Below are 56471 nucleotides of genomic sequence, written 5' to 3'. Positions count from 1 at the left end.
GCAAAAATCTCACTAGAGATGGCAGACAACTCAAGAAAATAAGCTTATGGACTTGTAGAGAATGTTTTGGTTAAGATTGAGGACCATTACATCCCTACTGATTTCATAGTCCTAGAGACTGGGAAGTGCATGGATGAATCCATCATCCTTGGCAGACCCTTCCTAGCCACAGCAAAGGCTGTGATTGATGTTGATAGAGGTGAACTAATCATTCAAGTGAATAAAGAATCCTTTGTGTTTAAGGCTCAAGGATATCCCTCTGTCACCATGGAGAGGAAGCATGAAGAGCTTCTCTCAAATCAGAGACAAACAGAGCCCCCACGGTCAAACTTTAAGTTTGGTGTTGGGAGGCCACAACCAAACTCTAAGTTTGGTGTTGAACCCCCACATTCAAACTCTAAGTTTGGTGTTGGAAGGTTCCAACATTGCTCTGAGTATTTGTGAGGCTCCATGAGAGCCCTCTGTCAAGCTACTGACATTAAAGAAGCGCTTGTTGGGAGGCAACCCAATGATTATATTTTATATTTCTCTTTGTTATTTTATGTTTTTTGTAGGTTGATGATCATAAGAAGTCACAAAATCCATTGAAAAAGCAAAAACAAAATGAAAAACAGGAAGAAAAACAGCACACCCTGGAGGAAGAATTCACTGGCGTTTAAACGCCAGTGAAGCTAGCATTTGGGCGTTTAACGCACAGTCTGGCACCATTCTGGGCGTTTAACGCCAGAAAGGGGCACCAGACTGGTGTTAAACGCCAGAAAAGGGCTAGAACCTGGCGTTAAACGCCAGGAATGGGCACCAGCCCGGCGTTTAACGCCAGAAATAGCTCAAAACGTGATTTTGAGCAACATTTGGTGCAGGGATGACTTTTCCTTGACACCACAGGATCTGTGGACCCCACAGGACCCCACCACCACTCTCTCTCTTCTTCCCCCATTCACCAATCACCTCAACACCTCTTTCCCAAAAACCCCTCACCTATCAAATCCCATCTTTCTCTTCACCACTCACATCCATCCTTCATAAAACCCCACCAACCTCACCCTTCAAATTCAAACCACTTTCCCTCCCAAACCCACCCATAATGGCCGAACCTCATCTCCCCTCTCCTATATAAACCCTTCTTCACCCCTTCATTTTCACACAACCTAAACAACCCTTCTCCCCCTCTTTGGCCGAATACACCACCATCTCCCTCTTCCTCATTTCTTCTTCTTCTACTCTCTTCTTTCTTCTTTTGCTCGAGAACGAGCAACCATTTTAAGTTTGGTGTGGTAAAAGCGTTGCTTTTTCGTTTTCCATAACCATTATGGCATCCAAGGCCGGAGAAACCTCTAGAAAGAGGAAAGGGAAGGCAAAAGCTTCCACATCCGAGTCATGGGAGATGGATAGATTCATCTCAAGGGTGCATCAAGACCACTTCTATGAAGTTGTGGCCTTGAAGAAGGTGATCCCCGAGGTCCCCTTTTCACTCAAAAAGGGTGAATATCCGGAGATCCGCCATGAGATCCGAAGAAGAGGTTGGGAAGTACTTACCAACCCCATTCAACAAGTCGGAATCTTGATGGTTCAAGAGTTCTATGCCAATGCATGGATCACAAAGAACCATGATCAAAGTATGAACCCGGATCCAAAGAATTATCTTACTATGGTTCGGGGGAAATACTTGGATTTTAGTCCGGAAAGTGTAAGGTTGGCATTCATTTGCCTATGATGCAAGGAGATGAACATCCTTACACTAGAAGGGTCAACTTTGATCAAAGGTTGGACCAAGTCCTCACAGTCATATGTGAAGAGGGCGCACAATGGAAGAGAGATTCAAGAGGCAAGCCGGTTCAATTAAGAAGGCATGACCTCAAGCCCATGGCTAGAGGATGGTTGGAGTTCATTCAACGCTCAATCATTCCCACTAGCAACCGGTCCGAAGTTACTCTAGACCGGGCCATCATGATTCATAGCATCATGATTGGAGAAGAAGTGGAAGTTCATGAGGTTATAGCCCAAGAACTCTATAAAGTGGCGGACAAGTCTTCCACCTTGGCAAGGCTAGCCTTTCCTCATCTCATTGTCACCTCTGTTATTCAGTTGGAGTTGACATAGAAGGAGATACCCCCATTGATGAGGACAAGCCCATCACCAAGAAAAGGATGGAGCACACAAGAGACCCTTCTCATCAAGAGATCCCTGAGATGCCTCAAGGGATGCACTTCCCTCCACAAGACTATTGGGAGCAAGTAAACACCTCCCTAGGAGAATTGAGTTCCAACATGGGACAACTAAGGGTGGAGCATCAAGAACACTCCATTCTCCTCCATGAAATTAGAGAAGATCAAAGAATCATGAGAGAGGAGCAACAAAGGCAAGGAAGAGACATTGAGGAGCTCAAGCACTCCATAGGATCTTCAAGAGGAAGAAAGAGCCGCCATCACTAAGGTGGACCCGTTCTTTGATTTCCTTGCTCTTTATTCTTCTGTTTTTCGAATTTTATGCTTATGTTTATCCATGTTTGTGTCTTGTGATCATTAGTGTCTTAGTGTCTATGCCTTTAAGTTATGAATGTCCTATGAATCCATCACCCTTCTTGAATAAAAACGTGCTTAATTGAAAAGGAAAGAATTGCATGAATTCTGAATTTTATAGCAGTTTAATTATTTTGATGTGGTGGCAACACTTTTGTTCTCTGAATGTATGCTTGAACAGTGCATATGTCTTTTGAATTTGTGGTTCATGAATGTTGGCTCTTGAAAGAATGATGAAAAAGGAGACATGTTACTGAGGATCTGAAAAATCATAAAAATGATTCTTGAAGTAAGAAAAAGCAGTGAATACAAAAAAAAAAAGAGAAAAGAAAGAAAGAAATAAAGTTGTGATCCAAGGCAATAAGAGTGTGCTTAAGAACCCTGGACACCTCTAATTGGGGACTTTAGCAAAGCTGAGTCACAATCTGAAAAGGTTCACCCAATTATGTGTCTGTGGCATGTATGTATCCGGTGGTAATACTGGAAGACAGAGTGCTTTGGGCCACGGCCAAGACTCAATAAGTAGCTGTGTTCAAGAATCACCATACTTAACTAGGAGAATCAATAACACTATCTGGATTCTGAGTTCCTAAAGAAGCCAATCATTCTGAATTCCAAAGGATAGAGTGAGATGCCAAAACTATTCAGAGGCAAAAAGCTAAAAGCCCCGCTCATCTAATTAATACTGATCTTCATAGATATTTTTGGAGTTCATTGCATATTCTCTTCTTTTTATCTTATTTGATCTTCAGTTGCTTGGGGACAAGCAACAAATTAAGTTTGGTGTTGTGATGACGGATAATTTATACACTTTTTGGCATTGTTTTTAGTATGTTTTTAGTATGATCTAGTTAGTTTTTAGTATATTTTTATTAGTTTTTAGTTAAAATTCACTTTTCTGGACTTTACTATGAGTTTGTGTGTTTTTCTGTGATTTCAGGTATTTTCTGGCTGAAATTGAGGGATCTGAGCAAAAATCTGATTCAGAGACTGAAAAGGACTGCAGATGCTGTTGGATTCTGACCTCCCTGCACTCGAAGTGGATTTTCTAGAGCTACAGAAGCCCAATTGGCGCGCTCTCAACGGCGTTAGAAAGTAGACATTCTGGGCTTTCCAGCAATATATGATAGTCCATACTTTGCCCAAGATTTGATGGCCCAAACCGGCGTTCAAAGTCACCTCAAGAAATCCCAGCGTTAAACGCTGGAACTGGCACCCAAATGGGAGTTAAACGCCCAAACTGGCATAAAAGCTGGCGTTTAACTCCAAGAAGAGTCTCTACACGAAAATGCTTCATTTGCTTAGCCCAAGCACACACCAAGTGGGCCCGGAAGTGGATTTTTATGTCATTTACTCATCTCTGTACACCTTAGGCTACTAGTTTTCTATAAGTAGGACCTTTTACTATTGTATTGAGATATCTGGGTAGCTATCTTCATTTTTATGCTATCTTAGATCATTGGGAGGCTGGCCATTCGGCCATGCCTAGACCTTATGCTTATGTATTTTCAACGGTGGAGTTTCTACACACCATAGATTAAGGTGTGGAGCTCTGCTGTACCTCGAGTATTAATGCAATTACTATTGTTCTTCTATTCAATTCCACTTGTTCTTTGTCCAAGATATCACTTGTTCTTCAACTTAATGAAGGTGATGATCGTCACGGATCATCACCATTCTCACTCATGAACAAAGTGACTGACAACCACTCTTGTTCTACAAGCATCTGAGGCTTAGTGAATATCTCTTGGATTCCTGATAACACGATGCATGGTTGATCGCCTGACAACCGAGTGCTCGCCTGACAAACGAGCCAGCCATTCCGTGAGATCAGAGTCTTCGTGGTATAGGCAAGAACTGATGGCAGCATTCAAGAGAATCCGGAAGGTCTAACCTTGTCTGTGGTATTCTGAGTAGGATTCAATGATTGAATGACTGTGACGTGCTTCAAACTCCTAGCAGGCTAGGGCGTTAGTGACAGACGCAAAAGAATGAATGGATTCTATTCCGGCCTGAACAAGAACCGACAGATGATTAGCCTATGCTGTGACAGAGCATCAGGGACGTATTTTCACTGAGAGGATGGGAGGTAGCTGCTGACAACAATGAAACCCTACACGAGCTTGCCATGGAAAGGAGTAAGAAGGATTGGATGAAGGCAGTAGGAAAGCAGAGAGACGGAAGGGAAGGCATCTTCATACGCTTGTCTGAAGCTCTTACACCAATGATATACATAAGTATCTCTATCTTTATCTTTATGCTTATTTCGTTCATCACTATACCCATTTGAGTCTGCCTGACTGAGATCTACAAGATGACCATAGCTTGCTTCATACCACCAATCTCCGTGGGATCGACCCTTACTCGCGTAAGGTTTATTACTTGGACGACCCAGTGCACTTGCTGGTTAGTTGTGCGAAGTTGTGTTTATGCCATGGTATTGAGCACCAAGTCTTTGGAGCCATTACTAGGGATTGTTTATGTTTTGAAAAGTATTGATCACAATTTCGTGCACCAATGACGCTGAGGAGACATATGATTGAAACAACCAGAGTCAAAATACCATTTAGAATTACCTGGAGGGGTGGAAAGAGTAGCGGGGGTATTACCAGAAAAAGAGAGAAGTTGCTTAAGAAGGGTTTCAATATCTGATGGAGAAATAGAAGGTGTGTTGAGAGATGTGGAAGAGGTGGACTCAGTAGCAGCAGCAGCAGTAGAGGCAGGCACATGCGTAGAGTTGTTGGGACGAGGTTGATACTTGTTCTGATCTGAACGTGATGGTCGAGTAGGACAGGTAGCAATCAAGTGACCCGAGAGCTTACAATAATGGCAGAACAGTTTCGGGCAATTGGAGCCAATGTGGCCTTTTTGTTTGCACTTACGACATTCAATAGAAGGACAGTTAGAGAAGGAATGCCCAGACCGGTTACAGTTGCGACAAATTTTGCCCTTTCTATCGGTGGCAGCAAAGATAGTTTCACCTTTGGAACAAAGCAATCCCAAGCGCGTTTCTTCAGACTTGAGATGAGGAAGAGCATCTTCAAGACTAGGCAAGGAATTCTGATGAAGAAGAGAAGCCCTAACCGGCTCATAGTCATCAGTAAGTGCCATCAGAAATTGGATGAGACGTGTCCGGTTCCGATAATCCTTATATGCCTTAGCATCAGTGGGATCTTTAAGAACAGGCTCACAAGAGGTCAACTGATCCCAAATAATCTCCATCGAGCCGTGCGCGGGTCGGTGGATCCAAGGAGAGCTTCCTTGCGACACGTGGCAGAACGAGAAGCGTACAATTGGAACCAAGATCAATGGCTGCTGAAAACTGGAGGGCGAGAAAGGCTGGTGTCGCGACACGTGGTAGCGCCAGGAACGTCCAATTGGCGCTTAGATCTAACGGCTGCTGAAGCTTATGGAAGGAGAAACACTAATGACGGGCAGCAACTTTTCGGCGGCGCGTGAGGGAGCATCCGGTGGCTGATGGTGGCGATCTTGGCGGCGTTGGAAAGCTGACGACGAGAGGAACACGATGATGCCGGAGGTGACGAACCAAAGCGTCGAAAACAGATCAAAAAATGAGGGAAAAGAGGCACGGTCGGAGAAAAAAAAAAACAAGAAGGCTATGAACAAAAATTCATGGAAAAAAAAAACTTTAAACTCTTGATACCATGTTAGAACCAAGAGACTGAGAGAGTAATATGAAAAGTGTATTATTCAGTGTGATTAAAGGTACAATATACAGGGGGTATTTATAGGTGCTAAATGAATCAAAGTAATAAAGACAAAGAATCCTACAATTAATGTACAAATATACTATATAAATATAGATGATACTAATTGATCTAAATTGATTCTAATGATTCTCTAACAAAAGTATTCAACTATGTTAGATATAAAAATATACATTAAAATATAAAATATATATTAAAATAAATTAATATATATATATATTAATGTATATATTTATATATAAACATATAATAACTAATTTTAGTAGTTAATTTTAGTATATATTTAATATATTTAAAAAATATTAAACCATTTCAAAGATTTAGTTCGTGGCTAGAAAACATATATTTGACTCACGATACAGATACGACATGATACAGATATAGTAATACGATATTTTTATAAAAATATAAGATACGATACATTTAGAATACGCCATGTAATGTAATAGGGTATATAAATAATAATTAATATTAGTCAATTTACTCAATTTTTTTAAAATAACATGTAATTTATTTTCTATGATATGTCAATTTTTAATTAAATATTATTTTAATTTAATAACTAATTATATTTGTGAGTTACTTTAATTTAATTAGAGTTAATATCTTAACCATAGATTAATTGATAATTAATGTGCTTGAATAGCATGGGATCTTAGAAGTCTTTTTTTAAGAAAGAATGATTTAGAATAAATTTGATTATTAATATTTTAAAATATTATATAATCATACATTTTAAATAATAACTTAATCATAAAATGGCTCTATTATAATTAGAAAATTAACTCTAATTAAATTGAAATAACTCAAGTTATAAATATAGTTAATTATCAGATTGAGATAACATCTAATTAGAAGTTGATACATTATAAAAAATAAATTATATATCATTTTTTAAAAAAATTAAATAGAATTTTCTATTAATATTTTATTATTATAATAACAAATATTATTAAAAATGATTAAAAGTATTTGTTGCTAAAATTTGTGAATATACATATATTAAAAAATAAAAGAACAAATCGATATAAAAATAAACATTTTAGACTTATATTCAATCTATTGCAACAGTATACTGAATTGTGTTCACAAATATAGTTACGTCAATGTTTCAAAGGTCCTGTAAAAAAAAAAAAAATGTTTCAAAGGTATCCGTGCTTCCCAGGTTTGTGGACATGGTACAGTATTAGTTATTACCATGTGAATGCTGGATTTATTATCTATTATATATCCTAAAGGTATAGATTAAGATTATAAAATTAAAAAAAAATTATTAAAAATATAAAAATTTAAATTTTTAATATATTTATTTTATAATTTTAAATAAAATATTTAAAATTTGTTGTTATTGATAGTATTCTTAAAACACATATAAACTAAATTATTTTTTAATTAACTAATTATTAAATGGGAGCGTTGGGGTTAGTCCGAAATTAGAAGAGTGATGAATGGCATTTATGGCATTGAGGTTCAGAAGGTGGACGATGGTATGTTCCTTCCTCATAATCTTGGAATAATCAATAGATCAACGCCACCCTGTGCCGCTCTTTCCATCCAATGAGACTTTCGGATGCTTCACAGTTGTAATTTGCAAATAGTTGTTGTTTAAAAAGGAAATATTAAAATTCACTCTGACGAACTTGATCTAGGTTCTATATTTTCACATTTTTAAAATGTGCAATTTAATTTGTGCAGGATTAATTTTTAATTCAAATTGAATATATTCATTTAAACTAGGAAAGGTGATTTTCACACCATGTTATTACTTTTGAAGATTAAATTATGTATTTTGTGAATGTTAAAAGAACAAAATATTGTTTTAGTTTTAAATATGAGATAGATGTTATTTTTTCTTTTAACATTTTGTTCGTCTTATTTACATTCTTAATACTTTATTTAAATTATATTTTTATTTTTCGATTAAAATCCGATTTTTCTTTCAATTTTAACTTTCTGAGAATTTTTTATTTACATTCTTTATCATATTTTTATTTGTGAAAATTTAGAGGATGAAAATTGGATCTGACCAAAATAATGGAAATTAAATTAGTACGTACTTTAACCGTTAAGAAAAATCTATATATAAATCAAAATTTAAGAGAACATGCAATACTTTTATTATAAAAGTAGGAATTTAGTTTTGATATAATGTCAGTATAAAAGTAATTTTACACGTACATTTAATTATATAATGCTATTGTTATATCAAAAGTAATATTTTTAACAAAAATATTAGTGAATTTCTTGACTTTGATAAGTGAGTATTTGATAAGTTTAGACTTTAGTTATTGTCAAATGTCAAACGTATTGCATTATCTATCAATTTACGAGTTCAAGTTGAAACCTCTTTAAAAGTGGTTAAGTACTCAACTATATATTATTTGAAAATTGTTACTCAATAAAATTTGGTGTGTAAACATGAGGTGTGTCAATATCATTTGATGTCGACGTCGACGAGAAAAATTCAATCAAACGTATATATGAAGCGTCAAAGAGCTTGAAAATTTCGGTATCAAGCGTTAAATCAATAAGGAACTGTGGCATATTAAAAGGATATGGTCGAAGAGGAAGTTAATGTCGAAGAAAGTGAAGTGTCCTTCGTAGAACCGGTTATTGACGAGATAACTGTAACAACGCGTTAAGAAAAGATTGGTTGAAGGTGTCTATAAATAGAGAAGCAATCGAAGAATGAAGGGTTGAAATTCCATTCAAAAAATATTCTTACACACTCACATCCCCACGACTTTCTGAGTCCGTCATGAGTTCATTTTCTATTGGGTTCCTTCCATCATTTATTTCATTGTTCTTTTGAATTCTGTATTTTAAAATTCTACAATTTACTTTTATTGCAAATTTGAATTCGGCCATTTTACATTTTAAAATTTGTCATTATTTTTTTATTTACATTTATAGCAAATTTTATATTCAGTTATTTCAATTTGTAAGTTAATTTTATTTTGATTTCATTTAAAGAAAGATACAAAAAAGATCTTCTCCTTCATGACAAAAATAAAAGACTTTGATACATGATAAAATTGGTATTCGCAAAAGAGAAGTAGGTTTTGCCCCCAGATAATATATATCAAACCAACCTAAATTTATTAAAATCTGCATAACAAATTGGCGCACTCGATAGGACAGGTTTTATTAAGTTGTGTCAAAATTATTTGTCTTCATAGTGTCATGCATAAAATTTTTTATCATTAGTGCCTATTGTTATGCAATGGTAAAATTATTAATATGGCTGCAGAAGTTCCTAGTGGTAACATAGAGTCAAATTTGTCGGTGGTTGTTGCACAAACCTCTGTAAATCTAGTGTCAAAGGCAGAGAAAAATACTTGGAATAATTCTAGAAAATACTTGTAAATAACCAACCACCATTCTCATTTTCTGACATGAGTTGGGATTATCAAGGTGGTTCGACATCGAATAGTAAAGGATCAATCGATGCTTTTCAACAACGCATATATGAAAGTCATCATAATTTGATAAATTTGCTAACACAGCAAATAACTACTATCTAAAATCATGTTATGGCTTATAGTAATTTTAAATATGATCAACTGGCCAGACAAGTTGAAAGGATTGCTAAGATTGTCAAGTATGATGAGGGGCATAATTGAGAAATTAGGTTTTCTATTTTTATACAGAGTAGCAATCTTTGAACGGCAGTTTCTCATTCTTTCACGGTTGGATCGACATGAAATTTGGACTGTAGATTCTTCACATCTTGTTCTTCATTCTGAATGGTGGAGATTTGAATTTGAGGTCTACAGAGGGAGAAATTGACTTCGATAGTAGCTCTATTTTTTAGGTATATTTCATCTTCTTACTTCTCATTTATGAGTTTTGGTGCTTTGATGTTTTGGCTGGTTATATGCACGTTTTTGTACTTTGTTTGAGACTCTCTTGTACCTCATTTGATTATAGTGGAGCTATTTCATTGGTATGTACGACCCGTGGTTTTTACCTTTCACATTGAGGGGGTTTTCCACGTTAAAATCTTGGTGTGTTCTTGCTATTGCTTTACTTGCTATATTTGCTTGTTATAGTTGTTGCCATATTGTATTGTGAGTGCTTTCATATTGTTCTTGTTTTGGATATTTGTGTCGTTTCCGCTGCTAGGCTCTTTCATACTGGCATCAGAGCTTGTTGGTATTTTTCTGAGCTTGTGATTCTGTGAACAATGGAAGCTAATACTAATACTAGTAGGATGATCACTCTTAATGGTCCTAATTATGATTTGTGGAAGTCAAATATGGAAGATTTGCTTTATGTCAAAAATTTTCATCAACCAGTTTTTGGTACAGAGAAGCCTAATGATAAATCTGATGATGATTGGACTTTGTTACATAGACAAGTTTGTGGATATATTAGCCAATGGGTTGACGATAATGTGTTGAACCATATTATTGGAGAGACACATGCTCAGACCCTTTGGTTTAAGTTTGAACAGTTGTATGCTCAGAAAACTGGGAATAACAAGATGTTTTTGATCAAGTAGTTGTTAGCTTTGAAATATACAGATGGGACATCAATGACAGATCACTTGAATAATTTCCAAGGAATTATGAATTAGTTATCTTCCATGGGTATCAAGTTTGATGAAGAGGTTCAAGGATTGTTACTTCTTGGCTCCTTACCAGACTCGTGGGAAATTCTCAAAATGTCATTGTCTAATTCTGCTCCTGATGGTGTAATCTCTATGAATCCTGCCAAGAGCAGTATTTTGAATGAAGAGATGAGAAGAAAGTCACAAGGTACATCAACTACACATTCAAATATTCTTATTTCTGAGTCTAGGGGAGAAACAAAAGTCGAGGTCCTAAAGGTAGAGATCAACGCAGAAGCAAGTCTCGAGAAAAGTATAAGAATATTGAGTGTCATCATTGTGGTCAAAAGGGACATGTGAAGAAATTTTGTTGGCAGCTAAAGAAGGAGAAAGCAAAGGCAAGTAAAGACAAGAGCAAAAATAAAGATGATGGTAGCAACGAAGACAAGGTTAATGTTACTCATGATGATTTTCTTCTTGTTGAGGAGTTTGAATCTGTTAACCTTGTTAATAATAGCACTAGTTAGGTGATTGATAGTGGTGCTTCTATTCATGTTACATCTAGGAGGGATTTGTTTACCTCTTATACTCCTGGTGATTTTGGTGATGTGAAAATGGCTCATCAAGGTGTTGTAAAATGTGCTGGTGTTGGACGGGTTTGCTTAGAAACTTCCAACGGTACCAAGTTGACTTTGAAGCGTGTGAAGCATGTTCCAGATATTCAGTTGAACTTACTTTCTGTTGGTAAGTTGTGTGATGAAGACTTGGATAGATCATTCTCTCGTGATAGTTGGAAGCTCACCAAGGGTTCCATGGTTGTTGCTAGAGGTACACGACACTCTACTCTTTATTTAACTCAAGAAAAGATTGTGAAAGATGTTGTTAATGCTGTTGAGTTTGTTGATGAAACTGATTTATGGCATAAGAGATTATGTCATATGAGTAAGAAGGGCATGAATATGTTATCCAAGAGGAATCTTTTATCTGGTGGCAAGGTTGTTTTGCAAAAGTGCAACCATTGTTTTGCTGGAAAACAAAACAGGGTTTCTTTTAAGAGCCATCCATCTTCAAGGAAGCCAGAGATACTTGACTTGGTGCATTCTGATGTATGTGGGCCGATGAAGACAAGAACACTTGGATGGTCTATCTATTTTGTAACCATTATTGATGACCATTCTAGAAAATTATGGGTTTACACTTTGAAGACCAAAGATCAAGTTTTGAATGTGTTCAAGCAATTTCAAGCTCCTGTTGAAAGAGAAACTAGGAAGAAGTTGAAATGCATTCATACTGACAATGGTGGTGAGTACTCAGGTCCATTTGATACTTGTTGTAAAGAGCATAGTATAAGACATCAAAAGACTCCTCCAAAGACTCCTCAATTGAATGGTTTGGCTGAAAGGATGAACAGAACACTGGTTGAAAGAGTTAGGTGCTTATTGTCACAGTCTGGATTGGCAAAATCCTTTTGGGGTGAAGCGTTGAGCACTGTTGTTCATGTCTTGAACCAAACACCATGTGTTCCCTTGTAATTTGAAGTGCCAGAGAAGGTATGGTCAGGTAAAGATGTTTCTTATGATCCTTTAAGAATCTTTGGATGTAAAGCTTTTGTTCATATTCCCAAAGATGAGAGATCTAAGCTTGATATAAAGACTAGATAGTGTATTTTTATTGGCTATGGCATGGATGAGTTTGGTTATAGGTTTTATGATCCTGTTAGCAAGAAGGTGATTCGGAGTAGAGATGTTATCTTTGTTGAAGACCAAACATTGAAGGATGTTGATAATGCGGAGAAGCTAATGGTTCAGCCTAGTGATGATTTTTCTGACTTGGATATTACTCCCTCTATGCCTATGGTAGAAGATGGTAGAGTTGAAGCTCAAAATAATGAGCATGATACAAGTGCAGGTGAAGATGGAACAGTTGATCCGATACTTGATGAAGTTGGTGATGATGATCAAGATGAAGAACCAGCTTTAGAAATTCCAGCAAATGCACTTAGAAGGTCTACAAGAGAGAGAAAGCCTTCGTCAAGGTATTCTCTACATGAATTTGTTTTGTTGACTGATAGGGGAGAACATGAATGCTTTGGAGAGGCTGTTGAAGATGAAAGCAAAGCTCAATGGCTTGAAGCTATGCAAGAAGAAATGAAGTCCTTGCTTGAGAATGATACCTATGAGTTGGTGAAGCTACCGAAGGGTATGTGAGTTTTGAAGAACAAATGGGTATTCAGAATCAAGAATGAAGAACACAATTCTAAGCCTCCGTATAAGGCTAAATTGGTTGTTAGAGGTTTTAGTAAGAGAAAAGGTGTTGATTATGAGGAGATCTTTTCTCCTGTTGTGAGGATGTCATCCATTTGTGCTGTGCTTAGATTAGCAACGTCTCTTGATTTGGAGATTGAGCAAATGGATGTGAAGACAACTTTTCTTCATGGTGATTTAGATAAGGATATCTACATGGAACAACCGGAGGGCTTTGTTGTTAAAGGAAAGAAAGATTTTGTGTGCAAGTTTAAGAAGAGTCTTTATGGGTTGAAGCAAGCTCCAAGACAGTGGTACAAGAAATTTGAATCTGTTATGGAGAAGCATGGTTACCATAAGACAACTTCAGATCATTGTGTATTTGTGCAAAAATTTTCTAATGATGATTTTATCATTCTTTTGCTTTATGTGGATGATATTTTGATTGTGGGCAAGAATGCTTTGAGGATTAATGAGTTGAAGAAACAGTTGAGCAAGTTCTTTGCTATGAAGGACTTGGGTCCTGCCAAACAGATTTTGGGCATGACTATTACTCGTTATAGAGATTCCAAGAAGCTTTATTTGTCACAGGATAAGTACATAAAGAAGGTGCTTCAAAGGTTTGGCATGAATGATGCCAAATGTGTTGCTAGTTCTTTTGCTCCTCATTTTAAGTTGAGCACCAAGCAGTGTCCAACCATTGATGAGAAGAAACAACCAATGGATGAAATTCCTTATGCCTCAGCTGTTGGAAGCTTGATGTATGCTATGGTGTGTACTGGACCAGACATTGCTCATGCGGTTGGTACTTTGAGTCGTTTTCTCTCTAATCCTGGTAAAGAATATTGGAATGCTGTTAAATGGATTATGAGATATCTCAAAGGTACAACTAACTTGAGTTTGAGTTTTGGTGGTGAAAAACCTTTGCTAGTTGGCTTTACTGATACAGACATGGCAGGAAATATTAATTTTTGAAAGTCTACTTCAGGTTATTTGGTCAAGTTTGTAGGGGGAGCTATTTCATGGCAGTCAAGGCTACAGAAGTGTGTTGCACTTTCTACCACAGAGGCAGAGTTTATTGCAGCAACTGAAGCATGTAAAGAGTTGTTGTGGATGAAGAAGTTTCTTGCAGCACTTGGTTTCAAGCAAGACCATTATGTGTTATTGTGTGATAGCCAAAGTGTTATTCATCTTGCTAAGAATTCTACTTTTCATCCAAGATCTAAACATATTAATGTTAGGTATCACTGGATACGGGATGTGTTAGATTCCAAGTTGTTGGAACTTGAGAAAGTTCATACTGATGACAATGGTGCTGATATGATGACAAAAGCATTGTCAAGAGAAAAGTTTGAAACATGTTGTTTGATCGCCGGAATTTCGAGGGCCTCCACCTAGTCGAGAAGGGGGAGATTTGTTGAATTTTTTCTCTCCTTTGTGAGCCCTAAGCCCAACATTTTGAGGGTGTCTTTTGTACTCATTGTGCCACAATCCTAATAAGATTTTGGAGGTCTTTTGAGAGAGAGAGAGAGAGAGAGAGAGAGAGAGAGAGAGAGTAGCCACCAAAGAGAAAAAGAAGGTGGAAAACAGAATTTTCGTTTTTCTCCAAAGGAGTAAATTTCAAATGACAGTTTCTCAGCTGTTCACCGTTGGATCAGCTTGAAATTTAAACTGCATGTTCTTATCATTTTGTTCTTAATTCTGGTCAGTGGAGATGTTGATTGAAGATTTGCAGTGGGAGAAATTGGCTTCGCAAGAGAGAAATTAGATTTCCCATTTTTACATAGAGCAGCAATCTTTGAACAACAATTTCTCATTCTTTCACCGTTGGATCAACGTGAAATTTGGACTGTAGATTTTTCATATTTTATTCTTTATTCTGAACGGTGGAGACTTTAATTAGAGGTCTATAGTGGGTGAAATTGACTTCGACAGCAGCTCTATTTTTTTGGGTATATTTCATCTTCTTGCTTCTCATTTATGAGCTTTGGTGCTTTGTTGTTTTGGCTGGTTATATACACATTTTTGTGCTTTATTTGAGACTCTCTTGTACCTCATTTGATTATAGTGGAGCTATTTCATTGGTCTGGACGACCCATGGTTTTTACCTTTCACATTGAGGAGGTTTTCCACGTTAAAATCTTGGTGTGTTCTTGCTATTGCTTTACTTGCTATATTTGCTTGTTATAGTTGCTGCCATATTGTGTTGTGAGTGCTTCCATATTGTTCTTGTTTTGGATATTTGTGTCGTTTCTACTGCTAGGCTCTTTCATACATTGGTATATTGTTAATGTTGCAAGTGTGAGGAGTACATGAAATTAGTCCCATATCAAAGAAAGCAAGAAAGAGTGAGGAGTTTATAAGATGAGAGACCCATTAACTTGACACCTTAAGGTTTTGAGTTGGATGTGGTATCTTCTAATCTTATATTATCTCACTTGATTCCTTCCCGAAATCTCCCCGGTGGTCGAGAGCTCCCCACAGTTGGTCGAACAAGTGGTATCAGAGCCAATAGTTAATCGGTCTGGTGGTTTTAAGGGATATTCCAGGTGAAGCATCGAAAGTCTTCTCGACAAAGGTGGTCTGGCGGCGTGTCCCAAGGTGTTTTGTGGCAGTGTGATGGATGAATACTCGTGGTGGAGGAGCTAGAAAGAGGGAGAGTTGATGCTTGATGTGGAGGCTCACACTTGAGGGGGAGATTGTTAATGTTGCAAGCAAGGTTCTAAAAACCGAACCGATCATCGAACTGCTTTAACTACTGGTTCACTGGTTCATATGTTCAACCGGTTCGACCGTGGTGGAACCGAAAAAACCGTTTTATAATAAAATAATAAACAAAATATAAATAAACACATTAAAACATAATTATATTCTAATATAAACTTAAAAATATCATCCAACATTCAACTGATCAAGTTTGTCATTTAATCTTATTAGTCATTTGGGATTTTCATGAGATCAGCTTGACTTATTCTGTTGAATAACTTTTAGTAAGGTATAAATCCAAGTCAATATATGGAAATGCAAACCAAAAACTGAATGTTTGGAAAACATTTTATTGATCAAATCTAAAATGCGGTGAGATCAAATAACAACCAGCAAGCATCACAAAGCAAAACAATCGTATTCATCTTGGAATGACACAACACAACCCTATCCTAATCAATTAATCAATCAATGCTTCAAAAATTAATCATGCTTCAAGCAATCAACAACAAGGTTTAGAACCAACAATTAATCAATGTTTCAACAATTATTATTACAAAAAACAAGATTCATACCTAGAGTTGAAAAATCACAAGAACTTGAAGTTAAATCTAAACAACTTGAAAATGTGCAAAGGCAAAAGGATGAAAAAGATCACGCAATATCAAAGCAAATTCAGGTTCTTAGGATTGAAATTAAGAAGCTGATGGTAGAAAAGCACGCATTTTCTAAAGCAAAGCCAACAGAGCAAATGACCGAGGTGGTATTGCAAGGGAATGATGTGTGGAAAACGATCCAACACAAAACTCACCGGTAAGTGTACCAGGTCGCATCAAGTAGTAATTACTCACATGCGTAAGGTCGATCCCACGGGGATTGAAGGATTGAGCAATTTTAGTTAGGTGGTTGATTTAGTCAAGCAAACAAGTGTTGATTTGAGTGAATTGTGAATAGCAGACGCTAAATTGCATGAAACTAAATGGGGGAGGGAAAATTGACAGTAAATTAAAGAGCAGAAGAAATAAAAGAGCTGAATCTTAAAGTGCAAGTAATGTAAATGACTGAAACTTAGATTGCAAGAAATGTAAATGACTGAAACTTAAAGTGCAAGAAATGTAAACTACTGAATCTAAATTGCTGTGAAACTTAAATTGCTGAAAGATTAAAGGGAGTTGGGGAGCTGGGATTCCAAATTAAGCAAGAAAATTTAAAGAGCAATCAAATAGAGAACTAGACTACGAAATGGGATGCAGCAGATCTTAAACAGAAAAGAAAAATTGCTTGAAGAAGCAAAACAGAAATGAAACTCAGCTTAATTGAAAAATCTAAAAAGACAAATGAAGATCTCAGGGGATCAATGAAACTAGAAAACAGGTCTAGATCTCAATTCCTTCCTTGATCCAGCAGAGAACAATTTGCAGAAGAAAAGAAGATGAAAGCAGTAAATAAAACTCAGATTCAATTTTCAATTCACTAAGATTATGCTTAAGAAGAACAAAGAGATTTCAGATCAAGATTTAAAACAGAATTCCTTCAATCTTGATCCAAAATTTAAACTCAGAAAGGAAGAAATGCAGAAGCAAGACCCAAGAGAAAGAGAATTCAATCCTCAATTCCAATTCCCAAATTCAAAGTTAAAAATTGTCCCAGTGAGCTAAAAGTCTAAAAAAAAATAAAAAGTGAAGCCAAAAGTGAAGTAAAAAGTCCTATACAAATCAAACTAACTCTTATTTATACACTTCCTATTTTGGATTTTCAGAATTTGGAGTGGGCCTTTCAATTTGGTGAAGAATTGAATTTAATTGATTTTGGATTTGGAATTTTGAACCAAGCCCCCCCCCCCAGGGAAGCGTTTAGTTGTGTTACTTAACTGAGCGCCCAAACCTTGTTTCCTTGGCCTTCCAATTTGTTGCATGCCAAGCTCCCTTGGGCAGCCCTCATAGCGCTCAGTTCAAATACTTCACGCAGTGCTTTATTGTGTGCAATGTGGCTCTACTTTCGAGCCCTTGGTGAAGCAATTCAGCGCCAACAATTCATGAGGAGTGGCGCTCAGTTAAGTGAAGGAACTGAGCGCCCTTTGTGTGCTTGGAAGAGCTCCCTCTTCGAACCATGGCCTTGCCACTTTGGTGCCAATGTTGCAATGTGTGGCGCTAAGTTATGTATGTTAACCCAGCTCCCCTTTGTGTTGACAGAAACTCCATTGTTCGAGCCTTGAGGGATGCAATTCGGCCAATTTTGTTGCACAAGGTAGCACTCAGTGAAGTAAATTAATTGAGCGCCCCTTTTGCTTGCAAGGTGAGGTTCCAAGTTCGAACCTTGGCTTGCTTCCTTATGGTCAATTCCTTGCCAATTGCCTTGCATTCTAGCGCTCCTCTTATGCCTCATGTGCAAGGTTTGATCCTTGGCTCCACCTTCCCTTGCTTGTAGCGCTTCTTTTATTCCCTCCAGTGCTTGGTTTGAAACTTGGTGGCTTCCTTTGGTGTAGCGTGCCTTGAATTTCTTTGAGGAAGACCCACGAAAAAGTTAACTTAGTTAACTGAGCGCTATTGATTTTGCTTGCTTCCTTGGGCGCTCAATTAACTCTCTTCACGTAGCGCCATAGGCCTTGCTCCCTTGGCCTTTGTGTTTTGATGCTCCAGCGTTCAAATAGAGAGTGCTACGCTCACTTAGTGAGCGCTATGCCTTTGCTTCTTTGATGCACCACACTTTTTGCTTCTTTAAGCCACGCTTTATAGGCACGCTTTCTTGTTTTTTTCTTTTCTTCACCTACAAGTAATCAAAACAACCAATCAAAGTATCACCAAATTCACAAGGATTATAAATCATTCAAAAACCAACTAATTATAACTTAAACCTCATGATTTTGTGTCAAATAAAGGATGGTTGATTGATTCAACAAAACCATGCAAATCCACTCCAAATCATTTACTTACAATGCAAGAAAGTGCATAAACCCTAATGAAACAAGTGAAAAATGCTTGAAAAGCTAGTGGTGCACGAAATTGTGATCATCAACAATGGCTTCAATGACTTGGTGCTCTCAAACGTGAATCACACTTTGTCACAACTCCGCACAACTAACCAGCAAGTGCACTGGGTCGTCCAAGTAATAAACCTTACGTGAGTAAGGGTCAATCCCATGGAGATTGTTGGCATGAAGCAAGCTATGGTCATCTTGTAAATCTCAGTTAGGCGGATTCAAATGGTTATAATGGTTTTCGAAATTAATAATGAATAAAGCATAAAATAAATATAGAAATACTTATGTAAATCATTGGCGGGAATTTCAGATAAGTGTATGGAGATGCTTTGTCCCTATTGAATCTCTGCAACATACTGCTTTCTTACTTTCAATCTTTCATACTCCTTTCCATGGCAAGTTGTATGTAGGGCATCACCGTTGTCAATGGCTTCATCCCATCCTCTCAGTGAAAATGGTCCAAATGCTCTATCACAGCACGACTAATCATCTGTCGGTTCTCGATCATGTCGGAATAGAATCCATTGATTCTTTTGCGTTTGTCATCACACCCAACAATCGCGAGTTTGAAGCTCGTCACAGTCATTGAATCCCTGAATCCTACTCGGAATACCACAGACAAGGTTTAGACCTTCCGGATTCTCAGGAATGGCCGCCAATAATTCTAGCTTATACCACAAAGATTCTGATCAAGGAATCCAAGAGATATGCGCTCGTTCTAAGGTAGAACAAAAGTGGTTGTCAATCACGCGTTCATAAGGATGGATGATGATGAGTGTCACAGATCATCACATTCATCATGTTAAAGTGCAATGAATATCTTAGAATAAGAATAAGTCGAATTGAATAGAAAATAGTAGTAATTACATTGAAACTCGAGGTATAGCAGAGCTCCACACCCTTAATCTATGGTGTGTAGAAACTCTACCGTTGAAAATACATAAGTGATGAAGGTCCAAGCATGGCCGAATGGCCAATCCCCATAAACGTGATCAATAGTCTCTTAAGATGAATAATGGAATAAAACCGAGACCAAAGATGTCTAATACAATAGTAAAATGTCCTATTTATACTAGACTAGCTACTAGGGTTTACAGAAGTAAGTAATTGATGCAGAAATCCATATCCGGGGCCCACTTGGTGTGTGCTTGGGCTGAGCTTGAGCTTTACACATGCAGAGGCTTCTTTTGGAGTTGAACGCCAAGTTGTAAAATGTTTTTGGCGTTCAACTCTGGTTCGTGACGTGTTTCTGGCGTTTGACTCCAGAATGCAACATGGAACTGGCGTTGAGCGCCAGTTTACGTCATCTAATCTCGAATAAAGTATGGACTATTATATATTGTTGGAAATTTCTGGATGTCTACTTTTCAACGCCGTTGAGAGCGCGCCATTTGAAGTTCTGTAGCTCTATAAAATCCATTTCGAGTGCAGGGAGGTCAGAATCCAACAACATCAGCAGTCCCTTGTCAGCCTTTTATCAGAGTTTTGCTCAGGTCCCTCAATTTCAGCCAGAAAATACCTAAAATCACAGAAAAACACACAAACTCATAGTAAAGTCCAGAAATGTGAATTTAGCATAAAAACTAATGAAAACATCCCTAAAAGTAGCTAGATCCTACTAAAAACTACCTAAAAATAATGCCAAAAAGCGTATAAATTATCCGCTCATCACTTGCCCTTAAGCAAAAGAAGAAAGAAGAAGAAGAAGAAGAAGAAAATATGGAGGTAAGGAAGAGGTGTGTGGTTTCGGCCAATGTTAAGAAGAGAGGGTTGTGGTGTGTGAAAATGAAGAGGGATAGAGGGGTTTATATAGTGAAGGGAGAGGGAGTAGTTTCGGCCATTTAGGGTGGGTTTGGGTGGGAAAGATATTTTGAATTTTGAAGGTAGGTGGGGTTTATGGGGAAGAGTGGATGGATGTGAGTAGTGAAGAGGTGATGGGGAAGAGAGATTGAGGTGATTGGTGAAGGGTTTTGGGGAAGAGTGTTTATTGGATTGTGTGAAAAAAAGAGAGAGGGTGAGTTGAGGTAGGTAGGGATCCTGTGGGGTCCACAGATCTTGAGGTGTCAAGGATTTACATCCCTGCACTAATGAGGCGTGTAAAACGCCCTCTGCATGCAATCCTGGCGTTCAACGCCAGATTGATGCTTGTTTCTGGCGTTGAACGCCAGCTTCATGCTTGTTTTGGGCGTTCAACGCCCATCTGCAGCATGTTTCTAGCGTTCAACGCCAGTTCCATGCTTGTTTCTGGCATTTAACGCCAGCTTTCCTCAGGGTGCAATCCTGGCGTTTAAATGCCAGAATGCTGCTTGTTTCTGGCGTTCAACGCCAGAAAGATGCTCTGTTCTGGCGTTGAACGCCAGCTAGATGCTCCTTACTGGCGTTTAAACGCCAGTAAGCCCTTCTTCCAAGGTGTGCTATTTCTTCTGCTGTTTTTTATTCTATTTTTAATTTTAGTATTTGTTTTGTTATTCCACATGATCATGAACCTAATAAAACATAAAAGAACAATAAAAATAAAAATAAAAGTAGATGAATAAAAATTGGGTTGCCTCCCAATAAGTGCTTCTTTAATGTTACTAGCTTGACAGTGGGCTCTCATGGAGCCTCACAGGTGATCAGGTCAATGTTGTGGACTCCTAACACCAAACTTAGAGTTTGAATGTGGGGTTTTAACACCAAACTTATAGTTTGGTTGTGGTCTCCCAACACCAAACTTAGAGTTTGATTATGGGGCTTTGTTTGACTCTGTATTGAGAGAAGCTTTTCATGCTTCCTCTCCATGGTTGCAGAAGAAGATCCTTGAGCTTTAAACACAAGGTAGTTCCCATTTAATTGAAGGACTAGCTTTCCTCTATCAACATCAATCACAGCTCCTGCTGTGGCTAGGAAGGGTCTTCCAAGGATGATGCATTCATCCTCCTCCTTCCTAGTGTCTAAGATTATAAAATCAGCAGGGATGTAGAGGCCTTTAACCTTCATTAACACGTCCTCTACTAATCCATAAGATTGTCTTTGTGATCCATCTACCATCTCTAATGAGAATGTGGCAGGCTGTACCACAATGATCCCCAACTTCTCCATTACAGAGAGTGGCATAAGATTTATGCCTGACCTTAGGTCACACAGAGCCTTCTCAAAGGTCATGGTGCCCATGGTACATGGTATTAAGAATTTACCAGGATCTTGTCTCTTTTGAGGTAGAGTTTGCTGAACCCAAGTATCTAGTTCACTAATGAGCAAGGGAGGTTTACCTTCCCAAGTCTCATTACCAAACAACTTGGCATTCAGTTTCATGATGGCTCCTAGATATTGAGCAACTTGTTCTCCAGTTACATCTTCATCCTCTTCAGAGGAAGAATAGTTTTCAGAGCTCATGAATGGCAGAAGAAGGTTTAATAGGATCTCTATGGTCTCTATATGAGTCTCAGATTCCTTTAGGTCCTCAATAGAGAACTCCTTCTTGCTTGAGAGACGTCCCATGAGGTCTTCCTCACTGGGATTCACGTCCTCCCCTTCCTCCTTGAATTTGGCCATATTGACAATATCAATGGCCTTGCACTCTCTTTTTGGATTCTCTTCTGTATTGCTTGGGAGAGTACTAAGAGGAGTTTCAGTGATTTTCGTACTTAGCTGGCCCACTTGTGCCTCCAAATTTCTGATGGATGACCTCGTTTCACTCATAAAACTTAAAGTGGCCTTAGACAGATCAGAGACTATATTTGCTAAGCTAGAGGTACTCTGCTCAGAATTTTCTGTCTGTTGTTGAGAAGATGATGGAAAAGGCTTGCTATTGCTGAGCCTATTTCTTCCACCATTATTAAAGCCTTGTTGAGGCTTTTGTTGATCCTTCCATGAGAAATTTGGATGATTTCTCCAAGAGAAATTATAGGTGTTCCCATAGGGTTCACCCATGTAATTTATCTCTGCTATTGCAGGGTTCTCAGGATCATAAGCTTCTTCTTCAGAAGATGCCTCTTTAGTACTGTTGGATGCATTTTGCCATCCATTCAGACTTTGAGAAATCATGTTGACTTGCTGAGTCAACATTTTGTTCTGAGCCAATATGGCATTCAGAGCATCAATTTCAAGAACTCCCTTCCTCTGAGGCGTCCCATTACTCACAGAATTTCTCTCATAAGTGTACATGAATTGGTTATTTACAACCATGTCAATGAGTTCTTGAGCTTCTGCAGGCGTTTTCTTTAGGTGGATGGATCCACCTGCAGAATGGTCCAGTGACATCTTAGAGAACTCAGATAGACCATAATAGAATATATCCAAAATGGTATACTCTGAAAGCATGTCAGAAGGACACCTTTTGGTCATCTGTTTGTATCTTTTCCAAGCTTCATAGAGGGATTCACCTTCTTTTTGTTTGAAGGTCTGAACATCCACTCTAAGCTTGCTCAACTTTTGAGGAGGAAAGAACTTAGCCAAGAAGGCCGTGACCAGCTTATCCCAGGAGTCCAGGCTATCTTTAGGTTGTGAATCCAACCATGTTCTAGCTCTGTCTCTTACAGCAAAAGGGAAAATCATGAGCCTGTAGACTTCAGGATCTACTCCATTAGTCTTAACAGTCTCACAGATCTGCAAGAACTCAGTTAAAAACTGATAGGCATCTTCTGATGGAAGTCCATGGAACTTGCAGTTCTGTTGCATTAGAGCAACTAGTTGAGGTTTCAGCTCAAAATTGTTTGCTCTAATGGCAGGGATTGAGATGCTTCTTCCATCGAACTTGGAAGTAGGTGTAGTATAGTCACCAAGCATCCTTCTTGCATTATTGTTGTTGGGCTCGGCTGCCATATTCTTTTCTTGTTCGAAAATTTCAGTAAGGTTGTCTTTGGATTGTTGTATTTTAGCTTCTCTCAGTTTCCTCTTCAGAGTCCTTTCAGGTTCAGGATCAGCTTCAACAAGAATGCCTTTTTTCTTGTTCCTGCTCATATGAAAAAGAAGGGAACATAAAATAATAATAGGGATCCTCTTTACCACAGTAGAGAGATTCCTTTATGTTAGTAGAAGAAGAAAGGAATAGAAGAAAGAAAAGAGTTAAGAATCCAACACAAGGGGGAAGATAGGTTCGAATTCTTGAAATGAAGAGAAATGTTAGGAGATAAATAAATAGATAAAAGAAGATGAGAGGGAGAGAATTTCGAAAATTAATTTTGAAAAAGGGGTTAGTGATTTTCAAAAATTAAGAGAAGAATTAAAATTAAAATTAAAATTTGAAATAATTAGTTAATTAAGAAAATTTTGAAAAAGAGGGAAGTGATTTTCGAAAATTAGGGAGAGGAAAGTAGTTAAATGGTTTTGAAAAAGATAAGAAACAAACAAAAAGTCAATTAGTTAGTTGAAAAAGATTTGAAAATCAATTTTGAAAAGATAAGAAGTTAGAAAAGATTTTTGAAATCAAATTTTTGAAAAAGATATGATTTGAAAAAGATATTTTAAGAAGATATGATTGTAAAAGATATTTTGAAAAAGATTTGATTTTTAACATTTGATTACTTGACTAACAAGAAACTAAAAGATATGATTCTAGAATTTAAAGATTGAACCTTTCTTAATAAGAAAGTAACAAACTTCAAAATTTTGAATCAATCACATTAATTGTTAGTAAAGTTTTCGAAAATTATGAAATAAAGATAAGAAAAAGATTTTGAAAATCAAAGTTGAAAATTTTCGAAAATAAATAAAAAAATGAAAAAAATTTGATTTTTGAAAAAGTTTTGAAAAGATAAGATTTTTAAAATTGAAAATTTGACTTGACTTATAAGAAATAGCTAAGTTTTTTTTTTAATTTTTGACTAAGTCAACTCAAATTTTCGAAAATTATGAGCAAAATAAGGAAAATATATTTTTTTAATTTTTGAATTTTTAATGATGAGAGAGAAAAACACAAAAAATGACTCATAACATGAAAATTATGAATCAAAACACATGATGCATGCAAGAACACTATGAATGTCAAGATGAACACCAATAACACTTTGAATTTCAAGATGAACATCAAGACTTATTTTTGAAAGATTTTCAAGAAAAGAAAACATGTAAGACACCAAACTTAGAAATTTTTAATGTTTAGACACTATGGATTAAAAAATGCATATGAGGAACAACAAAAAGCACAAAACAAGAAAATATCAAGATCAAACAAGAAGACTTACCAAGAACAGCTTGAAGATCATGAAGAACACATGCATGAATTTTCGAAAATTGCAAGAAAGAGGGAAACATGCAATTGACACCAAACTTAAAACATGACACAAGACTCAAACAAGAAACACAAAATATTTTTTGTTTTTATGATTTTATTGATTTTTTTGTATTTTATTTTATTTTATTTTATTTTATTTTGAAAACATATAGGAAAAATAAAATAAGAAATTCAAAATTTTTAATAAGAATTCCAGGAGTCTTTCAATGTTAGCCTAAAGCTCCGATCCAGGAGTTGGACATGGCTTAATAGCCAGCCAGCTTTAGGATATAAATTAGGCATGCAACAGTTGATACTTCATCCAACTCCATATACATGCCCTTTATGCTGACAAGTGGAAGCCTCAATCCAAAAGGATTTGGACACGGCTTTTCAGCCAGCTAAGCTTCAACATGCTTCATGAAACACTAGAATTCATTCTTAAAAATTTAGAATAATTTTTCAAAAATAGAAGTAAAAATTTTATTGAAAGATTTTTGAAAAACAATTTGAAAATAAAACAAAAAGAAAATTACATAATCTGAGCAACAAGATGAACCGTCAGTTGTCCAAACTCGAACAATCCCCGGCAACGGCGCCAAAAACTTGGTGCACAAAATTGTGATCATCAACAATGGCTCCAATGACTTGGTGCTCTCAAACGTGAATCACACTTTGTCACAACTCCGCACAACTAACCAGCAAGTGCACTGGGTCGTCCAAGTAATAAACCTTATGTGAGTAAGGGTCGATCCCACGGAGATTGTTGGCATGAAGCAAGCTATGGTCATCTTGTAAATCTCAGTTAGGCAGATTCAAATGGTTATAATGGTTTTCGAAATTAATAATGAATAAAGCATAAAATAAATATAGAAATACTTATGTAAATCATTAGCGGGAATTTCAGATAAGTGTATGGAGATGCTTGTCCCTGTTGAATCTCTACAACATACTGCTTTCTTACTTTCAATCCTTCATACTCCTTTCTATGGCAAGCTATATATACAGCATCACCATTGTCAATGGCTACATCCCATCTTCTCAGTGAAAATGGTTCAAATGCTCTGTCACAGCACGGCTCCAGAAAATTCATTTTAAGTGCAAAGAGGTCAGAATCTAACAGCATCAGCAGTCCTTTGTCAGCCTCTTTATCATAGTTTTGCTCAGGTCCCTCAATTTCAGCCAGAAAATACCTGAAATCACAGAAAAACACACAAACTCATAGTAAAGTCCAGAAATGTGAATTTTACATAAAACTAATAAAAACATCCCTAAAAGTAGCTAGATCCTACTAAGAACTACCTAAAAATAATGCCAAAAAGCGTATAAATTATCCGCTCATCAGCTAGCATAAGATGACTTGTCATCAGGGAACCAAGATGTGGATAAGATACTTGGTACCCTGATGACAGAAGTGGAAATCTTGAAGAACCATCACAATGAATTGACAAATATCCTGCAGAAAGAACATGCTGAGAAAGAAAATATGTGCAAAACAATATCTCAACTAGAAGGAGAGCGTAAGAAGAAAGAAGCAAAATTAAGCATTATGGAAAAGAAGCAGACAAATAACAAAAGACAATCATCAGCAAAGCAACCCAATAATCTCAAGTGCAAGAATGACAACAACTATTTAACGAACTAACAAGTCCAAAATCATAGGTTCACAAGAACCCACAGCAAATCACTCCAACCCAATAATCTCATAAGTCAAAATTATTCGATAATAATTCAACCTAGTAACAAGTTACAACAACAAAATTCACAACTTAACTAACAATAATTATTCATAATTATTCAACAATCATTCAACAAAGTTCACAGTTCAGTGCACAGTTCACATAAAAATAAAAAACTAAATCATAGACATAGCTCATAGTTCACAATTCACATAACTTGACAGTAACAACAAATTATTCAATTATAGTTAAAAAAATTATCTAGAAGCTAGAAGCCTTGAACAAAGCACGCAAGAGGCTAGAATGGTTCAGTAAATTAGTTCACACTTCAGTGACTTCACAGTTCACAGAGCTTCACAGAATCAAACAATGGTTCAATCATAGTTAATAAAAACATTTTCCTAGAAGCTAGAAGAAGCCTTCAACAGAGCATGCAAGAGGGAGACAGAGACACCGAGTGACCAAAACAAGGAAGCGTGGCTGCGCGATGGGCTTTGAATGGGCTTCGAACGTTGCGGAGGAACAGAGCTAGTGCCGGCGGCAGGGTGGCTGCGCGACGGAGGAAGGTTGCGATGGCTGCGCGATGGAAGAGAATGTTGATATCGATGGCTACTACACGATGGAGGGAAAGTGAGCGACCAGACGGTGGCTGCTCGAAGGAACGACGGCGGCGGAACGAGGCGGTGGCTGGACGCAGGTGAGGGACGGCCATGAGCTCGATTGAGAGAAGCCCTGCCTTGGACTGAGTCTGAGAGAGGCAGAGCATTCTGGAATCTAGAAGGAGTTAGGGCATCTGGCATGAACGAGAGGATGGAGTTAGGGAAAGCTAAGTGCAGCAGATGAAACGACGACGTTTGGCTCCCTGCTCATAAAATCGGTCGGGTCACGGTTCGGTTCGACTGACCGGTTCACCGGTTCATATCCGATTTTTAAAATTCCCGGTTTTGATATTTGCCCGAACCGTATTTCTTCACGGTTTACAGTTTGACCGGTTCGACCGACCGGTCCAAACCGGTTTTCAGAACCTTGGTTGCAAGTGTGAGGAGTGCATGAAGTTAGTTCCACATCAAAGAAAGCAAGAAAGAGTGAGGAGTTTATAAGATGAGAGACCCATTAACTTGACACCTTAAGGTTTTGAGTTGGATGTGGTGTCTTCTAATATTATAGTATCTCACTTGATTCCTCCCCGAAATCTCCCCGGTGGTCGAGAGCTCCCCACAGTTGGCCCAACAATAATAATCCCCAGAATGTAGTAGCTTTTGAAAATGAAGATACCCCACAAGATAATCTTGGTGAGGAGGTCATTCTTTGTATTGTTTGACTGGGTTAAAAAGCTAATGAGATAGTAAATAGAATTCGAACTAATCAGCGTGGGGATGAATATCAGGTGACTAGGATCGTGGAAGATGTCCTTAGTCGAGTAGGGATAAATGTAGGCTTTATGAATCGACCATATTTTGTATATGCATTTCCAAATGCAATTTAAATGGCTGAAGTGCTAAGAGGGGTAAAGAATCCTAAAATTGTGATGAAATTTGCTGGAGAAGTAGGAGAGTTAACTATAGAGCACATTGCTCGATATTTGCTAGAACTTGGAAACTTAGCAAACAATGAAGAATTGAAAATGAAGTGTTTTTTCTTCTTCTTTGACAAAAAATGCTTTTACATGATTTTCGAATTTAAGGCTCAATTTGATTTTAACATGAGCTCAGTTGAAAAATGCTTTTCATAGTCAACTTTGTAGAGGAGAATTGAAAGTAACTTTAATAGGCATATTTGTTTTTGAAAGAGATTATGAAGAATCAATAGATGACTATATAATTCGATTAAAAAATGCTCGCAATTGATGTTATGTGTCAATTTCTGAAAGCGAGATCGTCAAAGTCGCCATCAAAGGTCGTCTTTAATATGCGTCGAAAGTAATCAATATGCATATCCCTAACCTTGTTCATTTAACTGAAAGAGTTCGACAGGTTGAAAAAATAAAAAAAAAAAGAAAAGAAGAAAGAAAGAGAAATGGTTGAATTTGAGTTTGTTGACAATAATATTCAAAGATGATAAGTATTTTTTGCTTCTGTCTTTTTAGTATAAAAATGTTATATCGAAAATAATATTTTCGATAAGTTATTATTGAACTCTTCGACAAGCCAATATTCGACAAATTTAAACTTTGATAAGGTTACAAGTACATATTGGAACCCTTTGAAAGCAGTTATGTACTCAATTGTCTAATCTATTAAAGTCTATACAAGTATATCTACAAGAAGAAGTATGTCTACAAGAAGAAGTCATCAAGAAGCGGTTCTTAGCAGTTGTTTGACATAATTGTGAAAAAATCTTTATTCAACTTTGAAATTCTGTAAAGTTGATCAAATTTAAGAAAAAAAAACTTCTCTATTCAACTTTAAAATTCTGTAAAGTTAAAAATTAAATAATGATAATGATATTTTCGAATTATCAAATATGACAAACTCTCTTACCACAATGATCTGAGAAGAAATAAGAAAGAGTTACCATGATTTGAAAAATATATTGTCATAAAAAAAATCAATGATGTGTTGAAAATGAGTATGGCTTAAAATATTTAACAAAATATTGAAAATCTAATAGTTAGACAAACAGCTACTTTGCTTTAAGATATCAAAAAAATAAATACTTGGGGCATTTGTTATATCAAAGATAACTTTCTTCAATAAATGGAAAGAAAAGAAAATTATGATTGAAACATGAATCATATTTATTCATTTTATTATCCTTGGTTCTTCAACAGTGACATGATGTTTCACTAATATTTTGTCATGCACTATGTAAAAATATTTGTGAAAATTTATACAATATATGAAGTTGATCAAACAATTATTTGGGGTTGGTTTCAAATTAATCAAGCATCGAAGACCAATTTCGACAAAGAAGAGCAAGCTAGACAAAGACATCCGGCAAGATGTCCAGAGGCTCAATCTTCTCAAAGTCCACATGATAATTATTCACCTTTGTTTTGTCGATCCCAAGCTATTGGAGTTGGATAAATCAAGAATTGGCAAAAGTTTAGTGATCGAAAAATGAGATAATATAATAGCAATAGGCTCGATGTAGTTATTTTGGTCGAGACTGTGGTAGATGAAGGGTATTTACAAATTTGATTAATTAAAATTATTATTAATATTAATAAACGGTTACTAACCGTTTAATATAATTTGCCTAAAGGGACACAACCTTTTAAGAATTGTGTATGTTCAAAATATTGTATCTATTGGTTAAAGAGATACAACTCTTTAAGCATTGTGTATGTGGAAAATATTGTATTTATTGGCAATAGAAAAGACACAACTATTTGTGTACATAATAAATTATAATTGCTATGTGCAATATGTATAAATAAATCATTGTCCACTATTTCAAACACAGAAGTACTAAGTATATATTTTACTTAACTATTAAGAGATTTTCTTTGTTCAAGAGAGTTGAGAATTTCTTATTATTGCTAATTAAGAAATTCATTGGTTTCATTGTATCTTGGGAGAGTATCATCATCAACCTTGTAGCAACTGTGGGGACAAATATCTCTCAAAAGAAAGTGATTTAATCGTGCCTTCAAACCATAACACAATATAAGATTTTGTCATCTTCTCATACTAATATACCCAACAATTTTAGAGAGATAGTTATTGAAGATGGCACAAGATCAAAACACCACACTCAAGGTCATGAATCAAGAGTTTGTCAAGTTAGATCGTTTTGATGGAACAAACTTCAACCGTTGGAAGGACAAGATGATGTTTTTTCTTTCGATGCTGCTGAAAATGTCACACTGGAAGAGAAAGAAAAGATTATTCAATTGAAGAAGCGTGATGAAGATACTTTCGCATGTCGAGGTCATATTCTCAACACTTTATTTGACCGACTCTATGATCTCTATATGTCAATTCAATCACCATTGGATATTTGAAAGTCTTTGGAAGAAAAGTACAATACCGAACGACAAGGAACATATAAGTTTATTATGATGAAATATTTTGAATTTATTATGAATGATACTATGCATGTCATGGATTAAATAAATAAATTACAAATCCTTGTAAGTAGACTTCGTGGTCTACAAGTGGTGATCCTTAAATCATTACAAGGTGGAGAATATTTTTTCTAATGAATTTGATAATTTTTGTGAATTACATGGTATTTTGTATTAATCTTTCGCTCCATATACTTTGCAATAAAATGGTTTAGCGAAAAGGAAAAATCGTACCTTAGTGGATATGGTTAATTCAATGTTATTAAATGCAAAATTGCCTTACAATTTGTGGAGTGAAGCATTGTTGACATCATGTCATATCCATAATAGGATACCATCAAGATATAGGTTTCTCCTTATGAAATTTGGAAAGGAAGAAAATCTAATTTGAATTATCTTAAGGTGTGGGGGTGTTTAGCCTTTTATCGAGTTCATGATTAAAAGAGAACTAAATTGGGACCAAGAACCATAAAAAGTACTTTTATAGAATATGCTTAAAACTTTAAAGCATATAGAATATTATATTTAGTGTCTAATGTAGTTGTTGAATCAAGAGAGGTAGAATTTACTGAAAATAAATTTATCAATGATTCAACTTCTAGTTCAGAATATCCCCAAAATGATACTAATATTTCACAAGAAATAAATAATCAAAATAATAAATGTCTAAGCGACAAAGAGTTGATTAAACCAAGGAAGAGCTTGAGAGTAAGAAAAGAAAAAGACTTGGGTCTAGATTTTATTTCTTCTCAGGTTATCACCTTTTCGGTAGAAGGAACTAGGAATTCTGTGACAAACAAGATTCCTATTGTGATGAACATAGAGGGTGATCCTCAAATGTTCAAAGAGGCTATGGCTTCAAGGGATTCTACTTTTTGGAAAGAAGTAATAAATGATAAAATAGACTCAATATTATCAAACAATACTTGGGTCTTAGTTGATTTTTCTCTGAGGTCAAAGTCTATAGGATGTAAGTAGGTATTTAGAAGAAAGTATAATACTGATGGTTCATTACAAACTTTAAAGCAAAGATAGTGGCCAAGGAGTTTAGACAATAAGAAGGTCTAGACTATTTTGATACCTATGCACATGTGGCAAGAATAACTTCTATTAGGACTCTTATAGCATTAGCATCCATTCACAAGTTTCATATACATCAAATAGATGTTAAAACGAATTTTCTAAATGGAGATCTTAATGAAAGAATTTATATGGAACAACCGGAAGGCTATGTGCTAGCCGAAAATGAAAATAAAGTTTGTTAATTAATTAAGTCTTTGTATGGACTAAAACAAGTACCTAAACAATGGCATGAAAATTTTGATTCAGTTGTGTTATCAAATGGCTTCTCACATAACAGTGCGGATAAATGTATTTACTCAAAATTTACTAAAGATTATGGAATAATCATTTGTTTATATGTTGATGATATGTTAATCATCAAAACAAATTTAGAAGGAATTCGTGTAACGAAGGAGTATCTAACTTCTAAATTCAAAATGAAGGATTTGAATAAAGTTGATACAATATTAGGCATAAAGGTGCATAAGAATGAAGTTGGCTTTACTTTAAGTTAATCTCATTATATCAAAAAGGTATTGGAAAAATTTGATCATCTCACAATTAAAGAATCCAATACACCTTATGATCCTAATCTTAAATTAGAAGGAAACATGGGAAGACCTATAGCACAATTAGAATATGCTAGTGCTATAGGAAGTTTAATGTATGCAATGCATTGTACTAGACTTGATATAGCGTTTGTTATGTGCAAATTATCAAGGTTTACATGAAAGCCTAGCAATCAACATTGGAAAGTTATAACAAGAGTTCTTAGTTATCTCAAGAAAATCATAAATTTGGAATTATATTATAGTGATTATCCTGCAGTTTTAGAAGGTTATTTCGACGCAAGTTGAATTACAAATCTTAGTGATAACAAATCCATTTTAGGATGGATTTTTACCAAAGGTGGTGGAGCAATAAGTTGGGTCTCAAAGAAACAAACATGTATATTACACATTCTACTATGGAGGCTGAGTTTGTAGCTTTATTAGTCGCCGGTAAAGAAGCGGAATAGTTAAGAAATTTGTTGTATAATATAAAGCTGTGGCCACAACAGACAACAGCCATTTCAATCTTCTATGATAGTGAATCAACCATGTTTCGAGCATATAATAAGGTTTATAATGAAAGGTCTAGACATATAAGTATGAGACATGAATTTGTGAGGTAACTAATAGATGATGGTGTAATTACAATCACTTATGTAAGATCTCAAGAAAATTTAGCAGACATTTTGACTAAAGGTTTGTCAAAGGATAAAATCAAAAAGACTACTGCTAAAATAAGATTAAAACATATTATTGCTAAATGATGGGAACCCAACCTTATTCTAGTAGACCACTAGTTTCAAGGTTTAATGGGTAATAACAAGTTATTAGCAATTGGAGCACTAAGGTATAGGATTTAGTGCTATTTACAATAAATTAGGAGGGTCAGTTAAAATTTTTAATGAAATGATAATATTATTTATCAAAAGATTCCATCTATATGAATATAGGAGTGGTGCTGCTCTAATCGAAAATTTTAGAGGTTTTATTCTCATAAATATTCATGAAATCAGGATGAGCAAAAGGCTATATAAGTGCTTAAAATTATAAACTCTTGAACTTGAAGGGTATAAGTAATATGTGTGATTTTTGGTACTAGCATATGGAGTATATATTTAATCAATTAGACACATATTACTTCGTTAGAACTTTAAAATTTATACTAAAAGAATGTTTAATCTTAGTGACACATTCTTTATGCATATACTTGTATGAAATTTAAATTTTGTAAATAGTAGGGGATCGAATGGTATTTATAAATTTGATTATTTAATATTATTAATATTATTGATATTATTATTAATATTAATAAACGGTTACTAGCCAATAAGTTATAACTCAAATGACAGTCTCCCCATACTCACCTAAGAAGTCGTGGATTCGAGTCTCCTTATCTTTGGTAAAAAATAAAAAAATAAAAAAATAAATGGTTACTAACCGTTTATTACCGTTTGGCTAAAGGGACACAACCTTTTAAGAATCGTGTATGTTAAAAATATTTGTATCTATTTGCAATAGAAAAGACATAAGTATTTATGTACGTAACAAATTATGAGAAAGTCTAGGGTTTCAGCACTTTTGTTGGAATCTGGCCAGCACTTAATCATAAAAAAGAAAATGAATAATCCTACACCATTAGATGTCATCTCACACTATTAAAAATATTGATGATGGCTAATTGATGGCTAAACATCACAAATTCTGCTGGCCCCCTAGCATTCCTCACAAATTATAATTGCTATGTGCAATATGTATAAATAAGTCCTTGTCCACTATTTTAAACACAGAAGTACTAAGTGTATATTTTACTTGATTATTAAGAGATTTTCTTTGTTCAAATGAGTTGAGAATTTTTTATTATTGCTAATTAAGAAATTCATTGGTTTCATTGTATCCTGGGAGAGTATTGTCATTAACCTTGTAACAACTAAGTATGGGGGCAAATATCTCTCTAAAAAAAGCGATCTAATCGTGCCTTAAAACCATAATACAATATAATATTTTGTCATCTTCTCATACTAATATACCCACCAGTAGAAATACCAAGTTTCAAGGTCGAATTGGTGATAACCAATGCGGTTGATAGTTATGTCGAGTTAATACTGGTGTTTCTTTTATCTCGACCGATGAGGGGCAAAATGTTTTCCTATAAATCAAATTGTATTTCCAGCAAACAATGAAACAATTTTAAAAGAAAAAAAAAAGTTCATGTTGATCGAAGGAAAAGACAACGCAGTTGAAATTCCACTCCCTAAAATAGATTCAACTATGTCAATGAGGAGTATTTCAAGAAAGATGAAGAAATGATTGGTACTGTGTCAATCATACCTTCTGAATTTGTTGGGCAATATAAAGGTAATCTAAGCGTATGAATATTTGATGATGGAAACAGTCATTAGAAAATTAGTTGATGACTCTGAAGATCGTCAAAAATTTTGAATAACATTAAGTATTTATATTTTCTTCTTTTAAGTCGAAAAATAAATACTTAGGGGCATTTGTTATATTAAAAATAATATTTTCGACAAAGATATTATTGAATTCCTTGACAAGTAAGTGTTTGATAAGTTTAGACTTCGATTATTGCCAAAAGTGTTCCATTATCGACCAACTTACGAGTGCAAATTGGAACCTCTTTGTAGGCGGTTAAGTACTCAGCGTACTATTTGAAAATTGTTACTCAATAAAATTTGGGTCGAATTGTGTAGACATCGACAAGAAAGATTCGATCAAAGACAGAGGTGTGTCAATGTCATTTGATGTCGACATTGACGAGGAAACTTCAATCAAAGATAGATACGAAGTGTCAAAGAGCTTGAAGATTTTGGCGTCAAGCGTCAAATCGATAAGGAACTGTGGCATATTAAAAGGATATGGTCGAAGAGGAGGTTAATGTCGAAGAAAATGAAGTGTCCTTCATGGTAACGGTTATTGATGAAATAACTGTATGTTACGACGTGTCAAGAAAAGATTGGTCGAATATGTCTATAAATAGAGAAGCAACCAAAGAATAAAGGGTTGAAATTTCACTTCAGAAAATACTCTCGCACACTCGCATCCCCAGCGACTTTTTGAGTCTGTCACGAGTTCATTTTCTGTTGGGTTCCGTCCATCATTTCTGTCATTGTTCTTTTGAATTTTGTATTTTAAAATTTTACAATTCACTTTTATTGCGAATTTGAATTCAGTCATTTTACATTTCAGAATTTGTCATTATTTTTTTTATTTACATTTATAACAAACTTTACATTCAGTTATTTCAATTTGCAAGTCAATTTTGTTTTGATTTCATTCAAAGAAAAATACAAAAAATATCTTCTCCTTCATGACAAAAATGGAAGACTTTGATGCATAATAAAACTGGTACTCACAAAAGAGGAGTATATTTTGCTTCCAAATAATAGCTATCGAATTAACCCATTTTTTCCTGTGCTGACTGTAGAATGATGAGCTGAGTTAGCGTCAGAAAGAGGTCAAGAGACCACTACTGTGCCTAGAACTTATTTTCGGGGACCACAATAGTGTAATTGAAATCTCATGAACCAAATTAGTAAAATCTCTTAACTTGAAAGACCACCATGGGGTTTTAATCGGACCCTGCTGTTTTCTTCAAGTAACATGGGCAAACTCTCAAGAGGTTGCTCTCCATGATGTTTTTGTAGATTCATCCTCAAAATTCTTGTTCTCCACACAATAATTCAAACAAACACTTGTGCATAAATGTTGAATAAATTCCCAAAGATATACCCGTGGAATTGAGGGTAAATATAGGCGCGAGATTCTTGTTTTTCACAATCTTAATGATCTATGATGTTCTGAAGTCAAAATTTCATCTATATGCTATTCATTATTCGCACTTGCTTTTATTGAGCTCCTGCCGTATCCTTCTATCATAATTATTAGAACTTGGAATAAGCTATCTATATGGGCAACTGAAAATCATTACACTAACTTTGAACTAATCGATCCACTGCTCATTCCAAATCAAATTAAACACCGTGTTCCAGATAGATATGCACAGTTGCAATGGTAATATGACTTTACGTCCATGAAGCTTCTGGTAAAGCATTGTTTATGGAGACAGTAACGTACAATGAACACGTTACTCCCTTTATTTCCATTGCTGTCACCAATAGTCCCCACAAGAACAGAATCCATCCTTAAAATGATGAAACCGCTTTGAGTCCCTGACAATAATTTTTCGGTTTTCCACCTTGGAAATCAATTTAATTACAGCATGGCAGTCACCACAAATCCTAAGATTTTTTATGATCTGGATAGTTGCACAAGGAACTGAATTCATGATTCCAAAGGCAACAGCAAGTTTCTCACTGTGAACTCTTAGAACCATTCCTTTTTCTTCATCATCAATGTCATGAAGCACTGATGTTACGTTAGGCACATAGCCCAGTCCTTGCAGCTTAACATTTAATTTGTCCAAATACTCGTAAATCTTAACGTGTTGAGGATGCTCTTTATCACCAACTAAAAATACATGTATTCTACCTTTAAGTTCAACTATGCTGAATCCAGGTGTTTTAAGCAATCCATGATTTTTCATCAATATTCTCATCCTCGCGACATCATCCCACCGTCCAGCATCAGCATATATATTTGAGAGTAGTACGTAGTACCCACAATTACTTGGGTCTAACTCAAATAGTTTTCTAGCAGAAATCTCCCCTAGTTCCACATTTTTGTGAATCCTACAAGCCCCAAGAAGGGAACCCCATATTATAAAATCAGGTCTCACCTTCATTTCCTTGATCAATCCATAAGCCTCATTAAGATAACCAGCACGGCCAAGAAGATCAACCATGCACGAATAATGCTCAATTCCAGGTTCAACATTAAATTCATGATTCATTCTATTAAACCAATTCCATCCTTCTTCCAACAGACCAGCATGGCTGCAAGCAGCCAAAACTGACACAAAAGTGATGTAGTTCGGTTTGACTCCAGACCTTATCATCTTGTAGAAGACTTCCATAGCATCTTTTGCGCAACCATGCATTCCATAGCCAGCAACCATCGCGGTCCATGACTTAACATTCTTCTCTTTCACGCGATCAAACCCCTTTCTAGCCAACTCAACTCTCCCACATTTACAGTACATGTCTACTACAGAGGTACCTACAAAAACATTATCCTCCAAATCCATCTTTATAGCCTATAGTAAAACGAAACAACTAGTTAGATTGGCAATTTTCACCTGGGCCATAAACTAGATTTTGTACAAAATTATAACAAAGTGGACAACAAGTTAGTAAAAAAATTACAGCAAGATTCTTAATAAGTGTTGAAACAGGATCCATGGAGCAAATTTCTGCATACCTGAGCATGTATGCACTTCCCAACCTGCAGAGCTCCTGAATTTGCACAGGCTAACAACACTGCCGACAATGTCACAGCATTATAACTGACCTTGCTACTCTTCACCATATCACCGAAAACATTGAATGCCTCAGCTGACAATCCATTTTGTGCATATTCAGCAATCATAGAGTTCCAAGAGTAAGCATCTTTCTCAATCATCCCATCAAACACCTTCCTTGACACACCCATCTCCCCACACTTTGCATAAGCATCCATCAACGTGTTCCCAACCCCTAAGCACCCGTCGAACCCCCTCTTAATCACAAAACCATGAACCCCTTCAGTAGTTCTCTTCTGCCGCACCCAAGAACAAGCCGAAAGTACCGAACCTACAACTATCGGATCCACAAAACCATCCTCCTCCTCCTCCTGAACACACCCCACATTCTCACTCTCTTCAACTAAAAGCTCCTTAAACAAGCGAATGCCCTCAGTAGCGCAACCATTTTGGACATGGCCGGCAATAATTGAAGTCCAAGACACCACATTCCTTTGGGGAATTTCGTCGAACAGGTTTCGGGCGTCTTCCAAATGGCCACACTTAGAGTACATATCAATAAGAGCTGAGGAAACAAAGAGATCGGATTCAAAGCCAAAGACGAAAGCCTGTTGATGGGTCTGTTTTCCGGCGCAAAGGTCGAAGAGCGAAGAACAGGATTTGATGGCGCAAGGAAAGGTGTTGCGGTTGGGAATGAGGGAAAGCTTGCGCATGGAGGAGAAGGCGCGGAGGGCCTCGAAGGAGTCGCCGCTTCGGGCGAGGTCGGTAATGATGGAGTTCCAAGAAGAGACGCTGGTCTTGTCCACGTACCTGTGGAACATTGTTGTGAGGTTCTTGTTTTTGGTCCATTTTGTTGTTTGTGGTGGTGGTGATGAGTAAGCACGAACGGTTATGGTTCTGAAAACAGATTGGAGTGGTGTCTTCATTCAATCGTTCATTGATTTCGATTCAATTGGGAAACAGGTTTTGGAGCTCTGTGTGTGTGTGTTTCTTCTTGAAAGTGGGAGTAATGGAGGGAAGATCATGGCGAGCTGAATATATGAAATGAATTGAATGTCTACCATAGGCAACTATAACAAAATCTAGCGTTCAAAAATTCCTTAACAATAAAATTGAAATTTGAAATTAGTATATCTTGTGGTATTATTATTAATTAATTGGTGTAACAAAAATTTAAAACTAGTATATCTTGTGTTAGTTGCTCTGTGTTTGAAAGGGAGCCAGATATTAAGAAATCAATGTCATTACTTTATAAATGTACTATAAGAACAAAAAAAAATTGAAATTATAGATCAATATAAAAATATTATTTGTAAATAAAAAATTTTCGAGCTCAAATAAATTTTCGATCTTACGTCCAGTCCTGTTGATCTGTTTCGTCCGACGATCTTAACACACGACAATCAAAAATAAAAAAATTAATATTAAAATCAAGATCAATAAGTTGACTAACAGAAATAAGATTAAAGTTTAATTTTGGAATAAAATAAGTGTCAGGAAGGATAAGATTTGACTCTGAAATAAAACCTTATGTATTGCATACAAGAAGGAATCATTAGCAATGTTGACAAAATGTGCATTTGTAGTTGTGGACAAATACGAAAAAAGATGACGCAAAAGAGACATATAATGAAAATAACCAGAATCAAAATACCATTTATAACTACATGGAGGAGTGGAAAGAGTAGCAGAAGTATTACCAGAAAAAGAGAAAAGTTGCTTAAGAAGAGACTCAATGCCAGATGGAGAGACAGAAAGTGGGTTGGGAGAAGTAGAGTTGGTGGATTCATTAGCAACAGCAGCAGCAGTAGAAGCAGGCACATTTTTAGAGTAGTTGGAACGAAAATGATACTTGTTCGGATATGAACGTGGTGAGCGAGTAGGACAGGTATTAATCAAGTGTCTTAAGAGCTTGCAATAATAGCAGAACAGGTTTGGACAATGGTAGCTAATATGACATTTCTGTTTGTATTTGCAACATTCAATAGAAGAACAATCTGAGAAGAGGTGTCAAGAGCGATTACAATTTCGATAGAATTTATCTTTTTTATCTGTGGCAGCAAAAATATTTGATTTTTCTATAATAGTAGATACAAAGACAAAAGAGAGAAAAAAAACTGCAAGATTAGAACAAAAATTGAGAAAATGAAAGTCAAAATTGAAAAGATCTCACCAAAAAATCTTAAGATGGTCCTATTATATGCCACGTAAGCAGCCACATTAGCAGAAGAGGACACGTGGTGACGTGTGAAAAGAAGAGGAAGACATGTCAATGCTGATGCGGGGAGGAGTTGGCGCACAGGTTAGGAAGCGGACCGGGTTGGGTTGACACGCGGTCGGTTGGAGGTGCCGTATCTGGACACGTGTGACGTTTCTGGGCCGTTGATACTGGGTGTTGATCCAATGACGCTGGAAGCGTCTGGAATGAGGAAGATAAGCAAACAGACAGTGACCTTGAGACGGCGCGTTCAGTGGTTTCCGGCGACAAGACTGGACTCGTTGAACTTGCAACGACGAGATAAAGACGGTGGTAAGGACAGTGACAAACCAAGTGTTGGAAAAGAATCAAAAAACAAGGACAAAGAATACTGCCGAAAAAAGAAAAACAAGGGGCTATGAACTAATTCTCATGTAAAAAAAACCTATGCTCTTGATACTATGTTAGAAACAAGAGAAAAATCTAAAGAAAGTGATTGTGTATGTATTATTCAGTATGTTGAGAATGATATAATATACAAGGGTATATATAGGTATTAGAAGAATCAAAGTAATTAAAGTGTAATATCCTATAATAAATTATACAAATATGCTAAATAAATATAATTGATGCTAACTAATCTTAATTGACCCTAATTATACTCTAACATACACTAAAATCAATTATATAAATAAATTATAATGTATATATATATATATATATATATATATATATATATATATAAACAAATTAATCGCTCATTTTATGTATCACGCGCCAACTGATCAAACCCTTTCAATTCTAGTAAATACTCCGGCATATACATACTCACCTAATGCTCAATCAAAAGCTCACATCAATACTTCTCTTTCAGATTTTGCCGCTTCCCTCAAACTTTTACAGTTTTACTCCCTCAGTCCCTCTCCTTACAAACCATATCAGAGGCCGAATGACTCGTTATTGTTCGCTTGTCTTGGTTGTACCTACTTTTTCACCGCTTGAGACTGCATTCTTCTTCATGCCGGACTACATTCTTCGCTTCTATTTTCCTTTCCTTCGACTACTGGTTTCAATCTCCTCGCATGGTATGACATACATACTATATTCTCTATTTTTTAACCATTGCCCGCAACATACATCCTCCTTATTGAGAGATGAGATAATGGTAGACTCAACACTACGAGAAATTTGTTGGATATTATCTGATTTACCGTCGGATATATCAAAAAAATTTGCTGGTAGTATGTTTATCGCGGATATAAACTTCGTCTATAATTGTTTATTGTCGGATTTTTTCTTCCGTCGCTAATTATCGGCAGATTTAGCTGTGGATATTAATTTTAATTGGCAAAATTTTAGAGCTTGTTACCGTCAGATTTATCCCCCGATAAATCCGACAATAATCTTAAATTTTATTCTTTTAAAAAAATTGTTTAAAAATTCAATATATAATTTTAAATGTTTAAATTTAATAATGTTTAAACTAACAAAATTCAAAATTTTATAATTTTTCATAATAATTTGTTTATAATTTTTTGTTAAAAATTTATAAATAAGTTCACACATCAAAGTTTAAGAATGAAGAAGAAAATAATAGTTACTCGTGTATAAAAAAAAGTAGCGCTATAAACATATACTATAAACAATAAAATATTGAAAGAAAATTAATTATACGAATAATATATCTATTTAAGATTATGAGTAATCCACTAACTTGCATATGTATGACTCTCAAATTATATATCTATTTAAATTTATACAATTTCAACAACATACAAACCTACTACTGACTACAAGAGCATTTTTGGATAGCAGACTGTACGCTTTCAATTACAAACTATAAACATAATCAACACACAAAATATAAATATAATCAACACACAAATTTTAATAAAACAAACAAATCAAAGTTCATACTTGGTCAAATTAACAACAATCAACTCAGCAAAATTAATTCAAAAAATAATTAACTCAGATAACAATAAATTCAAAAAATTAACAACAATCAACAATAAATCAATAATTAACTTAAAAAATTAAAAAACTAAAATTAACTCAGAGAATTAATAACAATCCACACTAAGTAACTCAGAAAACAATTAACTCAGACAATAATAAACTCAAAAAATTCACAACAATAAAAAATAAGTAACTAATTAACTTTAAAAATTAATAAGATAAAATTATTGACGAGAATTAACAACAATCAATACTAATTAACTCAAAAAATAATTAACTCATATAACAATAAACTCAAAAAATTAACAATTTAAATACCATCAACTCAAAACAAACTCTAAATTACATCCTACCTAGCTAACCAAATATTATTTAATTTCTAATTACACTAAATTAATATAACAAACCCAATCACAAATTTTATTAAAAAATTTAATCAATAATTTAATAAAATATCTAACAAAATCCTAAACAAAAAAAAAACTGAAAAAATACAAAAACTATAAAAAAAATTACCTCTGATGATGGCTGCAGAATGGTAGAGGCGTGGTGGTGACAGGAGGCAGCAGTGAAACTTACAGTGGTTAAGTTAGGGTTTAGTAACATAACAAACAACTAAAAGAAAAAATAGACAACAACCTTACCTTAGCGCGGTGGACCTCAACCGCGGTGATAGCGAAAAGGCGATGACATCCGATCGACGACAAGGGGCACCCAACAGCAGCGACATGGCGAAGGCTTTTCACGGAGACTCCAACAGCAGTGATGACGACGATCTGCGACGACAATGTGGCTTATTGGTGGCGATGGCAACTTCAGGTGATAGCAACACACCCTTTTTCAAAGGACCAAAGGGAGAGAGGTGAGAGAGAGACAAGAGAGAAGAAGAGAAGAGAGAGATATAGTTTGTAGAAGTGAGGGAGAAGAGTTTTGTGTTTGAATTTTATCCCAAATTTACTGTTTAGATTTATCGGCGGAAAAATCTGATGGTAAGGCATTTGTCGTTGCCTAAACAATGCGTTTCACTAAATCTTTTTGGTGTTGGATTTTTTCGACGGTAAATTTGGCGCTAATAAAATTAATTTTCGCGCATCTATTTACCGTCGGATTTAGCGGCGGAATTTTAAATCTAACAGTAATTTATTCGAGGGACAAATTTTCACTCGTAACCGTCAGAAAATTCACCGATAAATTTGACGGTACTCAGTGTTTTTCTTGTAGTGCAAGATTTGTCTTTTCTCAAATTGTAAACATTTTTTATCACCAAATCTTGAAATCAATAGGATTTATTAAGTATTAATTGATTTCTATTGAGGGCTAGATTGTGCAATATGCAAAACAAAATAGTAAATAAGATATGTAGAAAAAGTAGTATATTAACTATATATAATCATATGGCCAAATGCCTTAACTCATTACAAGTAATGATCCTCCAAAACTAAAATGGAATGACACTCTAAATTCTGAAAAAATATATAGACATAAAAGAGAATAGATATATGTTCATATCAACATATTTAAGCGTTTTGAAATATGAACATTACAGTTTCAGAAAGGCAAGGTAGCAAAATTTAGGAAAATATTGTTTTCAAAAAGTGTAAACAAATTATTAAAAAATTTCATTTTGCATTTATAGCCAGATTATAATTAAACATGGTTCACATTATACTTTAAAATATGTTTATAATCAAACACATCAAGAATAATAATCAAATTCAAGAACCTAAATCAAAGTTAAAAAATCAAATTATAATCAAACTCATTTTAAATCATAATTTAAAATCCAACTATAATCAAATATTAAAATCTAAATCAAAGTTCAAACTCATGTTAATCAAACACAGATAATTAGAAATTATAACCATTAAAATAAACTAGTTCCAAATAAATCATAAAAAAAATCTAAACCAAATATATAGTTGGTATTAAATACAGTTTTTTTTTATTTGGTTTTAAGATCATTTGTGATAAGTGATTCAATTCCTATGTGTTTATGTCCCACATCTCTAAAATTTGAAGTAATCTAATGTGTGTTTAATGTGAAACAAGATTAAGCCAAGTTTAACAGGTTAAAAATAAAAAAACACAAGAAGGAAAGACATATTTTCATTCTCGCATTTTTACAAGCAAGTGGTACTCACTCAAGTGCAATGGAATACTCACAATGACTACTTTAACAACAAATGTTTATGAACTAGGCTAATAATCAAACTCAAATACAAATCAAAGCACATAACCAAGTTATAATCAAACATTGCTAAAGGTAATAATCAAACACGTTTAGGAAAATAATCAAACTCAAAAAAAAAATGAACTCAAGAATTGAAAATCAAGAAAAGTACCATTCAAATTAACACAAAGAAGCATGAGATATTTTATTTTGGAGAGCATGTTGGGGGCTCTACCTGGTGACCTTAATGATCTAGAAGTGAGCAAATTTTGCATCCAGATCCTTCAATTAATTAAGAAGCCTTACTTTTGTCTTGTTCCTTAGTTTATACATATTTTTTCTTTTATGCTGACAAAAGCATCAAATATGGAAGCGAATACTCGGAATGATCCTTGTGGGAAAGCCAAAGCAATAAAAATCTAGAATGAAAAAGAGAAGAAGCTCAAAAGTTTTGTTTGATTAAAGCCAGTGATAAAGGTGAAGCGCCAAAATGGTGAGTGTGATCAAAGGGAGAAAGTGCTTCATTGCGTCTTGTGTGAGTACGAGGTGTTAAAATTATGGGAGAAGAGCATAATAAAAAGATAATATTATATGTGAAATTGTTATTTTGAAGTTGTTGTTACATGATATAAGAGTTATCTTATTTAATTTATAGAGATATTACTAATTAATTTTGTAAATATCTATTTATTAACTACTATTCATTACTAACTTAACTCTTAACTACTATATAACCTAGGAGTGAGATTAATTGGAATTGATTTTCCAATTTTTAGGTATTATAAAGTATATTTGTATTTTTATATTGTTGTACATTATTCTTTAAGGAGAATTATACTCTCACTTTCTTACAAATTCATTGAAGCCTTTCACAATGAAGCGCTGAATCTGATGTGAAGTATTGCTCAACATTTAGAAAGATACATAGCATCTATAATGTATTTCTCTTACGGAGACAAATTACTTAACATAGATTAACGAACAGAAAGAAATTAAAGAACACTAGCTATAGTGGGTACTTAATACGCATACCAGCCATTAGTTATGGTACTTAATTATTATGAAGAAGCTACATAGCATCATAACTACAATGGCATTGGCATAATTCAACCTAGCTGAACTGGAAGTCATCCTGCCGTCGAACTCGCCGGAACTTGGCATCGGCGACGGAGCATCACCACTACTCATTGGTTGATTGTCACTTGGAGCGGGGAAAAATGAGGAAATATCGGGCGCCGTCACATATGGTAAGATACCCGGAGATGCCGGAATTGTTGCCTCCGTGGTTGAACTGAGAGCTTCTGAATTGGCAAGCAAGACAAAGAGATACACAAAGGAACATAACTTGGTCATGGTGGCCATGAATTGCTCACAAGTTTCTATAAACAGAAAGGTAGATGATAATGCAATTGGTTATGGGACAAGTGTGGAAGTATGTGCTATTGCTAAGTAATAGTAGGGGGAAGATAAGAAATTACTCTACTAGTGTGCATGTTGTGACAATTTTATTTTCGTTCAGTATCACGGGTCTAGCGAGGATTTACTTCTTTTATTTTATTTTGTTACAAGATACAACTTGTTTCACGTAGATTTACGACTTATAATGGCGGCACAAGAATAATATACGTCGAATTATTATTGATTACCAATGCCCTTTTTTTTTTCAATAAATATGAAATAAATGTATTAAAATTTTAAATTTTTTATATTTTTAATAAAAATCTTTTTAATTTATAATTTTAATACGTGCACTTAAAATATATGTCTTTAGATAGGTTTGGTAGTAGTATCTAGATTCGCGGGTAATAATCCGATTCGAGGTGGGACAAATTTTCTTTCTGTTAAGTGTTTGAGCAAGGCAGAATGAGATCGAATTTGGAGTAAATCCGTCCTTATCCGTTTCGAAGTATATATTAGATAATAACAATATAATATAAAATATATAATATAATATAAATATATAAAAATTAATAAATTTAAAAAATATATAAAGTAAATTTTATGTTTTTATTTTAATTTATGTATAAATATATAAATTTTAAAATAGTTTAAAATAGATAGAAATTGATAGATTGTCACTCCTAAAAATATATGATAAGCTTCCCATTAATAAATAATTTTAATTTTTTTAATAAATATAAAATAAATACATTAAAAATTTAAAATTTTTTATATTTTTATTAAAAAAATTTTAAGTTATAATCTTAACATGTGACCCAATATAAATAAGCCCTTCTTATTATTATTATTATTATTATTATTATTATTATTATTATTATTATTATATGGGTGAATGTGACTATCTTCAATTTTAAGTATTATATCATAAATTCACATACAACTATATGAGTTTTTATATTCTCTATGATAGTATTTGTTTTGAGGTAAGACTGGAAGATTGAGACACAATATTATGTTTGTTGGTTCAGAGACTAGTACTAAAATTTTTATTTCTATCTCTAAAATTTCAGTATTTCAGTATCTTCAAAAAGTAAGGACACAGGATACTGAAATTTTTAGATACGGAAACTGAAATTTTAATAACATTTTATACCTAAAATACCTCATTTCAATTAATTAATTCTAATTTTATCTTTTGTGTAAATTAAATTAGAATTTTATTCTTATTTCAATTTCTGTCTCTCACTTTACACCAAACAGAATACTCAATTTCTGTCTCTTAGTCTCTATCTCTCAATCTCAATCTTTCCGTCTCTATTTCTCTACCAAATACTACCTATATGAATGCAACTACATGGAGGATCGGCATTCGGCAACTTAGTATATTTAAAACAATTTACTTTCTTCGTTTTTTGCATTGTCTCTAAGCATACCTATTTATTAAAACCTTATGTTTTTCTTGATCTGTCGGTTCTTTCAGTACGGAGGAGATTCCATTTCCCAAATGAAACAACAAAGAAACTGAAACTCTGCAATGCACAACCATTTATTGCAAGAACGGTGAGGTTCGTTAACGATTCACATGCTAACTCTAGGACCCGTTAATTTCGGATTTGTAGCTTTTCTTACCCAACCCTACCCTACCCCCATGTGAGTATGTGACATGGTATCCATGATACATTCAATGACAACCTCCATTTTTTTAAGGAAAATTTGTATGCATAATATATTGCTTGATTTAAGAAGTGCATATTAATTCACACTGCATCCATTATACACTATCTATTATTGAGTGAGATGATGTTACGTTTACTGGAAAAATAAAAATTATATTATACATATTGTGTAATACAAAAATACTGTATCTACTGTAGAATTAGACGTCGACTTAACATGTCATTCAATAGGGTATAAAATGTAAATCTGCTCAATGAGTAGCAATAATGATGCATTTGTTAGCTGAATAAATCCCATTAAGAGGATAACATACTAAAGGATGAGATCTGAGTCGATGAATGATGAAAATGTAATTGAAATATCAGCAGCACCATGTGATATACTCACATGACAACATGGATTTCATCATGGTCCACAGAGCAAGTGACAAAAACTGCAAATAAAACACAAAAGATAAGAATATGGGGCATGCTCTCAGTTTTCCCGCTGATGACTTGACTGCACCTAACAGGCATAACTGAATTCGAAGGATCCCAAGACAGTGTTGGAACATAATCTAATCGTTGATATGATAGATCTTAGATTGAGAATAAAATAACTATGTCGTCTAAGTTTTGAATTCCAAAACAATTGTATCTTTTTCAAAGTACATGAATACATGCCATGTAGAGGTACAGCAGCAACTTTTAGTAAAGATAAAAATACAAAAGAATTGATACAACAATCTCAAATATTCCATAATTACTCCTTTTGGAGTCAACCAAAGCTCAAATTACAACACAAGGTGCCACTTTCAAGTGTATTGGTGATTGGTGGATACCAACAACCAAGTTAAATATGTAAAAATCCCAATAAATACCAAAATCCTGTTCCCTATATGTAAAAGCTTCTTCAACTAGAGAAGCCTAAGGTGTGCTGTATCATTCAACCTTTTTATCTGCCATCCTGTTCTCAAGGAATGTTGCAACACTGTTACCGAAGAATCTCCGATGCAGAACTTCTGTGACAGCAATGGACTACATCCAAGAAGTCCCGTTAGGAGACACTTTATTGGTGCAGAGTGAGTAAATATGCCTATACAAGAAACAGATGCATTATAGCCACCGAATGAATTGTGCAGCGCACTTTGGTGGTTGACTTGCCTAGGAGATATATCGTCTTCAAAATCATCGCCAGTGTTTGTCACGACTTGTAGCCTGCTCTTACCAGATTTTTTCCTGGAGAGTCCTGGCCTATGCCTGTGGAGCGAATCCCATTGGGTTGTTGGATGAAGGGGTCCATCCTGGTCGTGAATAGAGTTTGTCAGAGGATGGGAATCTTGCTGAACAAATGTTTGGTTGTTTTCATTGTGATGGGAGGATAGATCAATCCTCAATTTTTCAGGCAGTCGGAGAACAATCCCATTTAAGAACTGAACCATGCGGAATTCAACTTGTCTAAGTGATTCTCCAGAAGGTGCAGCAAAATCTGGCTGGAACCTGTCGATGATTCTCAAAATTTCAGGTGTATATATTTCTGATTGAAGGCAGCCTTCCCAATTCCCTTGACTCATCTCTACAAGGGCGTCTGAGGACTGAATCTGATCCTCCAAAAAATTGATTTCCTGACAAATAGAGCTATATAAATGAGATTTCAAGCACTAGATTCTGTAATACAATCTCTTCCCTCCCTCATCAACACTCAGCAGTGCTACATCTACTAGAAGAAAAATTCTGAAAACATATAGTTTGCAAATATGAATGCACTCTATAATAACTTCATCTCTGTGTCTTATATGACCCTGGTCAGATGCATTAATCCTTAGAACAGAAACCTCCCTCCCTCCCTCCCTCCCTCTATATATATATATATACTTAACTCATGCAGAATAGATAAGGAACTCAGTTAATGCGAGTTAATGCTCTTCAGAATCTCTTCTAATTTTAACTCATCCAAGGTACCAATAAACATATAGCAACACATCAACAGTCTACAGCAACAGCCAGTTAGGCAACTTGACCTAAAATTGCAGAAATCTCTGTCCCAATTAACACACACACGCACATACGTAATTTGCTCTAAAGATTTACTTAGCAAGTGACTCCAGTCCAACTCTAATATCGCATCCACCTTTGTTGCTAGTGAAAATATTGAAGAAGAATAGTTTCATACTCATCCGTATAATTCTAAGTTACTCCTCCATTAAGGACTACCACATTTATTGCTTATCAATGTGTTAAAATTACAATCTTACTGACACATAGCACCCAGCATATATAACACATAACATGCTCTCCTATTATAGTTCTCAAGTGGAACCAAAAAAAACTATAACCAGCTATCCATGTTCTTATGTATACCCTCTTTCTATCTATGACACACATACAGCTTGCAATGGATTCAACACCCCAATTCTGTATCCTCCCCCCCCCCCCCCCCCCTTCTCTCTTTCCTCTCTTTCTTTTGTATTCATCCCCTTAATGGCCAAGTTCATCTTGAAACTCATTCATCAAAATTACAACCCTATTTTCACCTTCCAACCAAATGATCCAAGATACCTTTCACTCCAATGATTATTCCTGTCGTTTGTCTATTAGTTTTTCACCCATACTCTTCAAAATTAAGTTGCAAAACACCAATGACCTGACAATATACTGTCAAGAGGGTACTCTAACACCATTTCTCACCACAGTACATACTATCCTGCCAGAATGGCTAAACAATCACCAGCTTATCATTAGCCCTCAACCGAACACATCCATGTAACCATCAATTGGTATGGGTCAATTCACTTCATGCTAGTGAAAAATCCATTAACAGATACAATAACCAATATTGAATTGAACACTGCCCAACAACAAACAATAATGTCCATAAGATCATCATCTTCAGCTTCCATACCATAGCATAATGAGATTTGATTATTCTTGAGAGGGAAACAATTTAACATTTTTCTCCAAAACTTTTGATTACTTTAGACACTAACAATTCGAACACAAATCCAATGTTCTAATAACCAAGTACAATTTCAATAGTCCATGACTAATCCAGTTCGAGCAATGCTGAAATGTTCTCTTTTCTTCATTCAAAAAGTTCAAAACCCATCACATAACGAAAACAAAGTATGAATCATTTGGAAAAACCAAGTGTTAGACCACTATAATCTATAGAAAGCAAAGCTCTCTAAAATTCTAACATTTCTTTTTCTTCATTCACATAATTCACAACAACAAATCAATGTTTTGCTTCGATAATCAACACTCACATCACATCATATTACATGTGTTAAAAAAAGAGGGATATGAATATGTACCTTACAAACAACGACAGCCGTTGACCGAGCCCGATCCAACGGCGAAGAATAAACCGCGTTGAACCTTACGCCCTGAGATTTCAAGAACACGGCCAACGCCCTCGCCTGCCTCTCGCCATTCGGAGTCAGGCCCGCACCGGGGACCCGACCCGAAATCAAATCGGGCCTGAGGCTCAGCTCGCACTCCCCGTGGCTGATAACAAACACCTCCGTCGTCACCGCCTCAGCGTGCTCGTCGTCCGCATCGTTGGACGGAGGCGGAAGCATAGGCGGCGGCGGCGGAGGGGCGAGAACGTTGTAAGGGTCCCAGACCTTGATTGAAGGGCCGAGGCGCGGGGTTCCAAGGGAGGAGAGTTGCGGGGAGAGAGGGGAGGCTGACGCGTGGCACGGCAGGATCTCGGGTTCTTGTTCTAGAAGCTTCTTTGCCACGTGGCGGTTGTTGAGTAGCTGAGGGGGTCTTATGAGACCCCTCCTAGCTGCCACGTTGTCTTCTTCGTCCTCTTCTTCATCCTCCTCTTCTTCTTCTTCTTCTTCGTATGCGTTTCCGGCAACTTGGTCCGATTGGTTCGCGCCCATTGTGGTTTTCTTTTTTCTTGTTTTGTTCTGTTCAGTTGGATTAGTGCATTGTTGTTGGGACTTGGGAGTATGAGATCTGGGGGTAAGATCGGAATTCGGAAATGAAGTGTTAAGTGTGTGTTATTTTAGGAAGTGAAGCAGATCTCAGATGGAGAGTTACTAGGCTTTTGATGATGTTTGGGATTTTATGGATGGATGATGATATGATACTATACGTAGCTATATTATGCCTTCAAAGTTGAAACTGTGAATGAAGATGAAGCTCAACTGCTGTCAACACTATCTTACTCGCCATTTCGGCATTTCGGGAAATTAATTTAAGCAACTCCGAATCAAAATGTTCCCTAAATTTCACCCTTAACTAAATTAGGTTTTAAAATTTTTAATTAATTAATTAAACAATCAACTATATTTGGTGTATATCAAAATTAATTATTAACGTATAATATATATTAAAATATAAAATATATATTAAAAATTATTAAACTAAATATATATCGATATATTTATATATAATTACATAGTGACTATTTTAATGATTAATTTTAGTATGTATATATTATTTTTTATAATTTAGCTAACAGATGAATTTAAACAAGTGTAGTAGATTCAATATAGTTTTGTACATGCGGTAGTTTTTATTCAGCATCAAACTCTTAAATAAAATTATAATTCGTGACGAATTAATTTTCGAACGGTCATACTACCAAAAATTAAAAAATTTATATAGCAAAAAATGCAAAATTTAAATTTCAATAATTTTGTTCGTCGATTCATTAAGTCGTTGGTTGGATGAAATGGTTGATGGTGAATAGCGGGACCTGAATACACTCATTGCGGAGAGGGATGAAGTCCACAAATGTCGGTAAGTCGGCGAGTAGAGTAACTTGAAAGAACATTCCAATGTCAAAGTAAGTGTCCGTACGACAAGGCGGCTAATTAGGGTAAGAATGTGACGTACCTTGGGGGAGGGGCAGATTCCTCCCCTTTTATTCACTGTATCCGGGTGGGCCCCTTCGTTTAGGTCTATTCACCTGAAAGCTTCTCCTAGTTGTCCAGGACTTTTCCAAGGGATTGCGTGACGCGTGGGTCACTTTGGCTTATGTAGGTTGGGGGCTCGCCAGGTCGGCAGTCCGTCAAATAGACCTCTGTCCCTTATTATGTTGGACCAAAACAGTGCCCCTAATGCGGTGATGCGTGAGCATATTTTCTATCTTTTCTAGTGAATTTGCAATCAAATTTACTAAGTTTAATCAAGATTTAAGTATTTTGGAGCCACTATAAATTTTATTTTGAGTTGTGTGCAATTTGATTAATTTCAGGAAGCATTCAGACGGATTTGATTGAGTTCGTGTAAAAGAAAAGGAAGAAAGTAGATGATGCTGTCAACCCTGACCTCCTTGCACTCCAATGAACATAACTTGAGCCATAGAGGTCCAATTGATACAGTTCTAACAACATTAGAAAGCTAACTTCCAGATCTTTCCAACAATATATAATAGTTTATACTTTTCTTCTAGAATCACTCCCTTGGTGGCACCAATCTTGGGATTCTCCAAGTTTGGCGCCATGAACGTCAAAACTCCAATTTCATGCTGTCTTGGTGAGTTTGGTGCCAAGATGAAGAAAAAGTGAGTATTGCATGAGGTTGAAGTGGCGCCAAACCTGGCCCAGCCCAAATTTAGTGCCAACCTTAGTGAACTTGGTGGTCTCCACCCCAATGAACGAGCCAGCACGAGATAATCTTATTAATTTTGATTAAAACTTTATTTTATTTACAAAGAGGAAAAGATATTATTTAGTTTTAGAAAATATATTTTACATTTATTAGGTTAGATATAAAAGAGAAAAGATTCAGCCCTTCTGGTTCACTTCTCTTTGACGCACCTCATTCCACACTTTACAATTTTTCTGAATTTTAGTTTTCTCTCTAAGCCATGAGCGACTAAACCTCTAATGTTAAGGTTAGGAGCTCTGTTAATTGTATGGATTGATACTATTACTCTTCTATTTTAATTAATATTTTGATTTAAATTTCAAGAATTTGTTTTCGTTTTTCATCTTAAGGATTTGGGTAGATCGGAAGAATAACCCTTATTCTATTTGAGTTCTTGTGAACCTTGGAAAAGCAATTTACTTGAACAATAGCTTGAAAAAAATTTCTCCTAAATCACTAATTATCTGGACTTAACGGGATACGTGACATATAATCCTCTTATATTTGGGTAATTAGGGTTTCTGTGGTATATAAACTAGAATTGGACATAAATCTCTAATTAAAATTAAGTGACCAAGAAATTGGTGTTTAACTAGGTTAGAGGAGACTAAATTATTACGAAATTAGGGTGTAGTCATATATAGTTTGCCATGAATTAAATCTTGCATGATTAAAATAGTTGATAAGAAAAGTTAATCCGGAAAATAAACAACTCCGAAACCATAACTGTTTTCTCATATATATTTCACAACTCGTTTACTGCTTGCTTTCAAATTCTCTGAAGTTACTGTTTAATGCTAGTGAACTCTCAAACATTATTTTCTATTGGTTTGACTAAGTAAATCACTCAATCATTATTGCTTGATCCATCAATTCTCGTGGGATTGACCCTCACTCCCTGAGGTATTACTTGGTACGGCCCGGTGCACTTGCCGATTAGTTTGTGGACTTTAAATTCTGCACCAAATTTTTAACGCCGTTGTCAGGGATTGTTTGTGATTGATAACTATCAGTTGTTTGATTACCTAGATCAGATAATTTTTCTTTTTTAATTAATTTTCTTTTATTAATAAATTGTATTTTCATTTCCTTTTCCTTTTTTTTCTTCGGTTTCGTTCCCTCCCCTGTTTTCCTTTTTTTTCTTTTTACTTTATTTTTTAGTTTCAATTTTAATTTTTCTAAAAAAAACTTTCGTTCTTTTTTTATTTTTATTTTTATTTTTTTTATTTTCTCAATTATTTAGTTTATTCTCTTTATTTTATTTTTCTTTTAGTTTCGTTTTCTCTTATATTTTATTTTATTTTTGTTTTTTATTTTTATTTTTTATTATTTTATTTCTTTCACAGAGGTTACTTCACTGGGAATTTTCTGCACTCTGACGTAGAGATTTTCAATTTCTTTTGTTTTCTGTTTGTTTTTTAGCAGGAATAGGAATAAGGAGCCCCTTCTAGACTTTGATCCTAAACCTGAGAGGGCCTTGAGACAGCATCTACAACAAGCTAGACTCTACAAAACTAGTGAAAATCTCAGTGAAACTTTTGAAAAGAAAACTGCAGAGTCTACTATAGATCCCAAGCATGTTGTTAATGCTAATGGGGTCAATCAGAATAGGAATGAACAACCTAGAAAGATGCTTGGATCATACACTGCTGCCACTCCTGATTTCTATGGGAACAGTATTGTGGTGCCTACTATAAGTGCAAACAACTTTGAGTTGAAGCCTCAGTTAATCACTCTGGTGCAATAAAGTTATCAGTATCATGGACTCCCGCTGGAATATCCAAATCAATTCATCTCTAACTTCCTGCAGATCTGTGACATTATGAAGTCAAATGGAGTGAGTCCTGAGGTTTACAAGCTCATGCTCTTTCCAATTGCTGTGAGGGATAGAGCAAAGCAGTGGTTTGATTCTCAACCGAAGGAGAGTCTGGACACTTGAAACAAGGTGGTCAATGGATTTCTGACCAAATTCTTCCCACCACAGAAGCTGACTAAGCTAAGGGTGGATGTTCAGACCTTCAGGCAGAGAGATGGTGAGTCCATCTATGAAGCCTGGGAGAAGTAAAGCTAATGATCAGGAGATGCCCTCCTAACATGTTTTTTGAATGGACCAAGCTAGAGATCTTTTATGATGGCCTCTTTGAAATTGCCAAAATGTGTTTGGACAACTCTACAGGTGGTTAATTGTACATGAAGAAGATGCCTGAAGAGGCTGCTGAGCTTATTGAGATGGTTGCTAACAACCAATATTTTTACTCTTCTGAGAGGAATCCAGTGAACTCTAGGACTCCTCAAAAGAAAGGAGTCTTGGAAGTGGATATCTTGGATGCTATTCTTGCTCAGAACAAAGTCATGTCTCAACAGATCAGTATGCTTACTCAGCGCTTGAGTGGGATGCAGGTTTCAGCTGTCAGTGCTCAAAATGCCCCTCAAGAGGCTCCATATGACATGAATCGTGCTTCATTCAAGGTGATAATTATGAATATGCTCAATTTTCTCCTGAATAGGTTAACTTTATGGGGAATGCTCCTAGAAATCCCAACAATGATCCATATGCCAAGACCTTTAATCAGGGGTGGAGGAATCACCCAAATCTTGGATGGAGAGATCAACCTCAGAGACAGCAGAATTTCAATAATTCTCTTGGCAGTTTTAATCAAAACAACTTTAATAACCGCTAGTTCCAACCCTCTCAGCCTCAGCAACCAATTTCTCAGCCTCAGAAGACCCCTAACTTGGAACCGCTAGTTGCAAGTTTTGTACAGAAAACTAGAGCATCACTCAAGAACTTGGAGGTTCAGATGGGTCAAATAGCCACAAAAGTTGCTAAAATTGATCAGAGGACCACTAATAGCCTTCCTGGTAACAAAATTCCAAATCCAAGAGAGGAGTGCAAGGCTATCACCTTGATAAGTGGACAAGTGGCAAGTATGGAAGCACAAGTTACTGAGGAGCCAGTTGAAAAAGAAGTTCTGGAGGAGAAAAAGAAGGAGGTTGAACACGCCCCACCTAGGCGTGCAGACAATCCTTTTTCAGTCACTCTTGACACACATCCAACATTACCTAAAGCTCCTGAATAGAAGCCTAAGATGCCATATCCTCAGAGACTTCACAAGGAGACCAAAGACAAGTAGTTTTCAAGGATCTTGGAAGTTTTCAAAAAGTTACAAATTAATATTCCTTTTGCTGAGGTTTTGGAGCAAATGCCTTTCTATGTTGTTGTCAAAGAAGAAGCCTTTAAAGGGAGATAAGACAGTGGTCTTGACTAAGAAATATAGTGCCATAATTCAGAATAACTTGCCAAGAAATATGCCAGATCTAGGGAGCTTTTAAATTTCATGTTCCATTGGGAGCACTACCTTTGAGAAAGCCTTATGTGATCTAGGTGCAAGCATAAATTTAATGCCCTTGTCTGTGATGGAGAAGCTACAAATCAAACAGGAACAACAAACAAGGATAGCATTACAAATAGCAAATAAATCTTTGAAGCATGCACATGGAATAGTGGAGAACATCTTGGTCAAAGTGGGTAAGTTCTTCCTCCCAGCAGATTGTGTGATTCTTGACATGGGAGAGGATGAAAATGCCTCCATAATCTTTGGAAGACCATTCCTAACCACTGAGAGAGCTCTAATTGATGTAAAAGTGGGTGAATTAGTATTTAGAGTGCATGATGAGCAACTGGTCTTTCATGTCTTCAAAAATATGCATTCGTCAGGTGAAGAGAAAAAGTGCATGCAAACTGAGTTTATTGTTCCAACCCTTCAAGAACCTCCTGATAATGCACAACAAGGTTTACAGCTCAAGCCTCCTTTGGTGACAATCAACAAAATTTTTCCTGACATTAAACCTAAGTTTGGTGTTGGGAATACATCATCCATCAAAG

General features: G+C 35.6%; 2 protein-coding genes across 2 annotated transcripts; both read right to left on the bottom strand.

The window, feature by feature from the left end:
* Positions 1 to 35576: 35576 nt before the first annotated feature.
* On the bottom strand, positions 35577 to 38681 carry LOC130936241 (pentatricopeptide repeat-containing protein At3g26782, mitochondrial). The gene is made up of 2 exons (XM_057866283.1): positions 37557 to 38681; positions 35577 to 37392 (listed from the first exon to the last, which is right to left on the bottom strand). The coding sequence occupies exons 1-2, from the start codon at positions 38520 to 38522 to the stop codon at positions 36349 to 36351; spliced, it is 2010 nt and encodes a 669-aa protein (XP_057722266.1). The 5' UTR covers positions 38523 to 38681; the 3' UTR covers positions 35577 to 36348.
* An 8902-nt stretch (positions 38682 to 47583) lies between these two features.
* Positions 47584 to 51182, bottom strand: LOC130935587 (uncharacterized). The gene is made up of 2 exons (XM_057865394.1): positions 50293 to 51182; positions 47584 to 48603 (listed from the first exon to the last, which is right to left on the bottom strand). The coding sequence occupies exons 1-2, from the start codon at positions 50866 to 50868 to the stop codon at positions 47896 to 47898; spliced, it is 1284 nt and encodes a 427-aa protein (XP_057721377.1). The 5' UTR covers positions 50869 to 51182; the 3' UTR covers positions 47584 to 47895.
* Positions 51183 to 56471: the final 5289 nt, after the last annotated feature.

Source organism: Arachis stenosperma, chromosome 6 (assembly GCF_014773155.1).
Source record: "Arachis stenosperma cultivar V10309 chromosome 6, arast.V10309.gnm1.PFL2, whole genome shotgun sequence".
NCBI lineage: Eukaryota > Viridiplantae > Streptophyta > Magnoliopsida > Fabales > Fabaceae > Arachis > Arachis stenosperma.
Note: the sequence above shows the minus strand (reverse complement) of the source record. Positions and strands in the feature narration are given on the sequence as shown.

Coding starts and splice junctions, on each gene's coding strand:
- LOC130936241 (XM_057866283.1), bottom strand. CDS start 38,522: ATGAAGACACCACTCCAATCTGTTTTCAGAACCATAACCGTTCGTGCT. Junction 37,393..37,556: donor GGAAGTGCATACATGCTCAG/GTATGCAGAAAT, acceptor GTTTTACTATAG/GCTATAAAGATGGATTTGGA.
- LOC130935587 (XM_057865394.1), bottom strand. CDS start 50,868: ATGGGCGCGAACCAATCGGACCAAGTTGCCGGAAACGCATACGAAGAA. Junction 48,604..50,292: donor CGGCTGTCGTTGTTTGTAAG/GTACATATTCAT, acceptor TCTATTTGTCAG/GAAATCAATTTTTTGGAGGA.